The following is a 72,089-nucleotide window of genomic DNA, read 5'->3' on the forward strand; positions in this document are numbered from 1 at the left end:
CCAATCAAACGAACACGGTGCTGAATTTGGCGTCTATGAAAGAACACATAACACGCCACTTCAATATTGAGTGGCTCCCATTCGATTAATCTAATGCAGTGACGTTTGTGTGTATTTTTTTAATAAGGAATATTGAATCCCAAATCCCATCAGATCGGCGTTTTTGGCTTTTTGCCATACCACGTGTTTTTTGTCAATATGACACTAATATAGATGTCAAGCATAGTAGACGACTAAAAAAGGTAGCTCTGTTTTTTCCTGGTTTGATTTTTTTTTTTTTTTTCGGTGTTAGGTATTCGTATTAGAGTCCAATTATATCTGAAATCGCGTGTTGCAGGGCCAATTTTAAGGGTAGCATTCCCAACAAAGATTTTTTTCATTCAGGACCGAACCTGAGTCCTCTGATTAAGGATAAAGGGATACCAGCCATCCCATCACAACCCATGTTACTCCCTCGGCCCAATTTATGTAATATTTTTTATTTTTTGAGTGTTAGTTTAATTAATTTTTGAAGTTAAATTAAATGCAGTTTACTCAATATCTTAAAATTAAAATCTGAGATATTTAAAAATTATGTGAAAACCACTATAAATTACAAATTTTCTTGTATTAATATTATGAAAAATATATTCTAAAATATTAGTCAAAGTTCACATAGTGTAAATTTCAAAAAGCGAAAAGTGTCGCATAAATTAAGACGGAGTAAACACTTCTTTTTATCTAGATATAGTTTCATAAACATCTCTTCAGTATTTCATAACAATAACAATACAGTAATATTTTTGTGATTTATAATAGTAAATTTATTTTTTATTTAACTTTTTTATAACAATCTTATAATTTATTTATTATCAATTTAATTTTTTGGATAGTTAAATCTTTTTATTACCAAAGTAAGTTGTTATGAAAAACATAAAGAAACTATAGCCTGGACATGAAGGCCCATCATACTGCAAAATCAACTCTGTCCAACAAGCTAAGGATAAAAATTCAAATCTCTAATCCTAGGAACTAGCTTTCATTTTCAGATTCATACCATGGACGCAACAATTCAAACTTTTATTTATATAAATTTGCAAACATCTTTTTTTGAGATTATTGCAATTACTTTGCTCCGTTCGTCCAAGCTTCATAGTTATCTAAAAATGATCAACATGCTTCATAGTTAGCTAACAAAAGTTGCCAAATATTCCCATTGTGACGATCTTGACTTTTATGATCCCTCCAGTGAGCTCAATAGATCAAGTTGGAGTACGATTTAGTAATTGCTACCTTAAACAGAACAAAAACAAAAAAAGTGTCGGAGGTATATTTTTCAGCTAATTCCTCGCTGTGAGTCCCTATAAACCCAAACACACACAGAATTTCCATATATATATATATATATATATTGCAAAGATTCCAAATTTTCCTTCTGTGTCAACTCTCTTTCCTTCAATTCTCAAAAACCCTTGTTTTCTGGTACTGTCACTCTTCTTTTTCTGTTTTTTTCCCCTGCATATATTGATTCTTGATTTATAGTAAGTCTTTTACTGGTCTTTAAGGCCTCATTTGTTTGCACTTAATGGAGGTCTGAATCTTAATCATTCAGATTTAGCCCATTAAGTGCATTTGTTTATAAGGTCTGAATCTTAATTATTCAAATTCAGCCCATTAAGTGCATTTGTTTTATTTTCTTATAAAACCTCTTAATGGGTCTGAATGAATCAGATCTGCAGCAGAGTCTTAACACCATTCAGACTCATTAAAATATTATGTCTTATTCACAAAATCTTCCACGCCGCTACTGCACTTCTCTTCTTAGCAAAATTTTGACGCCTCTCTTCTCGGCAAAATCTTATTTATCTTAACCCAGTTCATAATTAATTTTGCACCAGAAAGATCAAATATGATTATTCATGTGCAATAAAAGTAAAAGTTACTTCTTCTTTTTTTGGATAAATCCACTGTGAGTAATTAATCCTCCATGTTGTGATGGAAACCTGCCCAATCTTGTTTTAGCCGTAAGAAATTTTGCAATTTTCGAACAGCGTTTTCTCTGTTGCCCCACTTATGGGGAAAAAAAAAAAAAGACTGCCTTCTGGGATTAAGGTCTTTTGCAGATATATCATTGTTAAATATTTCTGTTACAAAAAGATTAACTTTTTGCCCAATTTATGGGTGATAAGAAACTTTGTTTTTTGTGTTTGAGGTTCAGTGTTGATGATTAGTACTGTGATAGAAATTTATGAGTTTGGGATCCATGGAAGATGAGCGCTGTTGGGGCCTTGGGGGTTCCACTTTCTGATAATTTTTTTATTAAAAGATTAACTTATGTTGAGTTCTTGAAAAAACCAGGTTACAATAATTTTTTATATTGATATATAAATTTTATTTGCATTTCAGATAGTTTAATCTTTTTATCAAATATAAATATTCAAAATATTATTTTCTATAATAAAAAAAAATATTTGTTGAAATGAGATTTTTATATATTTTAATGAAATAGTGTAATTCCACATGCACATTTAGCTATTGAAAACAAACAGTCTTAATCATTCAATATTCAGATCTAGATACTATATCTTAATATTCAGATGTGCATTTAGATTTAAATATCTAGATCTTAATACACATCTTAACATTCAGATGTGTATTCAGATTCAGACGTCTTAATCTTAATGGAAACAAATGAGGCCTAAGTCTTTTACTGGTCTTTCTCAATCTAATTTTGTCCCTGGGTATCTTTTTTTTTTTTTTTTTGCTCAAAAGTTAGTCTCTTCATAGCTGAAAACTGCTTATGGTTTGCGTAAAATGAGAATGTTCTGGGTGGTTTTTTTTTTTGTGAATAAATTTTTCTTACTATACCAATGCTATGAGTGAGTATCATCAAGCTGCAATTACTGTGGCATCAATGTTTTTGGTTTTATATTGTTTTTTGTTTTGGAAAACTTACTAACAATCGTCTATTAATAACTCCACGGGTACTTTTCTTGAACACTACTCGAACCGACCTACAAAGAAAAGCGACACACGAACGCAATGTCATACCCGCGTGATGTAGATAGTATAGCATGTAATTAGTTTCCATGTAAATAATGCAGCAATCAATGTATGTAAACAACCTAACACTTGCCAACCATAATATCTATAAATCATCCTATTTCAGCTTCTGTTCATTAGTGTAGTGTTATTTGTCAAGTGAACTTGTGTTCGTGTAGGAAAAACAAGGAAATATATGGAGAAATTTTCTGTCTATGATTTTGTATTCACTGTACCAATATATATACGAAGCAAAAGAAGATAAGGTTGTACTATTCTAATCCGGTACATCTATACAATTTTTGGCATATAACTAACTTTTATTCCTTGTACAAGAAATAGGAATCTACTAGAATGTATATACGTGTATGAATCCAAAAGCGAGGAAATATCTATATTTGTTTATGTGGGGTACTAACAAGAGTAATTGGGCCTTTTTCTCTATATCTTGGTACAATCCGAGAACCAAAAAGGCCCAATAGTGGTAAAATTAATCGAGTGAGAGAATGGAACGGATGTTGACTTCGATATGCACAAGGATGACGAATTTCTTGTCTTCGTGAGATATGAACACGAGACCGTATCCAACACCCCCGCTCAAGTTGGAAGGGTGTGGAGAAACCCCCAACTTGCCAAGTAATCGATGATGAGGGAGAGCAGGCAGCGGTTTAGTGAAAATATTGGCCAATTGGGAGATTAAAGGAACAAAATGTAAGGAGATAAGTCCGGCAAGAAATTGTTGTCGAAGAAAGTGACAATCGAGCTCCACATGTTTAGGTACGTTCGTGGAAAACGGGATTAAAGCTATATGAATCGCCGCTTGAGGAGTCGGAGTGAAAAGATGTACCGGTAGTGAAGGAGAAATAGTAAGATACGGTAATAATCGAACAAGCCATGTGATCTCGAAGAACTACCCAGCGCGTCGATCGGTACTCGGTTTATTGAGATAAGAGGAAATCAAGGTTGCTTCTTTGATTTCCATGAAATTGGAGTACCCCCAAAGGCGATGAAATATCCGCCGATTGAACGATGTGTCTCGGGCGTGAACCCCGATCGAATCGCCATAAGCTTGCAAGTCGAAAAGAAGAGCGACCCAACAACAAACCGAAGACCGAGTTTCCAATTAAATACCAAAGACAATGCATAATGGCACTTGGAGATGAGGCATTCGTGGTATTTGCATATATTGACCGAGGTGTTGAACCGCAAAGGATAAATCGGGGCGTGTATGAGTTAAAAAATTTAACTTTCCAACAAGACGACGATATACGGTGGGATGCGAGAGAAGCTCGCCACATCGGCTTGGAGCTTTGTAGATGGTTCGATCGGAGAAGAAACGACCTTTTTGGAGACAATCAAATTCGGATAGGAGATCAAAGGTAAATTTCATTTGAGTCACTATCAAACCTTGCTTTTCTCTGAGTAATTCCAATCCAAGAAAATAGTGAGCAAGACCTAGGTCTTTGATCTTAAACTCCTGATGAAGAAACTCCTTTAGAACAGCCAGTTCAGTTAAGTCATTCCCTGTAATGAAAATATCATCAACGTAGATGACAAGAATGCAAACACCACCAGGAGAATGCTTAAAAAAGAGTGAGTAATCGTTTAAAGAATGAGAATATCCTTTCAATTGAAGGGCTGCAGTGAGCCTTGCATACCATTGACGAGAAGCTTGCTTCAACCCATAAAGTGACTTGTTTAATTTGCAAACAAGTTTAGGATTTGAAACAAACCGACGGTATTCTCGTATAGACTTCCTCACCAGTAAAGTGCCATAGAAAGGCATTATTTACATCTAAGCGAAAAAGATCCCATCCCCTTTTGATAGCAACGACGATGAAACACCTTACGGTGGTCATTTTGACCACTTTGGTGAATAGGTTTACGTATAGTACTATCCATTGTCTTTGAATGTCACCTCACAATAACTAAACGAGCCTTGTATCTTTCAAGTGAACCATCTGCTTTGTATTTTACCTTGTAGAGCCACGTTTTGAGGGTAGTGCTTTGTGACCGGGGGGAGAGGGACTAAATCCCAAGTTTGATTTTCTGTAAAGGCTGCAAATTCCTGTGCCGTTGCATTACGCCAACAAGGATGTAATGATGCTTGGGAAAAACGTAGGTTCGGGAATGAGGGTAAAATTGCTTAAAAGAAGTAGGTTTGAATGAGACAAAGCGGAGAAAGATAATACATTAGGTGTAAGAGGAGATGAAGACAAGTATTAGTCACGTCGCTTAAAACGACATTACATGTGTGATTGAAATGAACGGTGGATGTTTAACTACAGAAGATTGTCTAGTGGGAATAGGAACGGGGAACGGAGAAGGAGACTGCGGAAGTGGAGGTGATGCGGCGGTATTGGGAGAGGAGGAGGAATATCGGGGAGGAGGAGTAGTATACAGTGGACTAGGATTAGATGGAGCAGGATGCGGGAGAAGTTACGAAAGATCATTAGGTTCATGAGCGTAATAGAAGGAGGGTTGAGAGGAAAAATAGGAGGAATAGGGGTAGGTGAAGAAAAAGGGAAAATGGACTCATGTAGAATTTGACATCTCTCTGGAAATAAAAACTTTCTTGGTTTGGAGATCTGACAGTTTATATCCCTTTTGGTGAAAAGGATATCCAATGAACATACGTTTAGATGCCCACAGGATCAAGTTTAGACCTCAAATGTGGTAAAGTACTAGCATAGCAAAGACAACCAAAACTTTTAAGAGGCGGTAATTGGGAGGTGAATGAAAAAGGATCTCATATGGTGTTTTAAAATTGAGAATCCTTGAAGGAAATGCGTTGATCAAATAAGTAGAAGTTAAAAAGACATTCCCCCAATAAGATAAAGGAAGATGTGATTGAAAAAGTAAAGCTCTACAAGTTTCGAAAAGATGTCTATGTTTTTCTTTCTACAACACCATTTTGTTGTGATGTTGCAACACATGTAGTTTGGTGTAAAATCCGCCGAGAGGATAAAAAAATCGAATTGGCTAAGCTAGACCCCATCTCTTTAGCATTATCAGATCTGACAATTTTTACTTTAGTTTGAAACTGCCTTTCTACCATACATAAGAATTGTTTTAATACATGAAAGGCATTTCTCTTAGTTTTTAGCAAGTAAGTCCATGTGCCCCTACTATAATCATCAACAATGGTTAAAAAATATCTAAATCCATCATGAGTAGGGACTTTATAAGGGCCCCAAGTGTCCACATGAATAAGATCAAACACTGCCTTTGTAGAAATGGTACTAGTTGGAAAAGGCAGTTTAGATTGTCTAGTTTTAGCACAAACATCACAAGCAAAAGGTAGAGTAGGAATAGATGAATGTAAGGGAAAATTGGAAATATTCTTCATATTAGATATAGGCAAATGCCCCAATCTTTGATGCCAAAGGCTTACATGAAGAGTACTTGTACTAGCTGAACTAGAACTTACTGAACTAGGAATGGAATTTGAAAATACTTGAACATTAAAAGGAAAATTACAACTAAGTTTATTTGATAGACTGCTAGGTGAAACGAAGCAATGGAGAAAGCCAGAAATTTGGACTTGATAGGTGTAGATTTGAGAATGTAGAGACCCTCCTTGACATCACCAAGAACCACTGGGCTCTTCATGGAAGTGTTACACCTCGCATTTTTGAATATTGGAACATTCCGAGCTAATTGCGGGAAGTTAGGGACAAGACTACTTAGAGATAAGAAGTCGAGATTTTTAACTACGATTCTATTTTAAGTCGTGAGTTGCTTGCAAGTGTTGGTGGCATGAAATACTAAGGAAGTTTGGGGACCAAAGATGAATTATGGGAAAAATGGGAAAAAATTTCATGAACCTAAGGAGTCATGTGGCCGGCCACATGGGATGTGGGCCATGGCCACATGGGAGGCTATTATATGTAATAAGAGGGATGACTATTAGTCATCTTTATCATTCTGTGCCAAGGAAATTTCAAGAAACTTTGAGAGAAAGGGAGGAGCAACCATTCGGCTCTCTCCCTAGCCGAGCAACACCAAGAAAAAAAGTGAGGAAAATAAGTAGTTTTCTCTAGCAACTCAACTCATTAGAAGGTAAGGAACAACATAGAGTGATTGTTGAAGCTTGCAAAGCACTCTTACATGCAAAGTTGAGGCTTAGCGTGGTGAGGAAGTGAAGGGAAGGAGGTAAGATTTCATTCTTATTTTCATATATTATGGATGGTTTGTAGGTGTTGTGAAGTGTGGAAATGATGGAAGTTTATGAATATGTGGATGTTGCAATGTATTAGTGTGTATATGTGTGTGTGGCCGTGCGTATGTGTGGTATGTTAGGAGTGATGAAACAATTCTATCTAGCTTGTTGTGTGTTGTTGTAATGTGTTGAAATGAATGAAAATCATGAGAATAAGATGTTGAAGTTGGACCGTGGGTAAGGGCACTTGGCCGTGTATAGGTGTTGTATGATTAGGAATAATGAATTCATTGTATTTAGCATGTTTGTATGTTGTTGTGGAGTGCAGAAAATGAATGAAACTCATGAAATTTTACTTGTGGGGGCAATGGCCGTGTATGGACGAGTTTCGGGGCAGCCATGGTGAGCTGATGTTATATGGTGTTTTGGTTATTGTCGTCATGCGTTATATGATATAAAAATGATGGTTAATGATCCCTAGTTGAAGCAAAAATTGTGTGGGCTGATTTTAAGGATTAATATGATGTAATGTAGTTTCTTGAACTTTTAAGAATAATGTTGTTTAAGTATGGTTTGTTAGTGTAATGCATGAATTTGGAAGGAAAGAATATGTTTGGTGTTATTCTCGGGTTTGGAGGCAATTTCGGGTAAGTTGGAACAATATTTGGCTTGTTTGAAATATTGTATGACTTGCTTAAAGTGTTCTTGCATATGGTTTGAATGGGTTCGGGTGGATAATTGAATGTATGAGCGTTAATGTTAATTTGATTATATGAAGTTAGTTGAATATATTGGAATGTCCCTAAGTATGTAACAACATGTGTTTAAGGTTGAAATGTGTTTGGATTGAATATCAAAGTTGGAATGTATATTGATTATTGATATTGTAGTTTGGTTGTTGATGAATTTGGCCGAGTTGAAATCTCGGGGTTGGTGTATTTACAAGGGAAGTGCTGCCGAAATTTCGGTAGAATTTAATGTTCGTCTGGAATTGAATTCATAAAGGCTTATGGCTAATGTTAATATATTTGGCGTTATGTAGATCTTGGCGTACCCGAAGCTTGAAGCTTGACTTAGCTTGCGAGCGGATAAGGTATGTAAGGCATCGCTTTCTCTTTTGGCATGTCTTAGTGATACTAGGCTATGGCCCGAGCCTTGGGGTAAATCCACTCTTAGAATTCGAGCTTAGGTATGTACTTTGTTCGTTCCTTAAAATCTACTCTTTGATGGGACCAAAATAAGACTTTTATGTTTTCAAAAGATTGAATTTTAAAGGTTTTATGGAGAATTTTAACTACAAAAGGGTCCCGAACTTCAAACGTCCGTAACTTTTGCATACGAGCTCGGAACGCCCCAAAACATAATAGGTAAGCTCATAAGGCATAACTCTTCCCTAACTCTCGTAGTCGGGCTCGGATGGGGGCCGGCACCCATTCGTGGGGCCCGCGGCTTTTATGCTCGTCTTTAATGGTCTTTGAAGAAACTTAGTGCTATTTTCTCTTCAAATTTCGCATATGGATTTCTTATTGGTTTAATGAGTTTTGAATATGATTTTATGCATATGGTTACTCACGACTACTCGTGCTTATGGTCATCACCTCGTTCGCCGGATCCCGGCCGGTTATGCTTCGTGCACATTATGATATACATTCGGTCGATGCGCCAGGAAAGGTTCACCGAGCTCCTCTCCCGGAGGAGCGGTTTCGTTTCGTGTGATCTTTGTGATGGCGTTATGGTTGGCTATGATGTGTTACGGGGATTTGTCGGGTTACGGAGATATGAAATCTTCGGTGTGATGCGCTGGCGTGGCGCAACGACGGCGGGCGACCACGTTCTAAGAGCCTATGCATGAAATATATTTTTAACCAAATATTTTGATATTTTGCATATTATGTCTACTTTCGTACTTGCCATCATGATTCTGTATTCCTGCTTTACATACTCAGTACATATTCCGTACTGACCCCCTTCCTTCGGGGGCTGCGTTTCATGCCCGCCAATGCGGTTCGACGCTCGGTTGAGGATCCACCCGCCTAGGGCATCTACTCGCTTTTGAGAGCGTTCCCTCGTCCGGAGCACTATATTTGGTATATATACTTTTCGATGCATATGTACATATTTATTCGGGGGTACGACGGGGCCACCGTCCCGTCATATGATTTTGTTACTTCTGTTTAGAGGCTACGTGGACATGTACGTGGGTACGGTTACGTCTGTACAACTATGTGTGTGTGATATGTGTTTCTGGGCGGTCCACCCGCCGTGGCAGCCTAGCTGGCTTGCCCTTGTGTATATTATGAGATTCTGTACATTATGACATATGTTTGCTATCTTGCGACAATCTGAGACCATATGTGATTATGTATGATTATGCGTGGTAGTATGCCAAATAAAGTGTTAAGTGCGTACGAGTGTCCAACTCGGACATTAGTCACGACTACGGGGTTGGGTCGTGACAAAAGTGGTATCGAAGCGGTTGGGTCCTCGGAATGTCCACGAACCGTGTCTAATGAGTCTGTTTATCGGTGTGTTGTGCGCCCACATCTACGCAAACGGAGGCTACGGACATTTGGGATGCGCCTTCCTTTCGATCTTAGATCGTGCGATGTAGCCGTGTTATTAGGATGACTTCTTTTACGACGAAATTGCTATATTTTCGACCTATGCCTCCGAGAAAAGCGACGGCAGCCCGAGAAGAGACAAGTCCGCGGCCGACGAGAGGTAGTCGTGCCCGCAGTCACCTGGGGCCCGTCCGCCCGAGTCAGAAACTGTGCCTCCGACAGTAGCTCGGCGGACGCCACCGTCCCGAGAGGGGATCGAGGAACGATCCCGGTTGCGAATCGGAGGGCGCGGAGCCGCGCCGGTTTCTGGCCCCGGCTTTGAGCCTCTAGCCCCGCGGCCCGAGGGCGGAGGATAGAATGGCTATGCGGGAGGCGGTGGGTTATTGACCGTACGGGTGGCGGCTCGCAGCAACGACTTGAGTCGGCGGTGATGGGCTAATGGGAGTAGGCGGAGGCTCGAGGGCCCGTGAGTTTTTGACTTTTACCCTCTCTCGGAGTTCTTCGGGACAAAAGCCCGAAGAAGACCTCAGAGTTTCTTAGGGAGATGCGATGCGCTACGGGCGATTAAGGCCTCTCCCTCCGACGCGAGTCGGTTGAGTTGGCCTCATACGGATTGCATGATGTCGCGGCCAACCGGTACGAGTCTTGGGAATTAGCTAGGGGTGAGGGCCCTCTCTGTTTGTGTGGGATGAGTTCACGGGAGCCTTTACGAGACATTTTCTACCACCGAGCTACGAGGCCGGATTGGGACGATTTTTATCACTCGGCGGCAGGCCGCGGTGTCGAGGGTATAGTTTGGGAGTTTGACTCTGCGGCTCGGTATGCCCTACGTTGGTAGCGACATGACCGACGGGATGCATCATTTATTAGGGTTTGGATAAGTATGTCATCGATAATTGCCTGGCAGTGGGCCCCGCCCCGGCCAGGGAATGGATATTGCCCGCGTACGGCAGCGTGCGCTCGGGGCGGAAGGATGTAGGCAGCGTGGACATCGGCGGGACGAGATTTTGACGGGGAGCCGGCCCGAAGCAGGCTGAGTCGGCCGAGGGTATGCGGGGATTCTCGAGGCGGACGACTCGGCCGTGATGCGATGGATATTCCTCCCGGCCCATCCGGAGTACACCCCGACGCCGGGCGGGGAGACCCGATACTGCGGATATTCGGGAGCGAGGACGAGCTCGGGGCTTCGTTCTGCCGACGAGAGGGTACCGATCGACGGGGCCATTTAGACCTGCGTGTTCCCGGCGCGGGAGACACCACCCCACGGGAGGCGCACGGACACGTACGCTTTGCTTTATTTCATGCGGGCGTCGGGACCGGCCTCGCGAGAGATTGCCGGCGGGAGGAGCGGCGCGAGCGCGCGGCTCGACCCACCGAGTTCGGGTGCCGTTCCTCTTCTTCGCCGGTGGCGCGCCCGCGGGGCGGGCATGCGCGCACCCGGGTCGTGGTAGAGGTCGCGGCGGAGCCTCGGGGTTCCCGGCGGTCCGTCGAACCGCATATACGCGCTAGCTCCCCCCCCCCCCCGTACAGAGGAGACGTACGATCGGATACGCCTACGTATATGAACCTCTTATTAGAATTTATATTTTCATATATATATACGTAGTATAATTAACTTTTTGAGGTGGAAATTCGAGGTCGATAATCGAGTATTGGTAAATAACGGTGATTAAGGCGTATTCATTGTTATTACGGAATTGGGAGGCTAGGGTAGGAAGTAGTAATGTCCATAGGTGACAAGTGAATATGGAAAAGTCGAGAGAAGGGCAAAATAGTAATTGTGTTACGAGGACGTCCGGAAATCTGTCAAGACTTTACTTTATTTCAAATTATGTGACAAAGGTCGTGTGGTAAGGTGAGCGTGATTTTACTAATGTTAGGGCATCGTATTCCACCGGAGTTCCGAGGTTAAGCGTGCTAGAGTGAGGGAAATTTTATGGGTGACCCACGGGAAGTTTCAAGGTCTTACAATTTCGATCAAAGAGGTAAATGGGGGCTAAAGCGATCTAAAGGGACTTAGAATATCTTGGGCGGTGCGGAAAACTTAAGAGACCGCGTAGACGGGAAGGACTAAATCGTGCATAGCAAAGAAAGTGCGTCGCGCGCTAGAATCGGGGCCGCCGAGGAGTATTTGGGGGATCTTTGTGAGGAAGGTCTTGGCACTGTATACGCGTGCATCGGTGTTATGGGGGTTAGTAGGTAATACCCCGTGCATGACCATATTAGTGGGAATACAGATCCCGGCAACCAATGCGACGATATAAGAAAGACATTAATTGGGCAAGACGACGAAGTTCAAGCGACAAAGGGGAATAACGATAAGTGGCAATAAAGTGAGCGCACCCCTAAAGGGGGGAAGCGGGCGCGAGGAACGTAAATACTAGATAAGTAGTGTACTCACGATAAGGTCGCTGGATATGGATACCGAAGTCAGCAGACAGATCACCCCCTCGTCGAGACTAGCAAGAAACAATCCAAGGAGGAGAAGGGTAAGAGCTAGGATGGCAATTGGGATGATACCGAGAATTAGATGTGGGGATTTACAGGGAAGGATACGATGAGAGAGTGATAACGGATAATCTACGGCGACGTGGCCAATAAAGGAAGACCCCCCCGAGACTCTTATACGACCTTATAAGACTAGTTGAACATTCGAGGACGAATGTTCTAAAGGGGGGAAGGATGTTACACCTCGCATTTTTGAATATTGGAACATTCCGAGCTAATTGCGGGAAGTTAGGACAAGACTACTAGAGATGATAAGTCGAGATTTTTAACTACGATTCTATTTTAAGTCGCGAGTTGCTTTCGTGTTGTCAAAGTGTTGAGTGGCTGAAATACTAAGGAAGTTTGGGGACCAAAGATGAATTATGGGAAAAAGTGGGAAAAAAATTTCATGAACCTAAGGAGCCATGTGGCCGGTCACAATGGGATGTGGGCCATGGCCACATGGGAGGCTATTATATGTAATAAGAGGGATGACTATTAGTCATCTTTATCATTTGTGCCAAGGAAATTTCAAGAAACTTTGAGAGAAAGGGAGGAGCAACCATTCGGCTCTCTCTCGAGCAACACCAAGAAAAAAAGTGAGGAAAATAAGTAGTTTTCTCTAGCAACTCAACTCATTAGAAGGTAAGGAACAACATAGAGTGATTGTTGAAGCTTGCAAAGCACTCTTCGTACAAAGTTGAGGCTTAGCCGTGGTGAGGAAGTGAAGGGAAGGAGGTAAGATTTCATTCTTATTTTCATATATTATGGATGGTTTGTAGGTGTTGTGAAGTGTGGAAATGATGGAAGCTATGAATATGTGGATGTTGCAATGTGACCGTGTGTATATATGTGTGTAGATGTGCATATGTGTGGTATGTTAGGAGTGATGAAACAATTCTATCTAGCTTGTTGTGTGTTGTTGTAATGTGTTGAAATGAATGAAAATCATGAGAAGAGAATAAGATGTTGAAGTTGGACCGTAGGTAGGGCACTTGGCTGTATAGGTGTTGAGATGATTAGGAATAATGAATTCATTGTATTTAGCATGTTTGTATGTTGTTGTGGAGTGCGAAAATGAATGAAACTCATGAAATTTTACTTGTGAGGCTGGCCGTGTATGGACGGATTTTGGGGCAGCCATGGTGGTGATGTTATATGGTGTTTTGGTTATTGTCGTAAATCGTTATATGATATAAAAATGATGGTTAATGATCCCTAGTTGAAGCAAAAATTGTGTGGGCTGATTTTAAGGATTAATATGATGTAATGTAGTTTCTTGAACTTTTAAGAATAATGTTGTTTAAGTATGGTTTGTTAGTGTAATGCATGAATTTGGAAGGAAAGAATATGTTTGGTGTTATTCTCGGGTTTGGAGGCAATTTAGGTAAGTTGGAACAATATTTGGCTTGTTTGAAATATTGTATGACTTGCTTAAGGTGTTCTTATGGTTTGAATGGGTTCGGGTGGATAATTGAATGTATGAGCGTTAATGTTAATTTGATTATATGAAGTTAGTTGAATATATTGGAATGTCCCTAAGTATGTAACAACATGTGTTTAAGGTTGAAATGTGTTTGGATTGAATATCAAAGTTGGAATGTATATTGATTATTGATATTGTAGTTTGGTTGTTGATGAATTTGGCAGTAGTTGAAATCTCGGGGTTGAATGTATTACAAAGGAAGTCTTTAACTGTAGAAATTTCGGTAGAATTTAGTGTTCGTCGGAATTGAATTCATAAAGGCTTATGGCTAATGTTAATATATTTGGCGTTATGTAGATCTTGGCGTACCCGAAGCTTGAAGCTTGACTTAGCTTGCGAGCGGATAAGGTATGTAAGGCATCGCTTTCTCTTTTGGCATGTCTTAGTGATACTAGGCTATGGCCCGAGCCTTGGGGTAAATCCACTCTTAGAATTCGAGCTTAGGTATGTACTTTTGTTCGTTCCTTAAAATCTACTCTTTGATGGGACCAAAATAAGACTTTTATGTTTTCAAAAGATTGAATTTTAAAGGTTTATGGAGAATTTTAACTACAAAAGGTCCCGAACTTCAAACGTCCGTAACTTTTGCATACGAGGCTCGGAACGCCCCAAAACATAATAGGTAAGCTCATAAGGCATAACTTTCCCCAACTCTCGTAGTCGGGCTCGGATGGGGGCCGGCACCCATTCGTGGGGCCCGCGGCTTTTATGCTCGTCTTTAATGGTCTTTGAAGAAACTTAGTGCTATTTTCTCTTCAAATTTCGCATATGGATTTCTTATTGGTTTAATGAGTTTTGAATATGATTTTATGCATATGGTTACTCACGACTCTGCTCGTGCTTATGGTCATCACCTCGTTCACCGGATCCCGGGCCGGTTATGCTTCGTGCGCATTATGATATACATTCCGGTGTGATGCGCTCGTGTTAAGGTTCACCGAGCTCCTCTCGGAAGGCCGGTTCCGTTTGGTGTGATCTTGTGTTATGGCGTTATGGTTGGCTATGATGTGTTACGGGGATTTGTCGGGTTACGGAGATATGAAATCTTCTGGTGTGATGCTGTGGCGTGGCGCCAACGACAGGCGGGCGACCACCGTTCTAAGAGCCTATGCATGAAATATATTTTTAACCAAATATTTTGATATTTTGCATATTATGTCTACTTTCGTACTTGCCATCATGATTCTGTATTCCTGCTTTACATACTCAGTACATATTCGTCGACCCCCTTCCTTCGGGGCCGTGTTTCATGCCCGCAGTACCGACGCTCGGTTGAGATCCACCCGCCTGTGGCATCTACTCTGCTTTTTGAGGCGTTCCCTCGTCGAGCTATATTTGGTATATATACTTTTCGATGCATATGTACATATTTATTCGAGGGTACGACGGGGCCCCGTCCCGTCATATGATTTTGTTACTCGTTTAGAGGTCTCGTGGACATGTACGTGGGTACGGTTACGTACGTACGGCCTATGTGTGTGTGTGATATGTGTTTACGGGCGGTCCCGCGCGTGGCGTTAGCCTTGCCCTTGTGTATATTATGAGATTCTGTACATTATGACATATGTTTGCTATCTTGCGACAATCTGAGACCATATGTGATTATGTATGATTATGCGTGGTAGTATGCCAAATCTGAGTGTTAAGTGCGTACGAGTGTCCAACTCGGACATTAGTCACGGCCTACGGGGTTGGGTCGTGACAGGAAGGGCCTTGAAAAATTGCACCAAAGGAGAAGAATATTAACATACAATGAAACTGAGAAGTGAATTTATGTATTGATAGAAGGTTGAATTTAAATTCTGGTACAAAAAGAACATTGTGTAACACCAGATTAGGTAAGACAGTGACACTGCCTTTATGAGTCACTTTGAGTTTTTGAGAATTTGTCAAACTAACATATAAAACTGCAGATAAAGATGTGACATTAGATAATAAAGAGAAATCATAAGTCATATGCTCTGAAGCACCAGAGTCAAGTATCCAAGAATTAGAATGAATTTGAGAAGAACAAGAAAAAGAATCTCTGGTTGAAATGAGGGTGATTATACCGGACAAATGGGCGAAATAGTGGCATCAAAATTTGCATCTTGTGGTTCCCCATACTTGAACTGTTGCGAAGGTTTACCAACCGAGAATGTTGTTCGGGGTGATCCGTTTCTCAAAAGGGAAAGATCTCCTCCAAGGTGATTGTTCGATCTTGACCAATGGTGTTGCATTGCTTATGGTGTAAACTTGTTTTCTTTGACCTTGTGAACTTAAAATCGTGGAAAACCAATTAGTCCGTAGCATTTACCAACATTATGATTTGTCATTTTGCAGTGTGTGCAAAACATTCCTGCATTTTGGTTATGAAATTTCCTTTGTACTTTGCTTCAGATCCTGCATATTTCTGTTGATTGTTATTAGCAAACCTTTGAACATTGTTGTTGTATTTCTGATTTGACACCATAAAAGCAGCCTCAGAGGGGTGTGCTTCCATATATACCTCTCTTTGTTTCTCTTCTTGAATAAGCAAAGAATAGGCAGATCCCACAGTGGGTAAGGGATCCATCATCGTGACGGTGCTCTTAACACTGGAATAACTGTTGTTCAGTCCCATTAGGAACTCAATCAGTCTCCCATCCTGATGGGATTTGATAGTCTTAACCTTCCCACCACAAATACATTTGCAAGAACAATGATCAAAAGTAATAAGAGCATTAAGCTCATCCCATATTTTCTTAACCTTAGTGAAATAACCTGCAATATCTGAAGTCCTTACCGCATCCGAAAGTTCTTTTTGAAGTTGATAAAGTTGAGCACCATTACACCATCGTCCAAACCTTGTTGCTAACTCTTTCCAAATTTCTCTTGCTTTTGGAGTAAAGAACAGATTCAAAGAATGTCTTTTGAAAGAGAGTTGAGAATCCAGGAAATAACCATGTCATTACACCTGGTCCATATTTTGTGATCTGGATCTGAAGCATCAGGCATCTCAACTGTGCCATCAATCATTCCCAGTTTGTTCTTAGCTGATAAAGCTATAATAAAAGCTCTATTCCAACCTGTATATCCCTTTCCATCAAATAAGGAGTTGACTAGCAACATCCCCGGTGAATCTGATGGGTGAAGGTAAAAGGGACTAGAATGGTCATTTACAGGATTGGTTTTGATGTTTGTTTGGGTCAATTCCGTGTCATCTGAATTCACCATTGTGGTGAAGATTGAAAAATGAATAGGAGCAAAAGATTAGAGACGAGCACCTAAAGCTCTGATACCATGTAGGAAAAACAAGGAAATATATGGAGAAATTTTCTGTCTATGATTTTGTATTCACTGTACCAATATATATACAAAACAAAAGAAGATAAGGTTGTACTATTCTAATCCAGTTGTCTTATACAATTTGCTGGCATATAACTAACTTTTATTCCTTGTACAAGAAATAGGAATCTACTAGAATGTATATACGTGTATGAATCCAAAACCGAGGAAATATCTATATTTGTTTATGTGGGCTGAACAAGAGTAATTGGGCCTTTTTCTCTATATCTTGGTCTGTCCAGAACCAATGGCCCGATAGTGGAATAATTAACTGAGTGAGAGAATGGAATAGATGTTGACTTCGATATGCACAAGGATGATGAATTTCTTGTCTTCTTCAACAGATATGAACACAGACCATGTCCAATAGTTCGCAATCATTTGTGATCCTTTATGTTGATCAAGAGGAAAGCATTTCTTATTTGGATTTTTTCCATTCCTAGAACTTAAATTCGAGACCTCTTATTCAACTCACCGCTATTATTTTTGGTCCTTTATATTAATCAACAAGAAATCTCATTTTTGAAGAGAACCCTTTATTTATCGACTGCTCTATTATTGTAATCTAAATTACTACAATTACATCAGCTTTACAAAAAACCCCAACCAGCACGGGCCAATTCTATCTAGTCAATTTGATATGGGAATAGTACTTTCTTTTTGTTTCTCTTTCTAGCAACCGAGTAGATCTTGAAAAAGAAAACAGCGAATATAAAGAAAAATAAAGACTAAAAAGCAATTTTAGAAGGAAGTGTCATACATTTTGTACCAGCAGAAACTCAAAAGCGCGAAAGTGACGAAAAACTTAAAAAACCAAAATCAACTTCAATCAAAACAATTCAAAAAGAAAAATTAGCACGAAAATTAGCAAAGCAAAAAATTGAATTTAAATCTGAATTAGCACTAATGAAATTCTGCAACAAACATTATAAAAGTTGATTAAGCAAAAATGTAAAAAATCGTGCCCTTCATCTTTAACAGCGAGACCAAGGAAATGTGTTTATCAGCTCTTTTTTACCAAACACATCAATAACCTATTTTCAGATTCAATATTTTTATCCAATTACATAATTGTTTGTTTATAAATTCAACTCCAACACTTAAAAATGCTTTTAAGTGTTTTTAAGTTATTTAAATTCAGCTTATACAAACCCGTTCTATATAGAATAAAGCAGAAAATTGAGACACATTTTCGGTTTTTATTACTGCTTCTGAATATGTATATATATATATACACTTCAAAGAAGTTGATTAGACATCCATCTCTGAAACATGGTTAAGCTCTCTTTAGGCTTGTACTCAGGAGCTACATGTCCTGCTCCCTGTCCAAAAATATAAGTAAACAAATAAAAGCACAAAATAATTAGCAAGCTAGAATAAAAGCTTATACTCCAAATATTCTTACTAATTTAGGTGTCGTTCCAATTTATGTTATACACTTTTCTTTTTAGTCCGTACAAAAAAAGAATGTCAAGCTTCTAAATTTGGAAACTACTACTAGCAATAAAGGTTTTTCCAACCGACAATCAGTGGGAAAGTTGTGTTATAAAACATGATTTTCCACCTCATTCTCACATAACCAGTTCACTGCGAAAACGCAAGGTGGAAAAAAAGTTCTAACTGAAATGCTGAGAAACTTTCTAATTTTTATGTGTGAAAACATTACTATTTTTTCTTGATTTAATCAAAATATATGTGGGAATAGACATTGAACATTTTCAATGAAAAAATAGTGATTTTTTAGTAGCAAGTTAACGTTAAACTTCTCATTTTATTCTTAATGAAAACTTTTATAACCAACCAAATGTTATGGCACATTTAAAGCCAAAAAATTCAAAATTTTTATAGCCATAGAAATGCTATCACATGTTTTAGGCCTCAAGTTTCAAAAGCCTTCATTTTTTTCCTTAAACTCAAACTATGTCACACAAATTGGAATGGAGGGGATATATCTTAATATTATGAAGGAAAACAAATTAGTAATTAGATTTTGAAAACTCTTGCCTTGACAGTTGCAAATGTCATCCGATTGGAGTAGGATCTTGTATATTTGCAAATAAACAAGAAAGATTAGACCAAATTAATTTCACATTTCTCAACTTTGTGTGTGTCTCTGATGAAAAATTAAGAAACAAGAACTAAAATGGTTTAATTAATTTGAGAAGCTACCCAGCAACTTGACCTTCAAAACTCCATGGCCGCCAATCATCTATGATTGAATAATTTAGAGATTTTATCCAAAATTGAGTTGATTGAAATGGAATATTCATATCATGATCCCCACAGTTTAACCAACAAAATATACTTCTGTTTATCCACTTCTGTTTCTTTCAATGATGTAGTGTTTATCCACTTCTGTTTTCAGATCGTTCATTGCAGTACTTATGTTCTTCTGCTTATTCCATAGCATGACATTCAAAGTGTTCATAGTTCTTTTCTCGTGGCTCTTCTTTTTGCTTTTTTTCTTCTTTAATCATCATCCCGAAAACACCACAAAGTAGATATAATTACAACCAGATCAATCAACTGCAGATTTAATTAGCACAATCACGAATTCGTGATTATGAAATGACGCAAAGAGATGTCATTATACATAAGTAAACAACAATAACTCATATTTTAAGTTCGGAGTTCTATAATCTATAGAGATTCAGTGTAATGACCTTAAGAGCCTGTTTGGAAAGCCACCTGGTAATTGGAATTGGTGTAATTACTACCCTAGTAATTACACAGTATTGTAATTACAACGACCTGTTTGTTTGTCATAATGTAATTACAGTGTAATTACAAGTGTGTTGTTTGGTTGCACATGTGTAATTACACAGTTAGTTTAATTTAAAAATAAAATTTAATTATAAAAAAATTAAAATTAATATTTAAAAAATATGTGCATATATAAATGATACTAAATTAGTTATTTAATAATACATTGTTTCTTGAAAACATGTTAATTAATAATCATATATTTGTAACTAATATTGTAAAAAATTATGATATATAATTTCAAATTAATAATATTTTAATTTTAATTGATTATAAAACTTAAAAGCATACCTTTTTTGTGAGAATATCATGGGATTGGATATTTGACAAAACATAATATATTTATAAATAAAATGCCATAACATTATCCAAATGTTTGGCAATAATTCTATTAATTGTAAGTGAAAAATAAACAACATGCAGTGTGAAATAGCAAGTCAATAGCACTAAAGCAAATATTTTTAAAATCGAAAGTATAACCTAAATTCAAAATCCAAAAGAAAAAAATTTAACATAATGCTCTTATGTCAAAATCAAACGTTACATAAGTAAGTTTCAACGTAATATAAGTAAATACTCCTATAATTCAAAAGAAAGGGAAAAGTCTATAACCTCATTCACAACGAAATTCTACTTTAATAACGTCACTCATTATATGCCAAGTTTTTTAATGAATCATTCTTTCTAATATTAAGAGATACAACAACAACAACAACAACAACAACCCAGTGAAATCCCACAACGTGAGGTCTGGGGAGGGTAGAGTGTACGCGGACACCGACTCTACCAAGGTAGGGACGGGTTTCCGAAAGACCCTCGGCTCAAAAGAAAGCATAAAAGCATAAAAGCATAACACGAGGTCGAGATAAGGCCAAGAGATTCAAAGCGATATGGGAATGCAAATAACTAAAGCGACTAAGCCATGATGAAGCGGTTTGTAAAGGAGCGATGCTATCACGGATAAAATAAGATAATCAAAGTACGGGATAACAAATAGTAGCGTAAACCAAAGCACAAATGTGACTACTAATATGAAAGGATAAACGTTACTATCTACTAGCCTTCTACCCTAATCCGAGTCCTCCATACCCTCCTATCTAAGGTCATGTCCTCGGTAGTTCTGTGAATCGCGCTATATCCCGTCTAATCACCTCTCCCCAATACTTCTTCGGCCTACCCCTACCTCTTCTGAAACCATCCATGGCCAACCTCTCACACCTCCGCACTGGGGCATCCGTGCCTCTCCTCTTCACATGTCCAAACCATCTCAGTCTCGTTTCCCGCATCTTGTCTTCCACCGAGGCCACTCCCACCTTGTCCCGGATAGCCTCATTCCTAATCCTGTCACTCTTGGTGTGCCCACACATCCATCTTAACATTCGCATCTCGGCAACTTTCATCTTTTGAACGTGAGAGATCTTAACTGGCCAACACTCCGCCCCATACAACATGGTCGGTCTAACCACCACTTTGTAGAACTTGCCCTTAAGTTGTGGTGGCACTTTCTTATCACATAGCACTCCGGAGCGAGCCTCCATTTCATCCACTTGCCCTAATACGATGTGTGACATCATCGTCAATCTCCCCAATCGGCCTTGTATAATAGACCCAAGATACTTGAAACTACTTGTCTTCCGAATGACACCGGGTACCAAGCCTCACTTCCACGCCGGCCCTCTTGAGGTGCTTCACCGAACTTGCACTCCAAGTACTTTCGTCTTGGTCCTACTCGGCTTGAATCCTTTAGACTCCAAAGTTTGACGCCAAACCTCCAGGCTTAGCGTTGACTCCGCTACGAGTCTCATCGATCAAGACTATGTCATCCGCGAAAAGCATACACCATGGCACCTCACCTTGAATATGCCGCGTCAATTCATCCATCGCCAAGGCAAATAAAAATGGACTAAGAGCTGATCCTTGATGCAACCCCATCACAACTGGGAAGTGCTCTGAGTCTCCTCCTACTGTCCTTACCCTGGTCTTGGCTCCCTCATACATGTCCTTGATCACCCTAGTGTACGCCACAGGTACACCTTTAGCCTCCAAGCATCTCCATAGGATCTCCCTTGGAACTTTGTCGTAAGCCTTTTCTAGGTCGATGAATACCATATGTAAGTCTCTCTTCCTCTCCCTATACTGCTCCACCAGTCTTCTTACAAGATGGATGGCCTCTGTAGTTGAGCGTCCCGGCATGAATCCAAACTGGTTCTCTGAAATAGATACGCCTCTCCTCACCCTCATCTCCACCACCCTTTCCCACACTTTCATAGTATGGCTTAGCAGCTTGATACCTCTATAGTTGTTGCAACTCTGGATATCGCCCTTGTTCTTGTATAGAGGGATCATTACACTCGACCTCCATTCTTCGGCATCATTGCCGTCTTAAAGATGACATTAAACAACCTAGTCACCCACTCCAAACTCCGCCGAGCCCGCAAACTTCCAAAATTCTCCGGGAATCTCTCGTGTCCGTCGCTTCTTCCTTGCGCATCCTACGAACAAGACCCATTAACCTCCTCAACCTTAATACTCTGCAATACCCAAAATCGCGACGCTCCCGTAAGTTCTAAATCTCCCAACACAATGTGTCCCTATCCCTTCTTCATTCAAGAGTTTGTGAAAATATGATTTTTAATCTCCGTCTAATGTGAGCCTCTTCTACCAATACTTTTCCATGCTCGTCCTTGATGCACTTCACTTGATCCAAATCACGTGCCCTCCTCTCCCTTGCCTTGGCTAGCCTGAACAATTTCTTATCCCCGCCTTTTTCCTCTAGTTCCGCATAAAGGCGTTCAAAAGCTGCCGTTTTTGCCATCGAAACCGCCAACTTCGCCTCCTTCCTCGCCATCTTATAAAGTTCTCTGTTCGTCCACTTCTCCACCTCATCCTCGCTTTCTATAAACTTCGCATACGCCACCTTCTTTGCTTCCACCTTCCTTTGCACTTCTCCATTCCACCACCAATCCCCTCGATGCCCACCCCGACTACCTGTCGAGACCCCCAGCACTTCCCTAGCTACTACCCTAATGCAACTAGCCGTTCTATCCCACATACTGGTCGCATCCCCACTACTATCCCACGCCCCCACAGTCTGCAATTTCTCCCATCTCCGGGCACTAGTCATGGTCAAACTCCCCATCGATCTAGGCCGAACACCCACGACCCTCTTCTTTCTCGTCATCTTGATCCCTAAATCCATACTTTGAGAGCTTATGTCGGGTTGTAAGGTTGTCGCTCGGGATGACCTTACAGTCTTTGCACAGACCTTTGTCATCCTGCCTAAGGAGTAGAAAGTCTATCTGAGTCTTAGCCACCGAACTACGGAAGGTTACCAAGTGCTCCTCCTTCTTTGGAAAACTCGAATTGGCTATCACCAACCCAAAAGCTCTTGCGAAATCCAAAAGTGCGACTCCTCCTCCATTCCCGTCCCCGAAGCCAAAACCTCCATGCACATCATCATAACCCCCCGAAATAGACCCGATGTGCCCATTGAAATCACCTCCCCCACGAATAGCTTCTCGCAGGTGGGTGGTATGCCTCCCACTACCTCGTCCAAATCCTCCCAAAATCGCCTCTTCTCCTCCTCGCCTAAGCCTTCCGCATGGCGCATACGCACTAATGATGTTCAAAGTAAGCCCTTCAACGACCACCTTAATCGACATCATCCTATCGGTGACCCTCCTAACCTCTACCACCCGATCCCTCAAATCACTATCTACTAAAATGCCTACCCCATTCCTATAGTTCGACCTACCCCGAGAACCAAAGCTTATACCCGTCTACCTCCTTAGCTTTAAGGCCTACCCATTTGGTCTCTTGAACACAAGCTATATTAATCTTCCTCTTCTTAAGAATCTTAACTAGCTCTATGGATTTCCCGTTAACGTCCCAATGTTCCAAGAACCTACTCTCGGCCCTAGGCACGCTCCTCTAACCCACTTACCACTCCCAACCCTCCCGACGAGAACATGACCCTAGTCTACCATCAATAACTAAAGCCACAAAAGCTAGTATGAACTAATAAATTATTAAAAGGGCTACGGTCCGCAAAATATAACTACGGTGTATGGACAAAGAATGGATACGAGCACCGGAGGTACCAACTCCAGTTGAACAGAACTTGTTCGCCGTCGAAAAACACTGTTCACCGCCGGAGTTACATCGTTCACCGCCGTGGTACTGTTCACCGCCGAGTAATGTTCACAAAGACCGAAAGGGGAGAAGAGAAGAGAGGAGGGGGAAAAGGAAAAAGAAAAAAAAAAATGGAGGGAGAAGGAGAGAGCAAAGCGGCCGAAAAATGACGCCGGAAAAACTCGTCGGCGTCGGATCACGGCGCGCCAGTAGCAGATAAAAAGGGGAAAAAGAAGAGGTATAGAAGAAGAGAAGAAGAAGAGAGAGAGAGAGAGAAGAAAAGTAGATCTGGCGGAAAAGTGACCGGCGTTACCTAGTGTTGTAGTGGGCGGAAAAGTGGCCGGCGTTACACGATCGTCGCCGACGTTAACTGCCGGAACGAAATGTGTCGGAACGATCGGCGGACAACGATGATCGGAACGATTCTGCCGAAACGGTCGGATCAAACGGACCGTTATGTGAGAGAGTGACCGTTATTTGCTTTATCAACTTAGAAGCATGTATGAAAATCCAAAGAACAAGAAAGGAAATTGATGTCTACCAGATTAAGAGATGTAGTTTCAAAAATTAGAATATTAACACGGTTATAAAATAAAAAACTAAAAAAAATACGAGCAATTACATGAAACCACAAGAAGTAAAGGTTGGAAGTGAGAAGAAAGGAAATAAAATATAAATAGAAAAATATATTTTAAAAAATAAAAATAATTAAAAAGTAAAAATAAAAAATAAATTAAATAATAGAAATAAAAAATAAATTAGAAAATAAAAGAAATTAAAATAAAATAAAAAAGAAATTAAATAATAGAAATAACAAATCAATTAAAAAAGAAAAGAAATTAAAATAAAATTAAAGATAAATAAACTAAAAAGTAACCTTGTAATTACAAGCTGTAATTACACTCAATTCTCAGCGCCCTCTTGAGAATTGGAGAGTGTAATTACAGCCTCTCAATTACACCCAATTTTCACGTAATCGTAATTACACAGTCAAATAAACGAACTAAACTATGTAATTACACCCAATTCCAATTAGCTTGGTGGCTTTCCAAACAGGCCCTCAAGGAGGATGAAGAAAAGCCTAGAAATGAAATATTGCTCTTCATGAAGGGGAAAGCATTCTAATCTTTCACATATAGGAAATCAATTTAACCGTTGAAAAAACTCTACTCTCAAAGATGCGTAAATATAAAAGCAAACAAAATATTCAAAGACAAAATAATACAAAAATTTACATTGTCTGATTAGTTCACTCAAGAATTCATGACTACAAAAGCTAACATTGACTTTGAAGTTATTGATCTTACTTTGTTTCATGTAGAATACAATTATTCCTACTCAAGGTTTCACAAAGTTACCATACAACAACACAACTGGCCAAAAAGTCAACTCCAAAGTTCAAACCTTACCACATGTTTATTGGTTACTGCAACACAAAGCAGTAACAAATATGTTCTAGAACCAAATAACAGGACCTTGTCAAAAGCTGATAGTCTTTTCTCTAGCTTCTTATAAATCACATGTGGTTGAACTATTTAGTAGAGGGCAGCTGTATGTATAATTGAAATAATAGGTAGTAATATCTGAAATAATTCTCAAACTACAAAATTACGCATCATATCAAATGCTTCCTCATACCAAGACCACCTACTGGCCCAAACAATTACCATCTACGCTACAAACAAAACATCAATATGTTATAGCACCTACTTCAAAACTTATTCGACACTATTTCGGTTTCGGTTATTCCACTTACAACAGCGGAAGAATTCACTTAACTGTAAACAAATCTAACAAGTTATCCTGCAAGAAAAAAGAACCTCAGCCTCTTTAAACAAAACCCATGAGAAAATAATACAATATGTTCAAGCACTCGGTGACTCAAAAGCTAAAAAGAGAAGAACTGAGCACGTCTTTGCTACCCAACCAGAACTTCAAGACAAAGTCCTAACTTCTAGAGTGAACTGCTTTTTACACACGTAAATTCAATTTTTTTTTTTTCAACTCCTTGTTCTCAAAATTTTCAGTCAGAACATCCTTTGTGCCCTTTTAAGAGTAGTACCTTTGTGACTGTCTTAATGTTCATACTGCCTAGGTAAGACCTTTCAGGTTGCAGAGCAATAATCATTTCATTTATGTTGTGAAAGATAACCTAAGGCTAAGAATGTCCAGAATAGAGAGTGCTACATACTTGAATGTATGTTGGGGACTTGTCTCACTTGATGTACAGCCTGGTTATAATCCCTTCCCTTGCAGAATGGAATTATTGTTCCGGAGCAATTAGCTTATCCTGCTCCTACAAGGAAAAAGAAAATTAGGATTTTAGAAGCATATATTATGATACATATGCCTTTTAACATTCAAAGCTAATGGTATTTGGTTTAGTAGTCACTCCAACAAAGGAATAAGAACCATGAACTACACCTCAAAATGTCACCTCCAACTCAAAAAGTACTCAAATAGTACCTTGTCTTGTATATCTTTCTGTGAAAGGTGACACATCCCAACTCCAACCTTACTAAATTCTCCCATCAACACAAGACTAACCAGTCTATACTCGCCAAAAAGGCAATTACCAATACCTTGCAGCCTTTTGCTTATCTGGAACAGAAAGGAAAACAAACTGACTATTTTTGCAGTATTTAATAATGGTAGAATGTTGACAAATGATGTCCTTGTGTATGTAAGAAGTTGATAAAATATTGTGGTTGTGGAGTCAGATATCATCACCTAGTTCATTTAAATAGCATGAGAAACTCTATAATTGATTCAATATCATTTGAAACTTAAAAAATGAAAATTCTTGATGAATCATCTCAAATTCTTTAAACTGATTTGCTATTGTAAAGGAATTAGTTCAACTTAGTGCACATTGATATCTTTCTTTCTTTCAATTTTTTAGAATCATGCCAAAGAATGCACGTCTTAGTTCAAAAGCGCAACACCATAGCAGTCCTAATATAACCTTTCGTCCAGTAATCATGTCAGATTTGAACAAAGTAGCTTTAAAAAAACTTCACAATCTTGTTGCAGAACTCATGTTTCTCTTCATCACGATCAATAATTACTCATTACACCCATCTTTTTCTTAAACAGTGGTTAAAGTTTTCCTCAATCTTGATTATACCTTCAAACTGGTAAAAAGATCTAAAGCCGACAACTTCTAACGCAGGAAATGATACACACTATGAACCTATATAACTAAGTTTTAACATATTTTAAGTGCTAAGACTAACATGATCCATTTCTCTTGCAGTTATAAAATTTCTGTAAATGAGTCAAATATCATTTTGAACTCTAGTCACCAGATATGTAAATAGCTCTGAAAACTGACATTTCAAGTCTGAAGTTTCATGAAGTTAGAATTTGAAGAATAAACATTTCCCTACCAAACAATAGCTATGTGTACAACATACCAATTGAAAATTTTATATTGTGTACTATGAAATGAGGGAAAAGAATAGCGAAAGAGTATTTAACAAGGAGACACCTTGAGAAAAATTGAACCAGTTGCTGAGATTTGTATGTCTACATAGAACTGACAATGAACTATCCTTGCACTAATTAGCTTGACCATCTGGAATGAAAATCTCGGGTGGTCATACCTTATCTAGGTGAACTTTATTCCTGCAATGCTAGCATTCATGGTAAATTGAGATAATGGAAAAAGTCCAATCCAAACTATTTATGCCACAAGTAAAGCATATAAGCAAAGAATGACATTGAAGGCAAGTGATGACATAATAATTGACTTGGAGTGACTCTTATATTTATAATTCAGTTTTCGGCAACACCAAATACCCTGAACTGCCGAATAAATTTCAAGTTAACGGGTGTTTGATATATATGGACACTAAAACAGTTAATGCAGAGAGAAATTGTAAGTAAACATCACTTAAATACTGAGATACAGACTGGTCGTGCGCTTCTTCTCTGTCACATAACTGGAAACTCCATGTATTGAAACTGAAAACGGAAAGGTTAAAGGATATTAGAAGACTCTCCTCCATCCCGTATTACAATAAACTCCTAGTGGATTAAGTCCAATCAATTTGATTTGTCTACAGCTATAACTGCAGTTATTATAAATGTGTTGCATGTAACACATTGTAATCTGAGTTGCCATGCATAAATGGCTTTCAAGTATTTTACATCCGCAAATCGCACAGCTGGAGTCCAAAATATATTGGGAAAACTTACACATATTGATTAAGAAAAGAAAGTATAATTAATTGAAAGAAATTATTCATGTGTTGGGAATAAATTTCAACTTTTCAATGTAAGTAAGAGACAGAGTACTCACCCGGTAACGAAGTAAATAAAGGACTATGGCCGTGGAGTGTACTCCTACGGATTTGCTTCTTCTTTGTGTTTTTTGAAATTCTAATTCGTCTTCTTTGGAGTCATAGGGAAATTGGCTGATTGTTTAACACAATTAATCAAGAAACGGCACATCTTTTCCACCACAAAAATGTTATTTAAAAGAACACATATAGAATTGTTGGGGAAAACCTATACTCAAATTTATCGCAGAGCAGATGATGACAATGGGACTGGAGTGTACAGCTACAGATTTGCTTCTCCTGCATAGGTGTAGGTGCAAAAGAGGAAAAAAAATGGTCAGAGGTGGAAAGTGAGAAGTTCAGACTTCAGTCCGAATAGTTGTCAAAATTCAAAGCATACCAAAAGTTCACTATTTATATATATTAGAGTCATAGATGTAGTCGGAAAACAGCAAGAGCAAATATTACGAGTAGGAAATGGAGATCTGTATAACAGGCTATTTACTTTCGAACTACAAAAGAGGGAAAAAAATGCCTAATAAACTCTAAAGTACAGACCTATCACGGGGGAGATTACAAGTCTGAACAAAGTTAGTTCATAGACGGCGATGAGCTTTATTAATTGAAATAGCAATTGTAAATCTGCACAATGTACCTAAAGTTGAAATCGCATGACAGTGGAATTACAAACATGAATACAATCATAGTTTAATTGGCAAGAGATGAGGAACCTCATTTCGACCCTTACTCCTAAATGGTCTGAATTCAATTTTGTAAAGAGAATCTGTGGACGGATAAAATCGGTTACCCTGTAAGTTAAAAAGAACACAGGCAGAAGTGCTACATAGTGGGTAAGAATGGAGAAGAAGCATAACTGGGATCTATAGAAGGGTTTTTTTTTTTTTTTTTTTTCTGGCCCAGTTGTTGGGGGTGCAAAGGGCGAAGCGGCGTGTGTGTTTGCCGTAATTTAGTTTTTAAGCGTGTTTATTTGTTTTTTTCCCTCAAAAATCTATAAAAGATAAATACTAGCCTTGCGTTTCTGTGATGCCACATCTAACATGAAAACAAATCAGGTCAGTAGATATCTTTTTTGTAGTCAGTTTTCTTGTACAATAAATCCAGAAACTAAGCAACAAGCTTGTTCCGAAAGAGGTGATACAGAACCTATTAAGTTGCTAAAAAGCTTTTAAAACTATAAACTCATAGATAATACGTCTATTTATAGTCATTAAGCTCAATATTCTGGTGAAGTAAAAATAATGAAAAGAACGCACAGGGAATTGAAATCTGCAAGCAATTAAGTAGAAGCATAAATTCTAGTCTGAAGGCAACTTTCTCAATATCCCAAGACTGCCACAATATTAATCTGTTTCTTGGGAGGAATGTTGACACCCAATTTTGTCCCACCTTTCCTCCGAAATATCTATTTGCGCTTCTAGTATTTTTGGCATTTGCCAAGAGAAAAATTGTTATTTACATTTTTACTATAATTATTAGCTTTTATTAATACCTGCATTCCATTATTCTATCACGGTCACTAGCTGTTATTATTACTACTGTCGCTACTGTCTTATCAATTCTTATCACTATTATCCTTATTATTATTATTATCATTATTATTATTATTATTATTATTATTATTATTATTATTTCGTTATTACTATTATTACCAGTATTATTATAATTCGCTTTTTTTATCGTTTCAGCATTTTTACCATACTGCGCACACGCGTGGCATTTATTTTCGCACAATTAGATAATAACATTTATTTACGCTAACTTTCAAAAATATTATTGCGCGGCCATTATGACGTCATATAATTCTATTTTGTGTCTGAACATTAATAGATACATACTTTTTATTAGGTAATGTTTTAACACACATTAGCATATAGTTAATTGAAACGGGTCCTTTATTTAAATTTAGGAGTCCATAATCAATCCCAAATTACTTGGGTCAAAATCTATTTTGTATGAGACCAGCCCATACTCTTTAAAAATCAACCAAACCAACCGACCCAGCCCACCAAATCACGTCTGACCCGGCCCAATTCTCCTTTTCATTAACCTAATCCTAAAAAAACTTCTGATCCGCCTCCTCTTCTTTCTCTTTCTTCTTTCCCTCTCTTCCTTCGTCTCTCTCTTTCTCCTCGGTCAAAAATGGCGAATCCGCAGGGCTCTTTCGTTCCCAACAGGCCTGCATGGCCAATTTGGGGAAAGAAATTAATGTATCGATTTTCTTCGGGTCAGAGGTCAATGTTGGAGATTTGGACTTTTGTTCTTTTCTTTCTGCCCTCTGATGTCGATCTGGAGAGTTTTTAATGGACTTCGTCCGTTTGTGAAGGGAGATCTGCTCTTTTTCAGTTTTTTGATCTCTCGGGTACAGATCTTTAATGAGTTTTGTTCTCTTCTTCGTGGTCTCAAAGACGAGATTTGAAAAGGGTCAACTTAAAATCCCGCCCAACATGGTGAAACCCTAGAAAGCCCTACTCGGATCCTATAAATATGAGCGTTTTAGAGTCGAAGGGGGGGTCTTTTTTTTTTCTCCGCCGACTTCCCCTTTATAAACCTCAATACCTGGCATCTCATACTAATTGATTCCTCAAAAGATTTTGTTTTCAAAATTAGTTTATTTTTAGATCTCTGTCCATTTTAGTCGTGGAAGAGATTCGGTTAGTGCTAATCGTGTCATCTTGCTCCTGAATTCGAAGTAGGAGTTCGTCGAACCCGAGATCCCCTTCCCAGTTCACTGCATATAAGAAAGGTAATTCTTCTTCCTTTAGATGTTTTAATTTTCTGCTTTGCCTTAATTGTCGTTGTAGTTAATTTGTTTCACGCCTTAGTTGCTGTTTTAGTTAACTTTTGTTAATACCAGTTCGAGATGAGTTAATGTGTACTTACTGGTTTGCTTTAGTTAATTATCTGCTAACAGTAAGTTAGAATAGTATACATTTCATTGGTTGTTTGAATCATGTCGCAGTTGGTAATCTAGTTAATATGATCAGTGTTTCATTTCTTGACTAAATCATGTAGTTAATAGTGTTTTAGATGATTCAGTTTGTGTCCTGTTCACTGCGTTATTCAGTCATTTGTCTGCTGATTTAGTTTGCTAAGTCCACTGTAGATGGCCTTTGAGAATGTTAAAACAAGGTTAGCTTAGTGCTGTCTGTTTTAAGTATACCGAACTTGTATGTGTATGCTATTTAGCATTAATCCTGTCTTAGTTTATGGTCATACTGTCCAAATCCACTCAGATTAAAGATATTAAAAAATTAATTTGGCCATCAAATAAAATTGGTAGTCAGGAATGACTTGGATGGTCTGTTCTGTCTTAATGAGATATCATTAAACATCCCTGTGTTGGCCTGCAAATGGATTCAAACGAGTTTGTTGTCGCTAAAGTCTGTTCTGGTGTTATATGTTCAAGCAGAACCTCTACTCATAAAAAATGGAATTGGCAAGGGTCCGTTTGGCTGGTAAACATAAAATTGTTTGACTGAGTTTTTTTTTTTTTTTTGAGATCTGAAAACGACTTAAAGAGATTGTTTGGTCAGTATCATGTTTTCCCTGCCAACGTACATAAAAGACTAAACTAAAATACGGGTCCAAAAGATTAAGCTGAAGTTTGGATGTTGGTGATCTTTCATGTTAATCAGTCTGTTGAATAATGTATCATAATGTGCTTGCTTCATCTCCTTTTGTCATCAAGTCAACTTACACCTGTAGTCTAGTTTTGGCTAATTTGAAGTTTGAACATGCTATGCTATAGTTTTAAATGCTAAATGGCCGTGTAGAGAACCTGAGTTGGTTATTTTTCAATAAATACATGCTGATTTATGCCCTGTCTGGTTCTGCTGCATATACGTACCCCTCCCCTCAGATTTTAAGAAGAAAAGAAAAGAAGGGGACTGACCATTTTTTTTTACCCGAGAGTGAAGATTTTAACAAATGAATGGGTTTGGGCGACCCCACCTTCGTGGGTTTTCTTCGTATTATCCGCATACATCCTAAGTGACTACATGCTTAAATTAAAGATATTATGGGCTCATTATATATATTAAGTGAAAAGATTCGGATACGTGTTCATCGTCCTTCTTATTTCAAATATGCGAAAGAACGAAGTTTTAAGTTGCTTGAAACCTCTAAGGACATTTGTTATGGGGAGTATGTGTATATTTGTGTATATTTAGAGTATGCTTTGATTAATACATTTGTGGGGAGATTGGTCGATCATTATGGATTAAGCTCGAACCCTCCCCGGTGTTAGCCATGCCTGGGATTCATGAAATCCCTTGGAACTTGTGCAGCATCGGGAAGACGGGGGTAAGAGCTTTCCAATACTAACCCTCCAAGTATCCTTATGAATGTGTATACATAAAATATACTCAAATATACATAGTATATACATAACCCACTGGTCTGTTTTGAATATACATTATATATGTTGGCCCTATTTATCGATTGCATGCTAATCTTTTTCTTTCGTTTTTATGCATGGTCATCACATATGAGTCCAAGAGACTCGTCTCCCTTCCGCGTTCGGTGTTGGGCCAAGGCCCAACGACGCCTCATTCCTCCCATCAGTTCTGTCCGCAGCAGTCTTTGGCATAAATTCTCTACTGGGCCGAGGCCCAACAGCAGCAAAACGGATCCACAGCAGCATTATTATTGGGCCGAAGCCCAACAGCAATAAATTCAGCAGTCCCAAACGGGCTGAGCCCACTTAACTATATTTACTCTTTCACTTTATCTTGTGCATTTAATTTTATGTTGTCGACTAACACTTTGTTTTATTGTTGTTTTAGCTTAGATGAATTCTAGGGGGATTAGTATGGGAATTAGTCTTAACAACGAGTAGTTAATTCAAGGAAAATCAACGATTAATTCTAAATTTCATCCATTTTATTTTATTTATAGTATTTGTCTTCATTAGAATAATTGATTTTCAAAAAGCACGACTACATATTTCGAGCTAAGGAAGCATGATTTGTTATTACCGTCTTAAAATTTCAAGATGTCACTAATATGTAAATGGTAACTTAAGTATTTTATAAACTTTGTTTCCAAGATTCATCTAATCATATATATATATATATATATATATATATATATATATATATATATTTTTTTTTTTTTTTTTAAGTCGAATATAGTTAAACAAAGTTAGTAAAAGCGAAAGAAAAACCACGACCTTTCTATCACATTTTAAGAAAACAAGCCTAGGTATTTTTACATCACCATATTGATATAATATAAATTTTATCTAAAGTTCGCATTTACTAGAAAGCTATTATTTATAGGCATGTTATTATATTTTCTGCGAGTTTCCATTTCAATAGCATTATTATATTTTCATTAAAGGCTTTAGCTACGTTTTTTTAGTATTCATTTAGCCTTTAAAATCTTCTCTTGTGCAAGTCATTATATTTTCTATAAGTATTATGTTTAACAACATTATATGCTTCCTTTCAAAACCTTAACATATTCATGAATTTTATTTTAAATAGCATTTAAAGCCTTCCTACATGCAAATCCTTATATTTTGCAAGTCCCATTTTTTTAAAAGTAACATTATTATTCAAAGTTTAGTAATATTTATAGTTTATTTTAAATAGCATCTGAAGTCTCTTCTTGCGCAAATTATCCTACAAGTCTTGATTTAAATAGCATTTTTATTTAAAGCCATAGTGTACTGTTAGGTCTTATTTTTAGCGTTACTATATTTTCCTTTAAACTTTAGTAACATTATAAGTTGTTTTCTTAAATTTAGGCATCTTATTTAACCTTAATTAATTAATCTAAGTTTGACAGGATAACCGTAGTTAACGGATTCTAAAGGATGCCTAATCCCTTCCCTTTAGGATAATCTAGAACCCTTACCTAGAATTGAAATTAAGCGGATCATTAACGGAGGTATAGTTAGGTTTTACCTTAGTTAATAAAATAGGTGTCCTAATTCACCATTCAATTAATTAGGTGGCGACTCCTTAAAATAAGAAAATAGGAATCTCCAATATGTTGTACTCTACTTTAACCCGTTTAAAAGGGGTATAACAAGGAAAAGAAAACCTTAGATGTTAAATACTTCAGTAACTACCTTATTAAGATTTTTCCACAATGCAAACAATCAAGACTCTCTGAAATGTTAAGGTACATCTTAATTTTGCACGGGTAGTATCTTAATTTTGCACGGGTAGTACGTCTCAATCAAAGAGCCTCATCATAAAAACATTGCACGACCCACAAATTTTTAAGTGGCTAGGTCTTAAACAAACAAATTATGTGCCTCAGATGAGCAACCTACACCAGTAGAATTACTAACGCGGATATACACACAGCACAGGGAGAAACTTCAGCCATAACTACGAAAAGGAGAAAGAATGAATAAATGTCAAAAGCAGAAGAAACAAAAACATAGAAGGCATGAATCTCAAGTGAGACCATAAGGTTAAATGAATTTCAGCCACTAGAAAAACAAAGTTCCCCACTGATCTTTATGAATTAGCTAACCACATGATTCTCATACATCTGACTTGTACTTTAGAAACACCGTATAAGTTGCCACACATTAAGATGGGAACATATCAGGTGGGCAGAAATCTTTTCCGTAGTCAGTTTTCTTGTACAATAAATCCATCAACTAAAGCAGCAAACTGGCTCCGAAACAGGGGATTTAGAACCTATTTATAGTTGCTTTGAAGCTTTTAAACTATCAAACTCATAAAGAATATGTCTATTTTATAGTCATTAAGCTCTGAATTCTGGTGAAGTAAAAAAATTGAATAGAACGAACAAGGAATTGAAATCTGTAAGCAGTCAAGTAGAAGCACAAATTCATCTAAAGGCAACTCTCTCAATAGCCCAAGACTGCACGCAATAACCAACCTCTTCACCATCCCTCTGCCCCCCGCACCTTCCTACCGTATTTATTTCCACATATTACATTTCCTTCGAGAATTAAATTGTTATTCCCTCTGTCCCAATTTATGTGATACACTTTACTTTTTAGTCTGTCCCAAAAAGAATGATATATTTCCTTGTTTGACAATAATTTAACTTTAAACTTTACCTTTTACGCTTAACGAGATGATCTATAATCACACAAATATCTTTGGCTAATTTTAGACCATAAGATTAAAAAATCTTCCTTTATTTCTTAAACTCTGTGACTAGTTAAACTATATCACATAAATTGAGACGGAGGGAGTATATGGATTCCTTGGTTCACAAAGCTGCAAGGAAAAGAGTGGCATCTAACAGATCCTTCTATAGCTCTCATAAGTCATAGATCTTTCAAACTACAATTAATGCAACTTGGAAATATAATTTCTCGTGGTTATTTAGCATGCCTGTGTAAAGTAATAGATATGTAAATCACTTTGGTTCAGGGAGACCTGAAACATAGTTCGCCAAAGATGGACTTCTTCAGATATATAATTAATATACTTTAAAGACCTAAAAGTATAATTTCTAAGTTTACTAAACTTGAAAGGCTTAACATAGTAAAATTACTAACGAAAGGATAATTGTAATAGCATTTCATCAAGAAACTAGAAAACAAAATTGCTACATCAATGTACAAGATAAAAATAAAATATTTATTGCTTGCTGGGTAATAATTTAAACAAAAGGGAATCGGGTTAAAATTCCTGAACCGGGACGTGGCGGTTGACGGCAACGTTAGGAAGTCCGGAGACGTCCCAAATACCTAGTTTTATCATTCTTGAAGTTGGTTAGCAGGTCCAAACACAAGTCTAAGTGTGTCATTGAGAAAATTGATAAGATTGAAGCAACCAAATTACTGCAGTAGATAGACAATTGAAGCTGTGTATTAATCTGTTTCTTGGGAGGAAAAAAAAAAAAACCTTAGTATTCAATTCTTCCATAACTATCTTATTAAGATTAATGTAACAAAACAAACAATCAAGACTCTTCATCATAATCCATAGCTACCGACTTCTCAGGGGGTCATGCTACTAGCTAGTATGAGATATAAATGTCAATAAATTACAGGACAGAAAGAACCAGACCTCTGTTGACGCCAACAATTCAACTACTACCAACTTCGGACGGTGTCTTCGCTACAATTGACAATGCGTGTAATCCATTCTGCAACTCATCTTGCATTAAACCATAAATCATCCTATGCCTCTTCACCAAACTCTTACCTTCAAATTCCTCTGAAACCACGTTTAAATTAAAATGCGTCTGTCCATCGCTACCTCTCACCCCAGCATGCCCCGTGTGCTGATACGATATATCTTCAACTTCTAATTCAACCGGCCTAAGTTCCTTCTCTAATTTCTCCTTTATTCTCATCCCTCTACTCCTCAAAACACCATCATCAACAGTACCAACGTTTATATTGTTTCCGCTAACTTTAGGAATGTTTCCAGACTCGACATTTCCATTAACATTAATTCGCTCAGTCGAGGCATCATTTGATAATTCGCTCTGAGGGCTTAAACCAGAAGCATTTTTCTCATCTTCGACATACAACTGCAACGCTTTTTTCTGCATTAACTTCAACATATTTAGAAACCCATTATTCCTGGAAGGTGTTAAGCTTTGTTGCAACCCTAAAAGGACAGCAAAATCAGGGTAAACTTTTATGATCTCTTCTACGGGTCTTCCAGAAAGTCCTTGAACTAACAAAGCAGCAAGACCTTTAGTGAGTACCGAATCAGAATCAGCCTCAAAGATTACATTTTTCTCCGAATCAAAATTCGCCCTAACCCAAACCTGTGAATAGAGGTGGAAAAATTAGCCCATCAATTATAAAAGAGCAAATAAAGCAATTAAAACTTAGGACCCGTTTGACCATGAAAATTATTCTCTTTATTTGAAATTTGGAAAACAACCAAAACCCGGTTTTCACTTTCACTTTCAAACAGCACTTTCACTTTTGTCACTTTCAGTACGTTCAAACAACCAAATATTCTTTGCAAAAAACTATAACCTAACACAACTACAACTTCAAAAATTCCAAAAAAGTGAAATATTTTAGTTTCTATGGCCACGCTTACTATATGGAGGGTTGGGTTATGACCCGCATCTTAGCCCAAGCCAATTCAGCCCAAGTAACTTTTGGGCGGATCAATAGCCTGCCAATTTATTACACAGTATTTGGATGGTTGTTAACTATTGTATTGTATCTTAAATCCATCATTGTGTAACATTACACAATGGGAGACTGATACAATCTATCTAAACGTTATTAAACAATACAGTACAGTATAATATGAAACAATATGTAACAACCATCGAATCAGAGTGTTAACTCAGCCCATTTTGACCCGCCCAAATTCTACGTACCTGTGAAACACAACCCTGAACCTTGTTTTCATTAGTCTTGTAGCGAGCATCAAGTGGTTTTAAGTTGTTGCCATAAAACAAAAGTTGTTGATATTTAGCTTTTGGTTGTTCAACTGCTTGAAAGAGTTTGATGATTTCTTGAAGAGATGATGATTGGGGGGTGGCTGAAATAATTTGGTGGAGATTCTTGGAATAGTGATGATGGATTTAAAGAAGGTTGATGATGAATTAATGTGCATACCCTAGTTTTTTCTATTTCTAAAAGGCTTGTGTTTGCTTATATTATGATCCTTCGAATCTACGGGCATTTTTGTCCTTTTAGTGCTTCATTACAGCTTACGTGAGGTGTATTGAACGGACACCTATCCCCACCGCCGTCTACTCAGTTGATGTTTAGCCACAAGGTAATTAGAAAAACTCATCAGATGCGTGTTATGTTTCCATCATTTCATTTTCTTGTTTGGGAAAGGAATTGACCAAGAAATTATACAAAGTTATAACTGTAGTTTCTATGCAGGGATTGCCAAAAACAAAAAAACAAATTTACTTGGGTAAGAAAATGTTAATTATATACAACTGCTCTGTTTATTTAAACTTCTCTCAACTTAATTCATGAATTGTTTCTTAGCTGCAATCTTCGGTTGGACATTTTTTAACGAGAATTTGAATCTTTCAGGTGACGACATAGTTAGATTTTGAGTTTTATTAGTGAAGTTATAATGGCACCATTAAATAGCAGAAATCGGATTGTTATGGTGTTAAAGTTTCCTATTAATTTCAGGGCATATGATTAAAATTTAGAGGACTTGTTGGAGATATCAATTTCAATGTCACTGATTATCATGATGATCTAAAGTAGGTGTGTGGGATAGCTAACTATTGAGTCACCTATGTCTGAAATCTATTTTCTCACTTAGGAAACTGAAATTTGGTTCATTTTTGTTGTTTTGTGACTGATATGTAGATATCGAACTTCTCAAAGGAAGAGTGTTTGTGCATGTATTTCGACGTCAGAGCACTGGTTTCTCTAGAGGAAGTTCAAAATACACGCTGCACAAATGTGGACGATGGGAGGCTCGGATGTGGCAGTTTCACAGAAAGAAGTGAGTTATCACTTATCCCAACATAGCTTAGGCATGTCATATTATTTATGATATTTGAGTAGCTGTTTAAAATTCTTGGTCTATTATCAAGTCATTATACTGATTTTATAAACTAGAGAGAATAGTGTCTCATTGGATATGCGCCTGCAGGGTATATCTATCTTGGACTGTTTGACAGTAAGATAGCTGCTGCAAGGTCCAATGGTCAAAACTTGACTTTCCCTCCCTTTTATGTTATGCCGTTTACACTTCCATCATTGACTGGACTTGGTCTGTCGCTCTTGCTCGGGGCGTAGACAAGACTGCTATAAGGCTTTCCCACATGTTAGGACTACATTATGGATTGTTGCCCCATTTTAGTCATACTTATTTTATCATAAATAAACTTGTGCTAGATGGTTGAGCAAAAAGTTACCCAAAATAATACGAAAACAACGTATAAACACCAAATTCCCATTACCAACAAATACCGCAACAAAGAAAGGAAAAGGGTGAAAACTCACGAAGCTGAGAATACAACAGTCACCAAAGATAAATTGAAAGCAAAATAGAGAAATTTTGACCTAAAACTGGAAATGGAAAGGGTCAAAAATGTCTCTTAACGTATTAAAAATTGCTCAAAAATGATTTTCCCCTCCTTCCACCTATTTGATCAAAAATGCCCTTAACGTAGTAGATATGACTTAAAAATGTCCAAATTTTTCATTTCAGCATGGCGCAGGTACAGTTAAATGTTCGGAACATCTGTTTCTATTGTGATATATGTAGGTGTTGATGGATGATGTTGATATTCTGTCTTTAACTCTGCTTGTATTTGAATATGGTTCTCTAAGTGTCTGCGTAGAGGTTCAACTGGTTACCACCCTTACCTTAAGTCTCTTTGTTTTTATCTTCTGATTCAGTTCTGGTGCTTATTGGTTGAGTTCTCTAAATAGATTAATGTAATTCTCTACAATCCTAGAATGCTTTTTCTGCATACAATTCATGAAAGGAAATATCTTGATATACTGTTGGGAGAGCGGAAGGTTAAAATCTTTAGGATAAGTTATAACTTCAGTTTATACCTTAACTTTAGCATACATATTTATTTTCCAGCAATATCTCTTTGACCAACTTGCACCATGTGAACACTCAAACAAAAGTGCATACGTTTAGCCTCCACAAGTTGGATAATCAATTTTCCTTTTGATGGACACAACTACAAACATGTTCTGTTGCTGTGAAAGATCCGCTACTGTTTTGCAATATGATTGTCTTTTTTAATGCACTTGAAGCTACTCTTGGTACTACTTGTTGAATATTGCAATGTACATCTTCGCTGCTGCCCGAGATGCAGTCGCGTCCCACTTTTGCTTCATGCTTTTTGGAAATGGTTAAAAACACTTTTGGTGCGATACCGGTTGGGTCATCTGTTCAGCTGTCATTTTTGTAGCTTCAGTTAGATGATCTACTGATAATTGAATTAGCAAATTCCAATCCTTGTGATGAGTTCAGGTACAAAAATACTTGATGACAACATATGATTTGCTTTAGTTATAAATGTGCTCATTTCTCTAAAAATATTCAGGCATATTGAAGCTCTTTCCATCTGTTTTAGTTGTGATTTTATTTTCTCTGACTACTCTTATCTTAATATCACGCATTACTATACAGGTACTTTCTGCCAAAAGCTGCTAAGAAGAAGGCTACAGAGCAGAGGAAATACATGACAGAAAATGCACCATCATTTCCTATATGTAAAAAGTATAGCCTGTAGATAGTTTTCTAATGTGATGTAAATAATGCAGCCATGGATGTACACAATGGAGCACTTGCCAACATAATATCCATGAATGGATACTTATCTTAACTGTGCAATCTTGTGACTTTTTGCACACACTCAATAGGAAATATTGTCTTTAACTCATTATGAACAAACTGAATCTAACAAATAGTACATCAATTGTATCTGCATACACTCCCAACCAACTCTGCCTAGTCTATATCTTCTATATATTAGAAGAGCCATGGTTTCGACACTTCTTTATCAATAAATTCCTACTTAACGGCATAGTAGACTTTTCAGTTATAAACTTATTCGTGTCTTCTATCCTCCACAGCTATTCAGCTAAGTTCTGTTCCATACGCTTCTAGCACTTTCTTCTGTTACTGAGATGATCAGAACAAAAGATTACTTTTTGCACTCTGAATCTGTGTGTGTGTATATTTTGTTTGTGCTTTTCATTGTTCGAGATTTGATGCTGAAGTTGTTTAAATTATTCAAATTACAAATGCCTACGGATAAAAACGGCACGTTGCCAACCTTATTGATTTTTACTGGTCTTGGTTAAGTTCATTGTAACACAGAACTTAAGTATATCTGTTACCTGAATAACCCAAGATAAAGAAGTGATTTTGCCCAATTTATTTATAGTTGTTATGTGTGGTCTTTCTTTCATTCCCCTCATAGCTCTTAATCTCAAGAAAAAGAAAATTAATTCTTATCATGCAGTTAGTTTGATTTGCAGGGAAGGAATTTCTCCTGCTTGTAATTTCTGCTATCCGATGTAAGCTCGATCTTGGAGTGAGCTGTCCATTCGTCCAGTTGTGTAGTATTTCGATTAAAAGGTAATATTCCGTTTTTCGGTAAATATGTATAAATATTGTTAATTGTATGTTTATTTGGGTAAATCAATTATATGATTTGTGCTTCAAAAGAGTGCACTGCTATGTCTATCATGGGAAGCCGTTTAAATTACATTGTGTTATTTGGCTGAAAAACCATGGGAAGCCGTTTAAATTACATGGGAAACCGTTTAAATTAAATATAAAAATATATTTAGCTAGAAATCATTTTATTAAGGATATAAAGATAAATTTAAAGTTGAATTATTATTAAATATAGAAATATTTTTTTTAACCGATCAAAAAGAAAAGAATTACACATAAATTAGGACACAAGATGTGTATCCAAGAGAAGGTCAATAAAATTGGTGGTTCAAAATCAAATAGTGTTGAGAAATTTTAAATATTTTTATTCAAAGTCTATTAATTTATTGTTTAATATGCAAAATTATTTACTGTTGATGGACTTAAAGAAGGTTAATTTAGTGAGCGTTGAAGGCAAAGAAAAGGGTTATAGGGAATTAAGGGATGGTGAAGTGAAGAGAGGGTGTGGAATTTTGGTGGAAATAGACATGGATCGAAGAAAGGGAAGGAGAAAAAATGGTGAGTTTGTTGATGAATTAAGTTGTTGGAGAGAGGAATGGAAGAAGGGAAAGAGAGGGGTAAATGAGTTGGGTAGTGAGGTGGCGTGCCACGTAGTGTTCACCTCACTGAGTTGTTAGCGCCACATCAGATTTAATGTCCACCTTGAAAGACTTTTAATAGAGGAGGGTATATTTGAACCCAAAAAATAACGGGAGGGTATATTTAGACCAAAAGTATAACGAAGGGTATATTTGGCCCTTTTCCGTTTAATGTATAAACAATAGGTAGCTATTCTTAAGGTTAAATAATATTTTTTCTAAAAGTCAATTGATATGGTAATATTTTTTCTAAAAGTCAATTGATATGGGAATAATAGTATATTCTTTATGTTTCTCTTATTATTCCTAGCAACTGAAAAGATCTGGAAAAAGAAAATAGTGAATATAAAGAAAAATAAAGACTAAAAAGCAAATTCAAAAGAAAAGTATCATACATTAAATCTGAGAAAAAAGAAGTGTATAAGCAGAAACTCAAAGCACGAAAGTGATGAAAAACTGGAGGGAAAAAAAAAAAAAACAAAGTCGAACATCAATCAAACACTTCAAAAAGAAAAATTAGCTCGAAAATTGCATTGCGAAGAATTGAATTGAAATCTGAATTAGCACAAATGAAATTCTGCAACAGACATTATAAAAGTTGATTAAGCAAAATGTAAAAAATCGCGCCCTTAATCTTTAATAACGAGACCAGAGGAAATGTGCTTATCAACTCTTTTTTACCAAACACATCAATAACTTATTTTCAGCTTCAACATTTTTATCCAAACACATAATTGCTTGTTCATAAATTCAACTCCAACACTTACAAAAAATACTTTTAAGTGCTTAAAAGCTATTTAAATTCAGCTTATACAAACACGTTCTACATAGAATAAGCAGAAAATTGTGACACATTTTAGGTTTTTATTACTGCTTCTGAATATATATACTTCAAAGAAGTTGATTAGATATCCATCTCTGAAACATGGTTAAGCTCTCTTTAGGCTTGTACTCAGGAGCAACATGTCCTGCTCCCTGTCCAAAAATAAAAGTAAACAAATAAAGCACAAAATTATTAGCAAAGTAGAATAAATGGTTATACTCGAAATGTACTTTCTAATCTAGGCGTTGTTCCAATTTATGTTACACACTTTTCTTTTTAGTCCGTTCAAAAAAAGAATGTCAAGCTTCTAAATTTGGAAACTACTACTAACGATAAAGGTTTTTTCCACCTACAATCAGTGGAAAATTTGTGTTAAAAAAAGCACACTTTCTTTTTTAGTCCAGCCGTTCCAATTTATAGAGCACACTTTCTTTTTTAGTCCAGCCGTTCCAATTTATAGAGCACACTTTCTTTTTTAGTCTGTTAAAAAAAAAAAATGGCACGCTTCTATATTTCGAAACAGTCACTACTAGCAATAGAGGCTTTTCCTACCGAAAATCAGTGTGGGAAATTTTTGTTATAAAATATGATTTTTCACCTCATTCCCACCAAATCAGTTCACTAGAAAAATGCAAGGTGGGAAACAGGTTCCCATTGAAATGCTGGGTAACTTTCTAATTTTTCCATGTCAAAACACTACTGTTTTTTTTTTATTTAATCAAAATATATGTGGGAATAGCCATTGAACATTTTTCAATGAAAAATTTCGTGGGAAAATAGTGATCTTTTAGTTGCAAGTTAAGTTAAACTTCTCATTTTATTCTTAATGAAAACTTTTATAACCAGCCAAATGTTATGGCACATTTAACAAAACAAATTCAAAAGTTTTATAGTCACACAAATGTTATCACATGTTTTAGGCTGCAAATTTCAAAATTTTTCATTTTTTCCTTAAACTACCCATCGATTCAAACTATGTCACATAAATTGGAATGAAGGGGATATTTATTAATGTTATGAAGGAAAAAAAGTTAGTACTGAGATTTTAAAAAACTCTTGCCTTGACAGTTGCAAATGTCATCTGGTTGGAGTAGGATCTTGTATATCTGCAAATGAACAACAAGAATAAGACCAAATCAATTTCACATTTCTCAATATTTGTGTGTGTCTCTGATGAAGAATTAAGAAATAAGAATTAAAATGGTTTAATTAATTTGAGAAGCTACTTACCCAGCAACTTGCCCTTCAACACTCCATGGCCGCCAATTATCTATGACGGAATAATTTAGAGATTTTATCCAAAATTGAGTTGATTGAAATGGCATATTCATATCATGATCCCCACTGTTTAACCAACAAAATATACTTCAATGTGTTTGCAACAATTTAATTTTTGCTTAATTATACCTTATACAAGGCAGAAACCAAGATGCTACATGTAAAAAGGGAAAACTCTTCAAATTTATCGTTGTACCATCTGAAATTGCTCAATTTTGCATTCCGTAACATTTTTGGTTCATTTATATTTTTATTTTAGCAAATTGTCTCATATTTGTCAAATGAGTATATCTCACGTGCCCAATTTTTTCCATAGAAAAGGCTAGAATTTACCTTTAACTTTTGATTATGATTTTTTTTTTTAAAATTACCCTCAGTTGGAGCTCTGTCAGTGGTCAAAGAAAAAAAAAGAGTTTTTTCCAATGGCAAGGGTAATATTAGACCAAAAATTCAACGGAGGAAAAAATGCTCAAATTCAAATAGTACAAGAGAAACTTGGAATCTTTTCCATATGTAAAATATCAAGGTATAATCATCTAACCTATATATAAGTGATGGAATATTTTTTTTGCTGAGTTCCACATGATAAGGTATGCTATCAAGGAAAGTAATTGTGTAAGTATTATTTACGATACTTTTCCTACATCTTGTCCATCTTGCTATAGTTCCCTGCATTAGTAGATAATACGTCAATTTCAAGTCATTAATTTGATAGAAGCATCCTTAAATTTTCTAAAGTGTTAGCAATAATTTAATTGACGTACCTGCCGAACATTAAGAGCTTCCTGTACTTTTGGATCATTTGCCCAGTAAGTAGATAATCTGTGCACCTCAACCTACAATATAATTATGGACATCTCTTTTCTAAACAGACTATTTATGCTCAATGACCATATAAATCATTAGTTGTGATGTTCAATTAAGGATTAGGAAAAGAGTTTGATGTTTGAGTTTAAGTTCTATGGATCGATAATTTTAAAAACAATTACAAAATCTGTTCATTTAAAAGGTTTTAAACTCTTTTTAACAAGTATTAGTAGTAATTTGTGAACTAATAAGAATGACGTTAGGCCTAATTAATTAACTCAACCTCAAAAAATTACTTATAAAGTGAAGATTATCTAAGAGTATATAAAGAGACACAAAACCACCCCCTCAATTATGCGGGACGCTTAAAGTAACCTAGAATAAATTGTAAGGGTGCTAAATTAGCATATGAAAATATAACTCGCTTACCTGCTCTAAGTTTGGGTGGGTTAATGACTCACCCGTTTATTCTCAACACATTTTGATTCGGCCAATTTAACGCATCTAAAAAATGGGTTGATTTGGGCTTAATATGTACTCCAAGTTAAATCAGACAGACTTTGTCAACATACTTTAAAAAGACTTGTTTTTGGTAATATGTTATATATAGTCATCCTAAAAAAAAGAAAGTTATTGGGTAATTCAACAAATTATAAGAAAACAAACAAAGAAATTTAAATTATATAGGAGTTAGTGGGTTGAGGTATAACCTATGGTTTAGCCCATTTTGACTCAACCAATCTTTTGTTGGGCAAATGACCCGCCCATTTTGAACAATCCAAATTTAGCCAAATCAGTCAGTTTGACATCTCTAATTATAAGTACCCTATTATAACTTGTTAAATTACAAAGATGGTGTAAAATCACGTTACTTCAAATTGTATATAACTTAAATGCTTTAAGGAACACAAAATAAAATTGATTTAGCACAACATGTTATTTTTCATGTGTCTCCTTTTCAAAAGGAAGAGTATTCATATAAATTCCTTTGTCCCAATTTTTGTGAGAATTCAGAATACAAGAGTCAAAATAAAGTGAATTTGATTATTTACATATTTCCAAACTATAAAAAGGTATTACGTATATACAAGTTAATATAACTAATAATTCAAAATATTTTTAAAAAATGAAAAAGATCATAGTAAAATAATTTTTTGAGTATGTACACATACAGTAACACTTGCACATATAATGTAATGAAGGGTTTATATAGGTTTGAATGGACTTACACGGCACTTTGATCCAAATTCCAAGGAAGTAGAATATTTTTCATCAAGAGATCTTCTTTCTCCATACAATTGAAATGAACTTTGAGTTTCTGAATCTGAACCACAGGAGGGCTCTAGGATGTGTGCCTTATTTATTCCACTAATCAACTGCAAATTTATCAAATTTGTTTTTCATTAATAGTTTGGTCTAAAAATGTCACTATTGTCATCAATAACTTCTTATTTTATAATATTATGGTTGTTGTTTCTTTACGTAGAACTTCTAAATTAAATTATATCAAGTGGCACATTAAGTTGCTTAAAAAATGGCTCATAATGTGCCTATGTGACGCCTTAAATTGGTTAGAGAATTCACTATAATTTAACCATATTATTTCATAAAGGCAACTTAATTCACAAGTTCTTGCATAATTGCAATTAGGAACTACACTGGATCAAACATACCCCTAAAGTATGCACATAAAGTCCAAACATGCCCTTATTAGTCTTCTGTTAAGTTTTTGTGAAATAAAGATATTTTTGGACAAAACTATTAACCGAGAGCAAATTTGATGAATCTCGCATATTTTAAAGACATTTTTGAGCTTTTTCCATTTTTATTATTTATATATATATATTAGTATGTTTAAAGCAAAACTAAAGTTGAAATATCCAAATAATTGTAATTACTACTATATATAAGAGAGAATGAGGTGCTTTTGTAGTCCTCACATAAATTTTAATCCTATATGGTGTTGCTACATGTGGCTTTGTTTTGTCTTTGGTCAAATCTCATTTTTTGAACTCATTATTTACCTTAAGTAAATTTTTATGTGGGCGTATGTAATTGATGTATTAGTTTACTTTACTTACTATATATAAGAGGAAATGAGGTCCTTTTGTAGTCCTCACAAAATTTTTAATCCTATGGTATTGCTACATGTGGCTTTGTTTTGTCTTTTGCCTAATCTCATTTTTTGGACTCATTCTTTATCCTAAGTAAATTTTTATACGGGCTTATGTAATTGGTGTATTACTTTACTTTACGTTGCTACTATATATAAGAGGGAATGAGGTGCTTTTTGTAGTCCTCACTAAAATTTTAATCCTATGGTGTTGCTACATGTGGCTTTGTTTTATCTTTTGCCTAATCTCATTTTTGGGACTCATTCTTTACCTTAAGTAAATTTTTATGTGGTCTTATGTAATTGGTGTATTACTTTACTTTACTACTATACAATATAAGAGGGAATGAGGTGCTTTTGTAGTCCTCACAAAAATTTTAATCTTATGGTTTTGCTACATGTGAATTTGTTTTGTCTTTTGCCTAATTTTCTTTTTTGGAATCATTCTTTATCCTAAGTAAATTTTTATGTGGGCTTATGTAATAGTTGTATATTGAATTGTAATAGCTTTTTGTGAATTTTTCTTACTCTTTACTTCCTTCGGTTCATATTATATGGCATTTTAGCTTTTATATTTAATTCGAATAATTTTTTTATATATAATTGAGAAGGTGTTAATTTTGTTTTATTTTTTTTACAAAATTTCCTATTATTTAGATAAGTGAATTTTAAAAAAAATCATATTAAGTTGATACTACTTAACTAAAATAATTTAGTAAAACGCTTCTTACTTTCTAGCACAAGCTAAAGCACCATATAATATGGACAAAAAGGATTATTAAATTGCCCTTTACATTATTTGTTATCATACATGTTATGTAATAAAATTTAGGCAATTATGGAGCCATATTATCGTTTTCAACCGGAGCATTTATTAGATCTTACCAATTACTCTTGCCTCGATTTTAATTTATGTGACACTTTTTATTTCACCACCGTATTTGACTAAATTATGAAGCCAAATTGAATTAGATCAACTATGTATTTTAAATTCAATTTAGATATTAAAAATACCAAAGTACTATAAATTGCAATATTAACTTAGAAGAAATAGTTGTAAGCATAAACTATATATGAAGAACTAAATTAATTCTTGACGTTCATTTAATAAATTTAATTTTTCCCTTAATTTCATCTAATACTAAGCTTAAATCATCACATTTAGCTAGCATAAACTTTTGTTACATGAAATATTATGAGTGAAATTAAAACTTAATAATACAAAAAATAAAAAAACTATTTCTATCTATAAATACAAAATTTATATGCTCACAAATTCATGAAAATGTCAATATTTTTCAATTTATGATTTCCATAGAGTTGTATTATTTTAAATAATTTAAATTATGTTACCTTATAGAATGTCGAGTCGCTCCTGTCCCTTTGGTATTTGATAATTTTTCTGCTAAACTTCCTTCCTCATAATTAATTTGTTGTTTAAAAATTATCTAATTAGTTGACTAAAAAAACATTAATAATAATGAAGACTTATCAATAAACATTTAACGTGTAAGTGAATTGTTAATTATGCAGTAAGAAAACATATGACTATTTTTAGATCTTGAGTTTGGGTCCGGCCTTAGCACGGACCTCGGGTAACTAGTAATGCTATATATACCTGTTCAAAAGTTTGGTAGTGTTGACAGCACAAGACATTCCTGGGATCAACATATCTTAAATCTTCCTCCTTATTACAATTTTCCTCCAATGACTGCTAGCATGGTTATAAAACAGAAACAAAAACAAAACCAAAAAAAAAAAAAAAAAATCGACAGGTAAAATAGGGTTAGATTGTCATTTTCATGAGTAGCATTTAAGCTGAAATTGCATCTACCATGATAGCTTTAAAATAAAGAGATAATGGTCAAAAACACATTTGAACTATCACTTTTACACGAGTTTCACACTCCAAATATTAGTGTTTCCTTTTCCTACCTAAATTATCAGTACCACCCATATATTAAAACACACCTAGTTGAGTAGATAGTGATAGTTTAGGTAGGAAAAGGAAACAACTAATAGTTAGCCTAATCAGCTTCGAGTGTGTTTTTAATACATAGATGGTGATAGTTCAGGTAGGAAAAAGGAACAATTGATATTTAGGGTGTGAAATTCGTAAAAAAAAATATAAAAAAAATCAGGTGTGCTTTTTAACCATTATCTCTAAAAATAAATGAATAGTACTACTAGCCTTATAAAGATCGTCGGAGATAAGTCCCATTCCATGAGCATAAGGAATCCAGTAGTTTGATTCAAGAGGAAACGTGCTAGGATTCCCAAGTATATATCCCTATGAACCCAATTAATTATTTGTCAGAACAATAATTCTCCATAAGCAAAATATTATGTTAAAGGAATTTCTTCTTAATTAAAAATGGTTACAAAAAAAGACTACAAACCTTAAGGTTAATTGAAGGCTTGTGTCCTGCTTCAATTCCTGCATTTTTACAATATATCCTTATTATTCACTATAGAAATGGAAGTGTAATATCACAGCAAAGACTTCAAAGGTTTACTAGGCATTCATAAACATTCTGGAACCATACATATATAAACTCTCTCTTTTATATGAAGATATTTGACTAGGCACTGTAAATATTACGGTACAGGTAAATACTATTTATCATTTGAGTAAGAAAAAAGATAATTTTACAGCTTGCCGTCTTCTAGCTATAAAATGATGTCGTTGAGAGTAAAACAAAAAGTGTAAAGTCAAAGTGCTTTTAAAAGATAGAAATGTAAGTAATTCTGTTTACAACATACTAAAAGAAAAAAGGTATCACAGAGGAGTAATATTCTGTATGATGAAATTTGACAGCACATATATGGCCTTAATTACCATTTGCTATTAGTTGAGTGATAACTGGAGCAGTGAGGCCTGCATATGAATCTCCACCAACGTACATTGGATTCTTAATGAACTTTGGATGCTTAATCAACCACTAACAAAAAGAAAATAATAAAGTCAAATATAACTCTACTTTTTTGTTTGGCTTAATTATACATCCAACAACCTCTCAAATCTGTTGATAAATTTCATTTAAACACTCAAACTATAGCTTGTTTCAATTGAAAGATCCGAACATATATAAAGTGTTCCTATTAGACACTTCTGTTCAAATTTTGAAAAAACTTTTGCGCGTGATCTCAAATGTCCGCTATATAGATAAGTTAACCATTTAAAATATGCATCTCTTTAATTATATGCATCATCCTCAATTGGAACATGTCTGAGGTTTTATGACTTATTAAGACTAATTCGTATAACTTATATGAGGTGACATATTTTAAGCGGTTAACTTATCTACATAATGGGAAACTGAAACACAAAAAAAAAATATAAAAAAATCAAATTTTGAACTGAAAAAATCTAATAAGTATACTTTATCACGTGTTCAGATGCTCAATTCGAACAAACCGTACTTCGAGTTTCTAAATGAAATTTGCTGACAAATTTAAGGGATTGTCGATATATAAAGCCTTTTTAAAAAAAAATAATGTTAAGTTATTTTTTATAAGTAACCTTTTGGGAACATGAAGGAGTGATGTGTACCTTTCGCAAAAACTGGTAGGTGTGGTCGCATATGCTTGTAGATCAGTACACTTGAATGTTGTTGAAGTTTTTGCATAAGAGAAGCCACTATTCACAGGTTGATCCAAGAATATTACGTTGGATACCTGCCAGTTTTACACGTGGCCTCTCAAAATTTACACTAAAATTCATTTGCAAATGACATAACATTACTCTTTACATCTCAATTATTGTGATGTATTTTGACTAGACATAAGGTTTGAGAAAAGAAATTTTAAAATTTATGATTTAAAACAAGTTATAAATATTTATATTGCTATTAATCATTCCATTAAGGGTCAAAAACACACTCAAATAATATTTTTTTTTAGTTTTCTACCTGAACTATCAGGTGTGAGAATTTATTCCTACTTAAACTATCACTAACTAGTTAGCAAAACACACCTCAACTATCAATTGTTCACTTTTCCTACCTGATATTTGAGGTAAGAAAAGTGAACAACTGATAGTTTAGGTGTGTTTCTTAACTAGTTGGTGATAGTTTAAGTAGAAAACTCTCATATAGTTCAGATATGAAACTAAGAAAAAAGTAATACTTGAGGTGTGTTTTTGACCTTTATCTCTTCATTTTATATTAAATACAAAAGTATATCATTCCTTTTTAACATACTTAAGAAAAAAGTTCATCAAATAAATTAAGACAAAGTGAGTATTTATTTATATAAAGTGAGTATTTGCATATCGGGATTTAATCAAACCTTGGTCCATGAGTTTGGATTCAGTGTCAGCTTTGGTAGGCTCCCATTGTAAACCTGTGGCTCAAAATACAACGGCCCTACATATGCGATGGAATATATCATAAAGTAGATATTACAAGTAGAAGTACCAAAAAAGAGTAAATTTAGCAAGTGATTATTTTAAGCCGAATATTAATTTAAAGAAAGCAGTTAGGGGTTGTTTGGTAGTTAAGTTAGAAGATAAATTATTCGTGTATCAAATCTTGCATAAGTAATATCAAGTTTGGTAGCATTCTTTTGCTATGTATAAAATTCAACACACCTAACCTAATACGGTGTTTGATTTGTAATTTAAAAACCGCATAACTAATACATGTGTAAGTTACAAGAGAATCTATGCATTATTTTATGCAAAATAGAAGATGAATTAATAACTAACTAAACTCTGCATTATTAATCAATCTCTACATAAAATAATAAAATAACAGTAGAACCTAGATTCCCTCATGACTAATCCATCTAGTCACTACTAAAAAATTACTATTTTTCCACTGAAAAATGTTAAGTGACTATTCCTATAGATATTTTGAGTGAATCAGTGAGAAAAGAAAAAATAGTAGTATTTTCACACAGAAAAAATTCGGAAGTTTCCCATGGCTAGCATTTCAATGACAACCAGTTTTCCGTCATGAGTTTTCCCAGTAAGCTGATTCGGTGGGAATGGGATGGAAAAATTATATTTTATAACACAAATTTTCCACTGATTATCGACGGAAAAAATATTTGTTTCTAGCAATGATTACTAATACATGCAAAACTCCAACCAACTACCGAACGACCCCTTAATATATATGTACCTAATAAAATATTTACTCATATACCTACTAAACATTTTAATAAGAGAAAAATAAGAAAAAAGGTCGTACCTATTTGATAAACAAATGCAGTGAAGGAAGAGCAACCAGGACCTCCAGAGAGCCAAAGCATAATAGGATCTTTTGTGGGTTCTGATTCTGATTTAAGAAAATAATAAAAGAGCTGCACTTCTTCATTTTCACCCACTCCAATATACCTGCCCAACATTATTAGCCAACATCATAAATATTTACTTATGTCATAGAGTATGATCACAAAAAAAACTTAAATCCGGCAATGCATTTCATAATTCTTACCCAACTGAAGAACACAAGTTCGATCTACGATAACAACTAAGCAAAAGCAAATTCAATCTTAGCCAATTAAAAGGCTAGCGTAATAGCTAAAGAAAAAGACTATGAGCCTGGTTAAATGGGCTTATTTTAAGCAGCTTATAAGCTGCTTTAGATACATTTTTTTGCGCGGATTGCCCTTCTTTTGGGGTGGTCTTTAAATTTTGTCCCTCATATTTGTGATCTTTAAATTATGCCCCTCATATTGCTGGTCTTTAATTTTTGCCCTTCGCATTGCAACTCGAGCGTTCACGCGTAAATCAGTGAGGCTCGAGTTCGAACCCCCGCTCAAGCATAAATTAAAAAAAAAAAATTGCACGCAAGGTTTGAGTCACAGTATTGGATCCGCATACACTTGTTAAGAAATTACCAAATTTATGCCGACCCGACATACTCATGTACTCGGTATAAGATACGGTCCGATATAACTTTGGTAATTCCTTAACAAGTTTATGCCGGTGGGGGCATAGTTTTAATGGGCAAACTTTTATAAATGGACTCATAAACTTGGAGCTTACAAAGTTATGCGACCCGACATACTTATGCCAAGTCTCCCCATAAGGCATAAGTATGCCGGTTCGCATAACTTTGGTAATTCCTTCACAAGTGTATGGCAAGCATAGCGAAATTTAAACTCGCTCGCGAATTTTTTTTTAAATTTTGACTGTGTGAGGTTCAAACCTTTAATCCATGTTTTAATGTTGGGCAAAATTTAAAGATTTCAAATATGAAAAAATTTAAAGACCACCCCAAAAGAAGGTAGTTAAGTCAAACAACGGAACAATTATTTTTTTGAGCCTATTTTAATCCCAAAACGACTTTAAACCTGCAATAAATGCTCAAAAAGTTCGAAAACAAATTTATAAGTTCTTATAAGCCAATCCAATCCAAACGGGCTCTATAATGGATATAAGCTTCAACACTGGATGGTCTTCGTAAAAGAAGATATATTTGGCGATAAGCTCATGCTTGTTTGAAGAGATCTATTATCATGAATGATTAAAGTTAATGTTCACGATACGGATACAAGTGTAATAGAAGAAAAAAAAAAAAAGTTACTCTATATAAAAGATTTACTAATGTTAAAGATGTAGGAGTAAATTAAAAGGGAGAAAAAAGGTAATTAACTCACCCGGTCTCAAGATGGAAGGGAAGGCGACCTTCAAATCCAGGAAGAAATTCAATTATGGTTGAGTGAGAAATAGAAATATTTAATAATTGAAACAGCAAGACAAAGTTGATGACAGATAGGACTGAATTGTACATCTTCTAAACTCATAAGCTAGAATTTAGAGAAAATTAGAATATCAGTCAGCAAATGTCTCACTCAATTTAAAGAAAATAGATGCTACTAGTATTAATAGGGACAAATCTACAACTTAAAATTTGGATAAATCTCCTGTAGACATTTCTCAAAGTTGATCAACAAGTATAGAGACAGAGGAGCTTCAAGAAGAAGATAAAGGAATTGGACTTGGGCACAAAACAATTTTTTGCGCGGATTGCCCTTCTTTTGGGGTGGTCTTTAAATTTTGCCCCTCAAATTTGTGGTCTTTCAATTTTACCCCTCATATTTGTGGTCTTTAAAACAGGCCGCGCCCTTCGCTGAAAGCGGCCATCATACGAAGCTTCCGGGTTCGAACCCCCGCTCAAGCATAAAATAAAAAAAAATTTCGCAAGTGCAGATCGGGGCTAGATGCCGGATCCGCATACAATCTTTAAGGAAAAGCTAAAGTTACGGATTCCAAAGATAACTAAAAGTCCGCCCCTATAAGGCAGAATTTTTCCTAAGACATAGTTTAGTTATGCTTTATGGGGCAGAATTTTAGTTAAGGCATAACAAAATTATGCCCCATAAGGCAAAAAATTTTTCTTAGGCATAAAACTTTGCCTTATAAGGCAAAGTTTAAATTATGCTTTAATAAAAGTTCCGCCTTACGAGCATACTTTTAGTTATGTCTTTGGGATACTTTTTAGTTAAGGCATAACTAAAAGTTTGCCTCGAAAAAAGAAAATAAAATAAAATATATATATATATATATATATATATGGCTCAAGGCAAAGTCCGCCCCCTCCTACAGTTTTTATAAACATAACTAAAAGTCACGGGAGAGGGCATAGCAAAATTTAAACTTTGCCTTATAAGGCAAACTTTTTAGTTATGTCTTAAGGAAAACTTACTACGGGGCATACTTTTAGTTATGTTTATGGGGCACACTTTTAATTAAGGCATTACTAAAAGTTTACCTTGAAAAGTTAAAAATATATATATGCTTACAGTAAAGTCCGTTTTTTCCGGACTTTTAGTTAAACATAACTAAAAGTCTCAGAGGAGGCATAGCGAAATTTAAACTCTGCTTTGCAAATTTTTTTAAAATTTTTGACTGAGCGAGGGTTCGAACCCGGAACCTATGAATTTTAGCCGAAGGGCAAAATTTAAAGACCACAAATATGAGGGGCAAAATTTAAATACCACCGCAAAAGAAGGGCAATTATGCGAATTGCCCAGCACAAAACATAATTTTGCTTGGGCTTTAGCAAACATGCACGGATCCAACATGTTTATTCACTTTAATTGGTCAGTCTTTAAGGTTTGTATTTTTTAAATAATTTTTAATAACATTATTAAATAATTTGCCTTATATATATATATAAGGCAAAGTGGGCAATTGGCGCGAATGCCCCTCTTTTGGGCTGGTCTTTAGATTTTGCCCCTCAAAATGGTGGTCTTTAATTATTGCCCTTCCGAGCAAAAGCAACATAGTAAAAAGACATTATTACCCCCCGACCGTTACATATAAAAACAAATATTGTTATTCTCAAATCCTTGCTTCTTTCATATCGTTAACCCGTGCCAACTTCGTTCCCAATTTTTCACATTATTCAAATCGTTGTTCCAAGCCAGATTTTCAATTGATTTTGTACAAACATCCGTAAAAGGTACAAATCTTAATTCAACTCAATTTAACGATTTTATTGAGTTTAGATTGTTAATATTTGAAAAAAATCATCTTCTACGACCCGATTATTAAGAAACAAATGATGACATACAAAACATTGAAAATTGCGCATGATAAAATTAATCAACAAAAATAGAATTGATTGGATTTGTTGCTTTGTTCTGATTTTAATTACTTTATACCTTAATTAAATTAGTATACAATGCTTATTTACTTGAAATTGTAATAACAATAAATTCAATTTAAATCAAAAATGCTTATCGATTTAAACTTGAATTAAGGCAACCGTGTACGTGAGGCAAAAGGTCAATTTACAAAAGCGTACAAGATGCCGTTACCGGCAACTTTCCGAACCAATTTCATAACAAGTATGCCGAGAAGGCAAAATTTCTGGTTTATATAGAAGTATAAATTAGTCCAAATTGCGTCAATCCTCTAATTGCAATAATCATTGCGGCATTTGATTTAAATTGGACGAAGGTAGAGGAGGTTTTCAATTTTTTTATTTTTTTAAACCAAAAAATGCTTATTGCATTATCATGCAAAAACAAAAGTGCTCATGCCGGAGAGGCAAAAGTTCAATTTACAAAAGAGTATAGTATGCCGTTATCGGCAATGTTATGAACCAATTTCATAACAAGTATGCCTGAGAAGGCAAAATTTTCGGTTTATATGTATATAAATTAGTCCAAACTTGCATCAATCCTCTAATTGCAATAATCAAGCAGGCATTTGATTTAAATTGAAAGGTAGAGGAGGTTTTCAATTTTTTTATTTTTTTAAACCAAAAATGCTTATTGCATTATCATCAAGAAACAAAAAAGTGCTCATGCCGGAGAGGCAAAAGTTCAATTTACAAAAGAGAATAGTATGCCGTTATCGGCAATGTTATGAACCAATTTCATAACAAGTATCTTTGAAGGCAAAATTTCTGGTTTATATGTATATAAATTAGTCCAAATTTCGCATCAATCCTCTAATCGCAACAATCCGTGTGCATTTGATTTAAATTGGACGAAGGTAGAGGAGGTTTTCAATTTTTTTATTTTTTTAAACCAAAAAACAAGCTATTGCATTATCATCATCAAAACAAAAAGTGCTCATGCGGAGGAGGCAAAAGTTCAATTTACAAAAGAGAATAGTATGCCGTTATCGGCAATGTTGTGAACCAATTTCATAACAAGTATGCCGGAGAAGGCAAAAGTTCTCGTTTATATAGAAGTATAAATTAGTCCAATATGCGTCAATCCTCTAATTGCAATAACTGTGTGCATTTGATTTAAATTGGATGAAGGTAGAGAGGTTTTCATTTTTTTTATTTTTTTAAACCAAAAACAAGTTTAGTGCATTATCATCAAGAAACAAAAAAAGTGCTCATGCCTTAGGAGGCAAAAGTTAAATTTACAAAAGAGTATAGTATGCCGTTATCAATGTTGTGAACAAACTTCCTCGAACAAGTATGTCGAGAAGGCAATACTTCTATTTAGAAGCCATTAAAGTAAAATTCTACAAACCTACGTATACTTACACTTCATTACACATACATTTAAATATATATATGTCCACAAAACATAAAATCCTAACTTCATAAGTACATCGCCCTAATTTCATGTGTGTACCCTTCCAAATTGCCCCATCGTCAATTTGGCCAAGAAGCCGGAATAACCTCGCCTTTACAAATCGTAATTCTCTTCGCATCATCATTTTCTCACGCTTAGAGCACCATAAAGAGCCCTCGTAAAAATCTATGTCTCTTTTGATATCAAAATTTCACGAGTAATTTGCAAATTTGCAATATTAGGATGAATTTGGTTATGAAGACGGGCATGTTCATGTGCTTGCCCGTGGCCACCATTAACATGTACAATATGTTGATTTTGGTTCATTTTGTATGTGATTATATCTGATTTTGAAAGTGTTTTTTTTTTTTTCCTTCTTCCAAAAGTTGTGTTGGTTTATATAGAAGTATAAACCAACGCAATCGTTGGATGGATTTGATTTAAATTGGATAAAGACAGAGAGGTTTTTCGAGCTTCATGAAAATAATCGTTGCAATCTCATTGGAATAACTCGCAGTAAACGATTTACCGTTTTTGAAGAATCCGGTAGCGGCGTAACTTCTCGTTTACAAAATGGTAGAGTATGCCGTGTCCGGCATACATCATGACTTTACATGCAAAGTCCGCCGGGAAGCGGCGTAACTTAAATTTTCAAAACTAACAACTTAAATACATTTCATTTTGGTTTTTTCTCAAGTGAATCTTTCTTTATCAGAAGTTTAACAAAAAAATGACACCAAGATGCATCTACGTAGCCTTCAACGGCAAATGGACGCCACTTACAATTATGTTAATCATGAAACCAAGCTAATACTTGTCAATGATGGTGTAAATTTTCAACAATTCACTCAACGTATATTTGCGCATACACAAGATACTCAAGAAAAAGAGACCAACATATGGTTTGACACCAGCCGAGAAAACATCCAAAGGGATGCGTGTAACAAACGACATTGATCTTCACACTCGCTTGTACCGCTCAACAACAATGACAACTTCGTAAATTCCCGTTTCATATTAGAGTTCAATTCGGCCAAATGATGCGGAGAACAACCCATTACAAGAACATCATAATGACTCTATCCTAATGACAAGGACAAACCATGAGGAAATCGACAAACAACTTTGCATTGCTTATGAAGAAGACATGTCCGAAATTGGCTTGGATGATGAACAACACGTACCTATCGGACATAACCTCGGGATTCCACATGGTGCGAGCGAGATAGTAACTCCTAACCGTACACCTCAAGAAGCCTACAATGGCAATCGCCAAACATTGAGCAAGTTGTAAACAATGACCTTTCTCAAGATCCAACTTCAATGAATGTTGTATCACTTACTCCGAGCATGACAAGCAAGAGGCGTAAACACACAACATGCAACAAAATAAAGACACTCGCAAGAGGAAGAGGATACAAAATGATACACAAATTTTGACACCTAGTGCATCGATTGATCAAATAAGTTGGCATTTTATTCAAAGACAAAGATACCGTGAAATAGTGCATGAATAACATTGCAATTACTCGTCATCAACAAGACAAGGTAGAAAAGTCATGCACGCAACGGTATTACATCGACGTGTGTGAACCAACCCGCATTTGGCGTTTCCACGCTCAAGGTTCGTAGGATCGAACTTTTCAAAGTAGTTAACTTTGAAAAGAGACATAGTTGTTCAATAAATTTCATCACCTCTGACATGAGGAATGCAACTTCAAAAGTCATAGCGGAATACATTACGTACCTAGTACGCCATACACTACAAGAGATAACACCCAAATTTGTCATTGAAGAAATGAGAAGCGTATATGGCTTGCACATTGGTTACCACAAAGCATGGCGTTCCTCCAACACGCTTATAATGTCATAAAGAGGAACGCCGTAAAATAACTACACACTTCTACCGCAATATCTTCACATGATGAAATTAAGAAATCTCGGGACAGTTGCTAACATCAAATGGACTCGACAATAAGTTTAAGTATGCTTTTTTCGCTTATGGAGCATCAATTGAGGTTGGAAACACCGTGCACCGAATAATGGTGGATGCAACCTTCTTGAAATCAAAATACCGCGGCGTGCTCATGATAGCCGTAGCAAAAGATGGAAACAACAGCATATTTCCTCTAGCATTTGGTATTGCGTACTCGAGAATAATGAATCCCACAGTGGTTCTTCGTACACGTGAAAAAGGTGTTTGGCACGCGCAAAGACCTATCAATTCTTTCCGATCGCCACGCATCAATTGCAACGCAATCAAAGAATCCGTATCCGCATACCCGGAAGATGGAATATGCATCTACCACTACGGAGAAGAACTTGCAAAAATATTTCCCATCAAGCGATCCTATCACTGTTCTACAATGCAAAGAACTACTACAAACAGCAGCTTTCGTACCTATATGTCACGTATACAACAAATCGACCCAAAAGCTTGTACACATAAAGAAGAACCACCGTAAAGATGGGCACGTTCATTCCACACCAATGGGCGTTACAACATGCTCACAACGAACAATGCCGAGACAATGAATTCTCGTATCGAGAAAGCAAGGAGTTGCCAATAATGGCATGTATTGATTACATCCAGAACAAGCCGCAAAATTGGTTTTACCGTAGAAAATTGGATGCAACAGACCGTCCCATGACTACGACATGTTGTCGAAAAGATTCGCGAAAAGATAAGTAGATGCTTCACAATGAAAGTAAGTACATTTTCCCAACATACACTTCAATATTAGTTTGGTGAGCAATGCATAGTTTAATTTTAACCAAACACAAAAGTTATCTTGGATAAAGGAAGAACTATGACCCCATTTTTATACTTCGTTCGCCTTAAGGAATGATTCTTATTTTAACTAGCATGGAATTATGCGTAGGGCATAATTATGACACGTTTTTTTATACTCACAATGAAAGTAAGTAGATTTTACCAACATACACTTCAAATCTTAGTTTTATGAGCAATGTATAGTTTAAAATCAAACAAACACAAAAGTTATCTTTGGACAAAGGAACAATCGTGACCCTATTTTATAAATAGTTCCCACGGAAGTGGAAGCGACTTTATTTTCACCGTACGGGAGAGTATGCCGGAAAGGGCATAACTCTCACATAATCTCGAAAATTGCCCGAAAAAATATCACTCATTTATATTGTCAATTTCCACAGTGTAGAAAACATAACTCCCGTCAAATTTGTTGTGAAAGATGAAGGATATCAATACAACGTAGACCGAAGAATATGACTTGTGAGTGCTTGGAGTTCCAAACCGACGAGTTACCGTGCACACATGCCATGGCGCTATAGACAAAAGAAGTTTGCCAAAATCTACATACCGTGCGGACTGTTCAAGAAACAAGCCGCCAAGAGACATACAAAGGTGAAATACTATCGCTGGAAATCAAGACTCATGGATTATTCCACAAAACATTATGGATATTAAAATAATGCCGCCGATGTTAAAATAAGACCTGGAAGAAAACAAACAAAAAGATATCGCCCAAGAAGAGAATCGACAAAGTACACATACGTATGTGGTAGATGCAAGTTCTTTGGACACACTAGGGCAACTCGTAACCACAAAATCAGCCTCAATCCATATTCAAGACGATACAGAAGAGGAAATTGTCATCCTAACATCACACTCTTATACATGGTTTATATGAATTGATCTTATGATTCTTGACGCATAATGCGCACTCGCCCGAAAGAAATGGCAAAACTTTGGTAGTACTAAGACCGAGACTTCAAGCATCAATCACACATTTATTCTTCTCATCCATTCTTTCTTTTATTATTTTCTTTTACTAAGTTGTTATCTTCTTGTTGTTGATAATAAAAAACTATATAAGAGAAAGAGATAAATGTCCCTACATGAAATCTACAATTCTCTACCATAAAACATTGAGGAAAAAGAAAAAAAATCATCAACTTTAATTATCCAGTTTTATAATTTATGCCTCCGTAAGGTGTATACAGCTTTTTGCCGAAACAAAATTGGTATCTCAAATACTACATCCCGGTAAGTTTAATAGATGTATGCCTTGGGACATAACAATATTATTCTCTTCATGTTGTTTTCATGTTTCACATTTATATTTAATCTCGTAGTCTTTCGCTTACAAAATAAATAAGTATGCCGTTAGCGGCATACTTATGGGCTTTGTTGCTTATATAACATTTTAAAATGCTGGAAAATTGGATAAAACATTCAGTACAATACAATTAATACTAAGTAAAATATTTCATTCATTCATAGCAAAAATTCATTCATACTAAAACAACCATTATGGCGTCTCAACTAATCCCAATAAAATGCGTTACGACCGTTCGTAGTGTTAAAAACGTTTTATCTTTGTTGCGATTTCTCGCAGTATGGGTGGAACTTCTCGTTCATAAAATGAGGAACTATGCCGACCCCGCAAACTCCTATTAAATAACCACCATAAATTTGGTTTTCAACAAAAAAAATGAGTCACAAATAATCCCCAATAAATGCATTTTGGCCGGTCAAATAACTTCAAATGGTTTGTCTTTGTTGTTGGTTATGGCAAGTTTTCTTAACTTAAATTCTCATTTTAATGGCGAACTTCTATTTACATAATGAGAAACTATGCCGACCCCGCAAACTTCTATTATATAACAACCATGAAGTTGTGATGGAAACGGATAACTTGGATTTTCAACAAAATAGCAAATTTTTATGAATAGAGAAGTTGAGATTAAAAATGAACACCATCAAATTACAAAGGTGGTTAAAGTTGAAATTTATAACACAAAACAAACCGTACAATCTTATAACATTTACAAAAACACAAGGGCGCACTAAAAAAAAACAAAATTACATAGTGCAAAAATAACTAAGACAAACTATTTTTTCCTTTCTTCACGTATCTTGCTCAACTAAAACAATCTATTTTTTTGCTTTCTTCTGGCTCTTTTTTTTCATGTCATACTCACAAATACCGCATAATAGAAGAAAGAACCAAAACACATAAGATTGCATAAAAACAAAAATTATTAACAAGAAAACACCAAAAAACAAAGACACACATAAATTAACTTAATTCATGAAGTTATGCAAAAAACTTTATGCCGTAACCGGCATAACTTCGCTAAAACCAATAACTCTACGACCGGGCATATGTTGCCTCGACAAACACAGCCTTATGAAAACACAGTTTAAACAAAAAAAAACACCAAAAATCTTAAACTAAAGCTTATAATCAGAAAACATATAAACTATCATAAAAACCAAAAATCATAACACATACAAAGTAACTTAAATCACGAAATTATGCCGAATAGGCATAAATGTAGTTTCAAAAAACAAAAATTCTGCCGAACAGCATATGCCGCCTCGCACAAACACATTCTTCACAAAAACCATTATTAAACAAAAACAACAAGAACAACATAAAAAACACTGCTCACAGCAAAACTTCAAAGATTTAACGAAGAGAAACCAAAACGCATATCAAAATCAACTAAAACATATTACGACATTCATAATACGACATTCAAAAAACCAAAATATATACATGGGCAACGAAAACTAAAGTTCAAAAAATCATACGTACACTTTAACAAAACACTATAATTTTAAATCAAAAAGGATCACTTAAATATAAAAAACGACGAAGACAAAGATATCAATTCAACAAACAACAATTTAACATAAAAACAAATATTGAAACGAGCAAAAGATCCAAATTCGTACCTAAATTTTGGAACAGATAAGACAGACACAAAACAAAGGAGGAACGAAGAAGCAAAAAAAGAAAAGAAAAGGGCAAATGACGAAATAGAAAGGGTTTTAATGGGGTAAGGGTAATTTCGTCAAAAAACTTTCATTAAACAAAGCGGGCAGGGCAAAAATTAAAGAAGGCATAAAATGAGGGGCAAAATATAAAGACCAAAATTAAAAGAAGGGCACTGCGCGCAAAAAAAAATGAGGCAAAGTGTCTCCCTTGCAGACTTTTAGTTAAACATAACTAAAAGTCCGCCGAGAGTATAATAAAATTTAAACTTTGCCTTATAAGGCAAACTTTTAGTTATGTCTTAAGGAAAACTTACGCCTTATGGGGCATACTTTTAGTTATGTTTTATGGGGCACACTTTTAATTAAGGCATTACTAAAAGTTTACCTTGAAAAAAGTTAAAAAAAAAAATATATATATATATATATATATGTTTCAAGGCAAGTCCGTTTCTTTTTCCGCGTACTTTTAGTTAAACATAACTAAAAGTCTGCCGGAGGAGGCATAGCGAAATTTAAACTCTACTTTGCAAATTTTTTTAAAATTTTTGACTGAGCGGGGGTTCGAACCCGGAACCTATGAATTTTAGCCGAAGGGCAAAATTTAAAGACCACAAATATGAGGGGCAAAATTTAAATACCACCGCAAAAGAAGGGCAATTATGCGAATTGCCCAAAGACAAAAACATAATTTTGCTTGGGCTTTAGCAAACATGCACGGATCCAACATGTTTATTCACTTTAATTGGTCAGTCTTTAAGGTTTGTATTTTTTAAATAATTTTTAATAACATTCTAATTGTTATTATATATAGCAATACATACAAAATGTATTTTACGTACCATCATTTTAGTTATAATAAAAAAAAAATGGAGTTTAAAAATTAAAAGCATATGATGGAATTAAGTCTTTGAAATGGAAAGAGTCGGACTTTTTTCTCATTGTCATGACAATGAAAGTTATTCATCGATGTGAAAAAAAAAATTAGTAAAAATATGAGGGAAAATTAATATGTTGATTTTAGATTTTTTTCTTTTAAATTCTTTAATATCTTATATGTATATCGATAGGTTGATATTCATCTCAATTAACTAACTATTCATATCTAAACATAAGAACCATTGTTGTATATATTGATTTTTTTAAAAGCAAAACTAATAAAATATTTTTATTAAATTAATTAAAAAATATGTTAAATAAGGGGTAAATTAGTTACATTATAATTTTTTATACTAATAATTATAGATAAAAAGAATTGTTACAAAGAAATCAAAATTAGAAAGATATATGTTATATCGTAAGTCACCAAATTTTAATTCCGAAATGAAAATATAAAGTAATACATTTTATAAATGTAAAGAAACAATAATCAGAGAATGCAAAGGGAGTAAAATAAGTAAAGTATTGACAAAGAAGGAAAGCGGGGATAAAAGTCACTCTCTCTCTCTTCATTTTTACTTGTCCGCGTTAACATTTCAAGACTCAAGAGAAAGAAAATTTTCTTCCTCTTATTTTACCCTTCACATTAATTACTCATTTTCAAATCATTTTCTAAGGCTATTGAGACTATACACCAATAAATATGGATATCATGATAAAATATATACTTCATTTATTAATTCTTAAAGAACGTGAAAAGTCAAAAGTGGACAAGTAAAAGTGCACAGAGGGATTAATATATGTAGGAGAATTAAAATTGAAGGCATATGTGTATACATGATAACAGAATAAATACTCAATACTATGACATATATCCAAATGGGATAAAAAAGTAGTTGGTTAAAGTGTACAATTTATATAACTTTGGGTACAAATTGCATTGCTATTGTTCATCCTCTCTTCACGTTTAAAGTATTGACAAAGAAGGAAAACGGGATAAAAGTCACTCCCTCCGTTCACTTTTACTTACTTGTACACGTTAACATATCAAGAGAAAGAAATTTTTCTTCTTATTATTAATTTTACTCTTCACATTAATTACTCAATTTAAAATCATTTTCCAAGGCTATTGAGACTATACATCAATAAATATGAATATTATGGTAAAATATTTACTCACTCCATCCCATATTACTTGCCTAGTTTTCCTTTTGCACGCTCCTTAAGAAATCATAAATAAAAGATGTATTTTATATTTTACTATCTTACCTCTATCACTCTCCAATAAATACATTCTAATCAAAATTGACTATTTTCAAGAACATTTAATACTAAGGGTAAGATAAGAAAGAATTAATAATTTTTATCTTGGTCTTGTAAATAAAAAGGTAATTTGGACATATATTTTTAGTAATGTGATCAAGTAATATGGGACGGAGGTAGTACTTCATTTATTAATTCTTAAAGAACGTGAAAAATTAGAAGTGAACAAATAAAACTGCACGGAAGAAATAAATGTGTCGGAGAATTAAAATTGAAGTGCATACGTTAGATATGAGAAGAGAATAAATATTCAGTACTATGACATATGTCCACGTGGGATAAAAAAAGTAGTTGATTAAAGTATACAATTTATATAACTTTTGGTACAATTTTGCATTGCTAAGAAAACAAAAAGGGTCAGTAGTGGTTGAGAATGGACATATGAACACTGATTAGGAATACCACAAATTCAAAAGCAAGGGAAATGAAAGTGATTAGGGTAATTGAAAGGTAATTTGGACATATAGGTAGAACGTAATATCTCTTGTTGGTTCAGCTCATCAAGCTATTACAAAAGAGTCCAAATGAGACAAAGAAAAAGCCATTTTGACGGTATTTTCGCTTCCGGTCCGTAATTAGATCTTCAAGCTTAGTCCACTGATCCATCCTAAACCAAAGAGCTGGGCTAGCGAGGGGCATAGAATACAAAGTTATACTCGAGTTGCTCAAATCCAAAGAGGAATATCGTGAATAGTAGGATCTAGTAGAGCTTGCCTTGGAATGCGGTGAGGAGCCCGGAGCTATTGAATTATTTCATAACCCAAGGAGAAGAATAAGACTCTTTACCAAAGATCATAACCTCTCAATGGGAAATGGAACTTAGATCACGATGTGAACCTCTTTATGAGTGGAATTTCGTTGACAAGCAAAATCCCCGGAAAAAAACGACAAACTAGTCAAAGGACAAACTCGCTTTATTCTTCTCCCGTTCGGACCCCTATTTTCTCGGAGATAGCCTAGTCCGAGCTAGAACAACAGATTCGTGAGTAAGAGCATATTTCACAAATGATTCAACAACAACCATTTTTTCTCGGGGAACTTTCGTATGAGTCGTTCTTTCTTTTAATCCACTATAAAGGTTCTAAATCGTCTTAATATTCGATAATTACATTCTTGAAAGGATCAAGGGCTCTACCCTCTCGCATAAAGTCTTACGCTCTTATCGTCAACCTTCGTGGCTTTTTGCTCGTTTGGTCTAGCTATTTCATTCCCGGTTCTCTTCTTTCAAGCTTCTTTCCATCCCGGGGATTTCTTCTCATTCCGTTCGGCTCGCTAGCCGGTGTCGCCTTACTTATCTATTCCCATCCATCTTTACCTCTCCTACTCCACTACTTCCCTCCTTCAAGGCGTGATTAATGCGCCTTAAACCTCTCTTGAAAAAGAGCATTTTTTAGTGGAGCCTTAGCACGTGAACCCATAGGAACAGGCCCTTTTCTTGCAAAAAAAAAAAAGCTTCGAATTCTCATCACATCGCAGCGTAAAGCAAATCTTGGTATTGACTTATTGAAAATCTCAAAGAGATTGCTTGACAAATCTTTTTTTGTATGAGGCCGCTCGTTCCCCACCTTTCTTACCTTGCTTTTTGGGCTTGAAATTTCGTGACTCATAAGCCCTCCGTATCTAAAGATAGATGGCTAAAGGGCGGTTCCGCAGCTAACTAAGAAGTAATCGATTGGCTTGGAGAGGAAAGGAACCCGGACCGAAACTAAAAGGATAGGAATGAATTGAATAAAGAAAGAATATATAGAACCTTGAGCATTTTCTCTTCTCGGCAATGGTTGAGAGTAAAAAGAGGGATGGATTTTCGACCTTGCTTTGAGGCAATGGTTGAGGTCGAACCTTGAGTATTTTCTCCTGTCTTAGTTTCACTTCCTTGAACTGGCTACTACCGCGCAACATGCCCTTGCTTGGTGGGTCGTTAATTAATCAGTTTTAAAAAGGGGGATGGATTTCGACCTTGCTTTGAGTCGTCAGGCTAGTAAAGCGCTACTTCTAAAACGATCGTTAAGGTCATTCACTCGATTCCCTCGGTGGCTCGCCATCGATGGATCAAGATATCTTCCCGCCATCATGCCAAAGGCGCGCCGGTGGATATCTTTGTTGATGTCCCCGGCTCGAACCCGTACTTGAAATGCTAAAGGTACTTCTTATGATCTTGATTTGATGTATATGTTACGATGCCTTCGTATGAAGAAGGATTGGGGGCACGGCGTAAGAAGAGCGACCCAAAAAGGGAAAGAAGAGTATGAGGGCGTTGAAAACGATAATAAGAAGAACTCACATTCTCGTCCCGACAAATGACAAACCCGTTAAGGCATCTTTCTCAATGACCATCCTCTCCCATTCCAGCTTCTTTTTCTTTTTTTTAGGGACAAGTTCATTTTCATTCCCTCAATATGGCCAGGTGTGAAGCAACTTCACGATCCAATGAATTCCCTAAAATCGGATGATACAAGGCGAACTAGAATATGCTGATTGATCCAAAGAAATTGAAGTGCATACGTTATATATAAGAAGAGAATAAATATTCAGTACTATGACATATATCCACGTGGGATAAAAAAAAGTAGTTGATTAAAGTATATAATTTATATAACTTTTGGTACAATTTTGCATTGCTAAGAAAACAAAAAGGGTCAGTATACAATTGAAAGGTACACTTGTAAACATACTGACCCTTTTTGTTTTCTTAGCAATGCAAAATTACCCTAATCACTTTCATTTCCCTTGCTTTTTGAATTTGTGCTATTCCTGATCAGTGTTCCTATGCCCATTCTCAGCTGCTACTAAGCCTTTTTGTTTTTTTTTTAGCATTGCAAATTTGTACCAAAAGTTATATAAATTGTACATTTTAATCAATTACTTTTTTATTCCACGTGAAAAAATATCATAGTAATGAATATTTATTCTCTTCTTATGTATACACGTATGCACTTCAATTTTAATTCTCTGACACATATTTATTTTCTCTTTGCACTTTTACTTGTTCACTTTTGACTTTTCACGTTCTTTAAGAATTAATAAATGAAGTACTCCATCCGTCCCATACTACTTGGCCACATTACTAAAAATATATGTCCAAATTATTTTTTCATTTACAAAATCAAGATAAAATTAACTAATTCTTTCCCATCTTACCCTTAGTATTAAATGTTCTTGAAAATAATCAATTTTGATTATAATGTATTTATTGGAGAGAGATAGAGGTAATATAGTAAAATATAAAATACATCTTTTATTTATGATTTCTTAAGGGGCGTGCAAAAGAGAAAGTGGGCAAGTAATATGAGACGGAGGGAGTATATATTTTACCATAATATTCATATTTATTGGTGTATAGTCTCTATAGCCTTGAAAAATGATTTGAAAATGAGTAATTAATGTGAAGGGTAAAGTTAATAAAAAGAAGAAAAAATCCTTTCTCTTGATATGTTAACGTGGACAACAAAAGTGAACGGAGGGAGTGACTTTTATCCCCGTATTCCATCTTTGTCAATACATTTAAACGTGAAGAGAGGACGAACAATAGCAATGCAATTTGTACCTAAAGTTATATAAATTTTACACTTTAATTCCCTCCGTGCACTTTTACTTGTCTATTTTTTACTTTTCACGTTCTTTAAGAATTAATAAATAAAGTATATATTTTATCATGATATCAATATTTATTGGTGTATAGTCTCAATAACCTTAGAAAATTATTTGAAAATGAGTAATTAGTGTGAAAGGTAAAATAAATTTTTTTTCTTTCTCTTGAGTGTTGATGTGTTAACATGGACAATTAAAAGTGAAGGGAGGAAGTGACTTTTATCTCCGTTTTCCTTCTTTGTTAATACTTTAATTATTTTACTCTCCTTTGCATTCTCTGATTATTGTTCTTTACATTTATAAAGTTTATTACTTTATATTTTCATTTCGGAATTAAAATTTGGTGACTTATGATATAACATATATCTTTCTAATTTTGATTTCTTCGTAACAATTCTTTTTATCTATAATTTGTTAATATAAAAAATTATAATGTAACTCATTTATCCCTTATTAACATATTTTTTAATTAATTTAATAAAAATATTTTATTAGTTTTGCTTTTTAAAAAATTCAATATATACAACAATGGTTCTTATGTTTAGATCTGAACAGTTAGTTAATTGCGATGGATATCAACCTGTCGGTATACATATAAGATATTAAAGAATTTAAAAGAAAAAATAGAATCAAAATATTAATTTTCTATTATATTCTTACTAATTTTCTTTTTCACACCGATGAACAACTTTTGTTGTCATGACAATGAGAAAAAATTTCGACTCCTTCCATCTCCAAGACTTAATTCCATCATATGTTTTTAATTTTTAACTCCATTTTTTTTATTATAACTAAAGTGATGGTACGTAAAATATATTTTGTATATGTTGCAATATATAATAACAATTAGAATGCTATTAAAAGTTATTTACGAAATATAAACTTTAAAAACTGGCTAATTAAAATGAATAAACATGTTGAGCCCGTGCATCGCACGGATATATTTTGCTAGTATTTCTATATATAATTAGTGCCATGGAGGGACGAACACAGCAGTCCCTCCTTGTACCCACTGCTTCACGAATTGTACCCGCATTAAATTCTTGTACCATGAGCTATATAATTTGTACACTTTATCCAACTATTTTTATATCCCATGTAGACATGTGTTATAATACTTAATATTTATTCCCTTCTCATATATAGACGTATGCACTTTAAATTTAATTCTCCGACACATTTATTTCCTCCGTTCACTTTTTACTTGTTCACTTTTGACTTTTCGTGTTCTAGTTGAATGTTTATTCTCTTCTCATGTATAGACATATGCAGTTCAATTTTAATTTTCCTACAAAAATTTATTTCCTCCATGCACTTTAATTTGTTCACTTTTGACTTTTCGCATTCTTTAAGAATTAATAAATCCCACGTAGATATATGCCATAGTACTAAATATTTATTCTCTTCTCATATATACACGCGCATTTCTATTTTAATTCTCCAACACACACACACACACACATATATATATATATATATATATATATATATATATATATATATATATATATATATATATATATATATATATATGTACGAAACTGATCTCATTTGGCCTATTAGTTGGTATGTTCTAGAATGGAATAGAATAAGGGCATTTATGCCATCTACTATGTAAATACATTTTAGTTTGTATTTAATTTTGCTAGTTTGTTTCAAATTCTGTCAGAATAAGGTTTAGTAATTGTGTATATATAGATGATTCTTTGTACAAAGCAATACACAGATATTTTCCACAATTGAAATCTTCTTACTTTTCCTCCATTTTTTTACAAAATTTATGGGCTTTTATAATGATATGAAGTAGATAGGCAATTTGCAGGATTGCCCTTAGCTGGGGTGGTCTTTAATTTTGTCCCTCAAATCGGTGGGCTTTAATTTTTACCCTCTGCCTTTGCAAATTTTGACTAATTCTTTAGGCAGAATTTGCAAAGGTAGAGAGTAAAAATTAAAGACCATCAATTTGAGGGACCAAACTTAAAAGACCACCAATTTGAAGGGCAAAAATTAAAGACCACCCTAAATGTAAGGCAATGCGTGCCAAAAAAAAAAAAAAAAAAAAAAAAACAGAAGTAGATATACCATAACAATTGAGCTTAGAATCACATATTTAAAAATATTTGATAATTTTTAAATAAATATATATGATCCGCTCTAAAGCTACTAATTTCCATGAAACCAAAAATCATGCTATAGATCCATCACTGAATATTAAGCTAGCGTTGGACATAGATTTGGTTGAAACTTATATATATATATATATATATATATATAAAAAAAAAAAAAAAGAGTTTTTGAAGATGTGTTAAAAAATGTTTTTTAGAAGCTGAAATTTTTTCTTCAATTTTTCCAAAAACCGATCAAATTCCATGAACAAATAATATTTTCAGAATCTTTTTGAAAAAAAAAAAGTAAATTTTTTTTATGTACAAACGGGAACTAAATAGCATGTCGGTGCATCTTCTCTTATTGTCTTCGTCTATTTTACGTACTTCATTTATTCTCTTATACTAAAAATAAATTTATTCTTTGACCACGAAATTGATTTTTCTAGAGTCGCTGTGTTTGGTAGTAGGTCAGTTCTGCTAATAATCTAAGTAATTAAATTACTATAACTGGTGATCAATGACGTATATCCACCACAATTATTGCAAATTAATGGTAGTGAGTCTCGTGAGTCATGCTCCTTGTGTAATTTTTTTTTTTTCACAATTACTTATCTCTCACTCTCCCTTAGTAACAATTTGGCCTCCATTTTTTGAAGACCTCTATATCTCATTATGGATAAAATAAGAAATTCAAAATTATATTATTTTTAAATAAAAAAAATATGACATTTTTGTTAGAACATACAAAAAAGAAAAGTAGCAACAAATAAATTGGGAAGAGAGTAATATCTTGTCGGTCATTCTATTATAGTACGGAGAAATATTAAAAGGGCAAAGCAGTTTGGAGGTACCATCATTGATGATATGAAACACGCGTCTTTGAATCTACTATGTTGTGTAATTATTAATTTGCATAATTACTACTGATCAATCTCATATTATTTACGGAAAAGGGCCAAAATTACACTAAACTTTGGAAATAAAATATCCATTTTTTATCTTCTTTAAACCCTTACCGTTATACTATAAATAATTATCCTTATGTCTAACAGGCCACGTGGCATCATCATTCAAAATTATTTTCACCCCTCAAATAATTTTTTATCCCAAAATATCCAACCCGACCCGATTTTTTTTTTTTTTTTTTTTTTTTTTTTTTTTTCAGCTAAGGGGTAATGGGTTGGGTCCCTATCGATTTGGCTGGAAAAAAAATCGAGATTAAGGTTGGGTTATTTTAGTGGGTAAAAAATTATTTATGGGAAAATAATTTTGAAGGGATTTATGATGCCAAATGTTGTTAGACAAGCAATATAATTGACCCCATAATATAACTAAGAAGAGTATAATTGGCCCTAAAGTATAACGAAGGGTATGGATGAACTATTTCCCAAAGTTCAGGGGTAATTTTGGCCCTTTTCCGTATTATTTATCATTTTTTTATTTTATATGTCCTTTAAAAAATATTAATTGTGTCTTGAACTTTTTAAATGATAAATAATTTGGGA

General features: G+C 35.2%; 3 protein-coding genes, 1 long non-coding RNA gene and 1 pseudogene across 5 annotated transcripts; all 5 read right to left on the bottom strand.

Annotated features, from left to right (window-relative positions):
- Nucleotides 1–16,028: 16,028 nt before the first annotated feature.
- LOC132039334 (uncharacterized) lies at nucleotides 16,029–16,912 on the bottom strand. Its single transcript, XM_059429833.1, has 2 exons — nucleotides 16,651–16,912; nucleotides 16,029–16,573 (listed from the first exon to the last, which is right to left on the bottom strand). Exons 1-2 carry the CDS (start codon nucleotides 16,910–16,912, stop codon nucleotides 16,029–16,031), a joined length of 807 nt encoding a protein of 268 aa, XP_059285816.1.
- Nucleotides 16,913–22,929: 6,017 nt separating this feature from the next.
- LOC132039335 (uncharacterized) lies at nucleotides 22,930–23,448 on the bottom strand. Its single transcript, XM_059429834.1, has one exon. It carries the CDS (start codon nucleotides 23,446–23,448, stop codon nucleotides 22,930–22,932), a length of 519 nt encoding a protein of 172 aa, XP_059285817.1.
- Nucleotides 23,449–25,443: 1,995 nt separating this feature from the next.
- On the bottom strand, nucleotides 25,444–29,248 carry LOC132040426 (uncharacterized). Of its 2 annotated transcripts, XR_009410685.1 has the most exons (5): nucleotides 28,221–29,248; nucleotides 27,408–27,883; nucleotides 26,384–26,518; nucleotides 26,137–26,213; nucleotides 25,444–25,720 (listed from the first exon to the last, which is right to left on the bottom strand). It is a non-coding gene; the product is annotated as an uncharacterized LOC132040426 (long non-coding RNA). The 2 variants fall into 2 exon arrangements; XR_009410684.1 differs by having other exon boundaries at nucleotides 27,408–29,248.
- A 6,563-nt stretch (nucleotides 29,249–35,811) lies between these two features.
- On the bottom strand, nucleotides 35,812–42,637 carry LOC132039336 (sufE-like protein 1, chloroplastic/mitochondrial). The gene is made up of 5 exons (XM_059429835.1): nucleotides 42,587–42,637; nucleotides 42,406–42,482; nucleotides 41,742–41,932; nucleotides 37,516–37,679; nucleotides 35,812–36,942 (listed from the first exon to the last, which is right to left on the bottom strand). The coding sequence occupies exons 1-5, from the start codon at nucleotides 42,635–42,637 to the stop codon at nucleotides 36,250–36,252; spliced, it is 1,176 nt and encodes a 391-aa protein (XP_059285818.1). The 3' UTR covers nucleotides 35,812–36,249.
- Nucleotides 42,518–53,876, bottom strand: LOC132040424 (serine carboxypeptidase-like 13; annotated as a pseudogene).
- Between the last annotated feature and the right edge of the window lie 18,213 nt (nucleotides 53,877–72,089).

This window comes from Lycium ferocissimum, chromosome 12 (genome assembly GCF_029784015.1).
Source record: "Lycium ferocissimum isolate CSIRO_LF1 chromosome 12, AGI_CSIRO_Lferr_CH_V1, whole genome shotgun sequence".
NCBI classification, from domain to species: Eukaryota; Viridiplantae; Streptophyta; class Magnoliopsida; order Solanales; family Solanaceae; genus Lycium; species Lycium ferocissimum.

What these genes read in the sequence shown, in the direction of transcription:
- LOC132039334 (XM_059429833.1), bottom strand. Translation starts at nt 16,912, where the DNA reads ATGGTGAATTCAGATGACACGGAATTGACCCAAACAAACATCAAAACC. An exon ending in TCACAAAATATGGACCAGGT is followed by an intron (nt 16,574 to 16,650) that starts GTAATGACATGG and finishes TTACTCCAAAAG; the next exon opens with CAAGAGAAATTTGGAAAGAG.
- LOC132039335 (XM_059429834.1), bottom strand. Translation starts at nt 23,448, where the DNA reads ATGTCGATTAAGGTGGTCGTTGAAGGGCTTACTTTGAACATCATTAGT.
- LOC132039336 (XM_059429835.1), bottom strand. Translation starts at nt 42,637, where the DNA reads ATGTGTTTGGATAAAAATGTTGAAGCTGAAAATAAGTTATTGATGTGT. An exon ending in CTAATTTTTCTTTTTGAAGT is followed by an intron (nt 41,933 to 42,405) that starts GTTTGATTGATG and finishes CTAACAACTCAG; the next exon opens with TGAGGTGAACACTACGTGGC. An exon ending in TTCAGGGTTGTGTTTCACAG is followed by an intron (nt 36,943 to 37,515) that starts GTACGTAGAATT and finishes CTCTATTCACAG; the next exon opens with GTTTGGGTTAGGGCGAATTT.